The 71,089-nt window shown below is 42.7% G+C and overlaps 5 protein-coding genes across 5 annotated transcripts in view; 4 read left to right on the forward strand and 1 right to left on the reverse strand.

The window, feature by feature from the left end:
• Positions 1–7,160: 7,160 nt before the first annotated feature.
• On the reverse strand, positions 7,161–12,808 carry LOC105908923 (retinol dehydrogenase 12). Its single transcript, XM_012837486.3, has 7 exons — positions 12,472–12,808; positions 11,658–11,792; positions 11,124–11,315; positions 10,069–10,230; positions 9,712–9,831; positions 8,537–8,741; positions 7,161–7,959 (listed from the first exon to the last, which is right to left on the reverse strand). The coding sequence occupies exons 1-7, from the start codon at positions 12,536–12,538 to the stop codon at positions 7,866–7,868; spliced, it is 975 nt and encodes a 324-aa protein (XP_012692940.1). The 5' UTR covers positions 12,539–12,808; the 3' UTR covers positions 7,161–7,865.
• A 5,486-nt stretch (positions 12,809–18,294) lies between these two features.
• On the forward strand, positions 18,295–35,529 carry pogzb (pogo transposable element derived with ZNF domain b). Its single transcript, XM_042709233.1, has 20 exons — positions 18,295–18,440; positions 19,541–19,662; positions 20,048–20,185; positions 20,813–21,018; positions 21,266–21,365; positions 21,696–21,965; positions 22,198–22,362; positions 22,486–22,580; positions 22,772–23,043; positions 25,334–25,488; positions 25,727–25,827; positions 26,055–26,201; positions 26,386–26,520; positions 26,670–26,887; positions 27,177–27,317; positions 27,428–27,484; positions 27,591–27,703; positions 28,804–30,468; positions 32,451–32,478; positions 32,819–35,529. The coding sequence occupies exons 2-20, from the start codon at positions 19,545–19,547 to the stop codon at positions 34,632–34,634; spliced, it is 5,940 nt and encodes a 1,979-aa protein (XP_042565167.1). The 5' UTR covers positions 18,295–18,440; positions 19,541–19,544; the 3' UTR covers positions 34,635–35,529.
• Positions 35,530–39,406: 3,877 nt separating this feature from the next.
• selenbp1 (selenium binding protein 1) lies at positions 39,407–45,436 on the forward strand. The gene is made up of 12 exons (XM_012837507.3): positions 39,407–39,548; positions 41,074–41,130; positions 41,258–41,370; positions 41,642–41,827; positions 42,088–42,208; positions 42,434–42,616; positions 42,768–42,949; positions 43,354–43,432; positions 43,603–43,724; positions 44,070–44,162; positions 44,292–44,410; positions 44,774–45,436. Exons 1-12 carry the CDS (start codon positions 39,545–39,547, stop codon positions 44,934–44,936), a joined length of 1,422 nt encoding a protein of 473 aa, XP_012692961.1. The 5' UTR covers positions 39,407–39,544; the 3' UTR covers positions 44,937–45,436.
• A 5,739-nt stretch (positions 45,437–51,175) lies between these two features.
• pi4kb (phosphatidylinositol 4-kinase, catalytic, beta) lies at positions 51,176–66,666 on the forward strand. The gene is made up of 11 exons (XM_012837483.3): positions 51,176–51,549; positions 54,197–55,296; positions 60,471–60,698; positions 61,170–61,397; positions 61,532–61,641; positions 61,788–61,892; positions 62,081–62,204; positions 62,467–62,732; positions 63,101–63,233; positions 63,506–63,626; positions 64,179–66,666. The coding sequence occupies exons 2-11, from the start codon at positions 54,217–54,219 to the stop codon at positions 64,358–64,360; spliced, it is 2,577 nt and encodes an 858-aa protein (XP_012692937.2). The 5' UTR covers positions 51,176–51,549; positions 54,197–54,216; the 3' UTR covers positions 64,361–66,666.
• Positions 66,667–66,762: 96 nt separating this feature from the next.
• The window catches only part of myo1eb (myosin IEb), a 17,661-nt gene continuing 13,334 nt past the window's right edge, over positions 66,763–71,089 (forward strand). The window contains exons 1-3 of the mRNA XM_031576484.2: positions 66,763–67,804; positions 70,487–70,624; positions 70,949–71,038. Coding sequence (XP_031432344.1) covers positions 67,802–67,804; positions 70,487–70,624; positions 70,949–71,038 — 231 coding nt within the window. The 5' untranslated portion in view covers positions 66,763–67,801. The remainder of the gene's footprint in view (positions 67,805–70,486; positions 70,625–70,948; positions 71,039–71,089) is intronic.

The raw sequence follows: 71,089 nt of genomic DNA on the forward strand, positions 1-71,089 counted from the left end.
AGGATGGTTAAAATGCGTGACAGGTGACAGGGGACAGCCCAGGAACGCACAAATGAAAAACACACATCTCTGTTGGTTTGTGTTTTGGTTGGCAAATAGGGTCAGCAGCAGAGATGGTGTTGACTCTTCTGAGAGGACTCACACAGCCTGAGTGGGCGCTATCTGTTTTAACAGCAGCGCCTTCTCCACAGGACCCAAAAGCCCCTCTTGCCAAAGCTAACTGAAACAGAATGGCTAAAGATGACTGGGACCTGAACATTTTCCTCTATAATCTCCACACAAACGGAGACTTGATTCATTTATAAGGTAAATTACCACAAAATGCCAAAGCTAATGAAATCTGTGTCAACTGTTGCCAGTTTTGAACCCTGATAAATGGCTTCAATAAACTCTTTACTGTCTTTGGGCCAAAAGACTGCCAGTGTTGAGCAATGAAGCAATGAAGACTGATCTGTGTTCTTCCACTAAAAGGACCGATATCACACTAGGTTGTGTACTCATAGGTTTTGCAATGCATGTATGCATGTATGCAGCATAGGTTCCCCATATAGCATACTGAGATGTGATATTGTTTGTATAGATGAAGACTCTGACTGATACACGCACCTCCTCACACATCAAAGCAACTCAGCTGCTCATCCTGCCATTGCTGCCTGACTCTGTGTGTGGGCCTCAGCTGTCCAGGAAGAATACAAGCCTTTGACATCTCCTCAAGCAGGCCTATTTACATACACACACACACACACACACACACACACACACACACACACACACACACACACACACACACACACACACACACACACACACACACACACAGAGAGAGAGACACACACACACACACAGAGACACACAGACACACACACACACATCATTGGCCAGTGTTTAACGTTGATTTTCTGCAACTAAATCAGCACTATTCCTTGCCATGCCTGGCATCATAATGTAATGGTTGTGACAGTCAAGGTTATTTCCCTCAGGGTCTCTCCATCCCTTCCAATAGTGTACCCGGCTTCTTTCCAGAGAAAGCCTCAAATCCATCAAATAAACTGCCCTCTTCCAAATCAGAAAACGGCTCTCGCCAGGCTGTTTGTCTCTCTCTGCTGAGATGAAAGGACCTGTCCCTCTGCCCCCGGCCTCTTTTGTGAGCGAATGAAACAGCCCCACTCCCTCCCCCATGCCACCCCTGCATCCCCCACGGTTATTTTTACCATACCCCTTTGTGACAACACCCCACCGCTCACACGGCTCCAGCCATGGAAGAAAGGAGGCTCGGGAGCCCATACATCGACCAGGCACTGAGGACAACCTCATGAGGACCAAGCCAGAAGAGGGGCCACTCAGACTCAGGAACATGAGGCACCCTAGAGCGGTGAAAGGCACCAGCATGTACACCCCATTGTTGGACACCCCATGGATTCCACCATGGCCTCCATGTAGCCTGGAAGAGAGGGGGCCCAGTCCCCTTCTCTGACATCTCTAAGGGCCTTGATGATGGCTTGCATGTGTGCATGGGGACTGCCCCGAGGCTCAGTGGTGAGGGAGATCGGCAGTCGCTGGGACCTCCTCCACTGGATGAGCTGGGGGGGATGTGCCCTTCCCAGACCCTGGAGCAATCCTTTCCCTGGATTTACATTTACATTTTACATTTAGTCATTTAGCAGACGCCTTTATCCAAAGCGACTTACATATGTGCGACTTACAATGTATACACATTTTACATTTACACTGATGGCACACTGCACATCAGGAGCAATTAGGGGTTCAGTGCCTTGCTCAAGGACACTTCGACAGGGAATCGAACTAGCAACCTTCTGATTACTAAACGACTTCTTTACCTCCTGTACCACTGCCGCCCCATTTCTTCTGGAGTACTACAACCACATACACCCCCAACCCCAACCCCAACACCAGCCTCTGAAAATGTTCTCAAACAGCCCGATCAAAGGGGTGATGGGAGTGGGAGGGGGAGAGGGAGGAACAGTGGATGCCCTCTGGGGTCACACAACAAGGGCTCGGGGTGGCCAGGATGACGTCTCTCAGTCAGGGCTTAACTATTCAGTGACTTTTTGTGCTTGTGAAAGTACGTCACCAGGGGCAGTTCATTTCCTACAAGTCATGATCTGACATTTATGTGGCTTGAACCCTTGGCCAAATCTGAAGGAAAAGGCTCATAAAGTGTCTGTTGTGCTTCAGTAAAGAGAAAAGCAGTATCTTAGTGAACAGTCACTCTCTTTTTAGAGCCACAATAACAGGAACTTACAGAATACTGAATATTACAGACAAGAAATAAATCATTACCCTTTACATTTTACATTTTTACATTTTTACATTTTACAATTTACATTTACATTTACATTTTAAATTTGCATTTACATTATACGTCCTTTTCTTTCTTAAGACCATTTCAGGCAATTTGCTCTGATAGACATTGTATTGGCTCCAATAGGCCATCAGTGTATTCTGCCTCTGGGTGCTGCAGATCCGCCCTAGAGAGCTAGAACAGAGGAGCATTGAAAGGCCCGGAGCCTGTAATGAGTTCCCACACAAAAAGGAAAAGGTCAAATGTCTCCAAGCACACGAATCCACATCATTAGGAGTCAAGCATCCAATTGCCCGTCCAAACTCATCTGACCCAGCAGATCCCAAAGTGACACAATGATGAGTCATACGTGAACCACGCGTAAACAAGAACTTTACTTTTTAGCACAGGCTTGAACCCTCTTGAAAGTGTGTTCTGCGGTATACCGTGCCATATGACTGACGGTACAGACAGGAAGTTGTATTTTAACTAGTATTGAATGCTGAGGTGAGGTGGAGGGCCTGGTAATGGCCCATGAAAATGAGGGCTAAGTGGACTGTCCAGCAGAGAGCCATCAGCTCCTAACACCAGACACGGCAGTGCTGATCAATGCTGTCTGGGGATGAGGGAGTGGCGGTGTCTGTGTCTGTGTGTCTGTGTATGTCTGCATGTGGATTTGGTGTGTCTGCCTATTTACATATGCGCCCATGTCTGAGTGCTTCTAAATGTACGTGCAGCCGTTGTTGTGCGGCGTGTTGTTGCGTGTATGTGTGTGGGGAGGGGGTTGGAGGAGTTGTCTGTAAATGCTATTCACCCCCACTCCACCCCCAACCCACCCCACCCCACCCCACCCAGACTGCTCCTCGTTTGTGCTGGCACACACGCCGGCAGCTGTCCAAGGTGCTGAAGGGTGTGCGGTGTGTTTGAAGGCCGGGCGGTGTCAGAGGTGGTGAGGCTGGTCAAAAGGCAAGTGTCAGTGTCAGCCAAGCGCTGCGCTCAGACAGGAGATTGTGTTGCTGTTGTGAAAGCGCACACTGGCCGCGGCTGCACTTGTTTCCCTCACCCACTCGCACAAATCTGGGTCAGGGGTGAATATGAGTATATTTTACTACATATACACACATACCGCAAGAGCACATATAGAAATGGACCATATCTTTACTGGAGGGTTAAAACTAATGGGTGACAAAGCTATAGAGCTATACTATGATGCAAACAATGGAGCTTTTATCATGCCACAGCAATCTTATTAATGAGAATGTAACAATAACAGAATGTTGAATTATATAACAATTCTAAAAGTTAGGCTCTAGCCTTTAACCCTTTGTATGTATGCCTGAAGCACACTGTCCACGACATGTTTGTTTGGTTTGTCCCACTGGCCTGTCAGTCTCCTCATCCCCTTTAGGTGTTTGTTCAGCTCAGGAAAAAGCGGATCTGTCCAGTTTCCGAGTAAGACTCAGGAAGCCGATGAGGGGCTTTCATTTCCTCTGTCAGACACAAAGAATAAAGAGTAGCTGTGTGCACACTTCGGAATAAAGAATGGTCTCTTTTGTGTGCAGACCATGAAATAATACTATAGTGTTTCATATACACGAGGATACGAGTAGTCTTTGTGGCGGAGAATTCTGTCCTACTGGTCAGCCTGCAAAGAGATCATTCATTGTGATGATGGGTCTCAGTCCACTTAAGACCCTTTTGTCAACTGAAAGTGGCTAACTGACACTGGCAGGTCACCTGTGTCGGTCACATGGACACACACAGGAACTGGTGACCTTTTGAACTAGGCATAGATCACCCCACAAGCCTGCCTTGTGTCTATTTTGGAATCTAAGCAAGCTCTAAAATGGAATGATTTTGTGCAGAAGTGACTGCAAGTGACTGATTAACCTTGGCAAATCCTTAAATCCATCAGCTGCTATGTTTTGATCAAATATTCATTGCATGTTAACATGCTACGAATCTTTCAATCTATTGAGGTTTACCAGCAGTTAAGTTAGATGATCATTTGATGATAACAGATGTAAGATTTGTAATATATAAATGACTGTAATTGTAGTGTAACAATGAAAAGTCATTCAAACCCATATATACTGTATGTGCTCTGTAGAAACACTTGCACAGGGCATCTCATGTATGCTTACAAAAACAGTTCACATGAAACCATTCACTACCACGTGAATTAAACCATAACATCAATAGTGTTGTTTTTAAATATTCCTGTTGTCTTCACTTAACAGGTACATATCCTTCTCTTATGTCCTATTCATTTGAAAACAACTCTAACAACAAGGCATCTCAGATTGTGGGTTATGATCATGAAGTTAACGTGAAGGAAATCATATTTCTCAGGCAGTCTACTGTCTCAGGAAGCTACTGTCACAGTTATAATAAAAAAGACAAGACTATTCTGCCCCCTTGTGGTCATTTATTGGACATACAAAAGAGAAACGTAACACTGTTGTTCAATGCTTCACCAAAACCTAATTTGCCCATCACTACCAATTAGGAAACTCGTTAAGGGGTGATGAACCACTGACTAGAGATCATTTAAGTGGTTCAACACCCCTAATTGGTGTTTTTGCAAGTCTTTAAATTGCGTTCCAAAGATTACTTGCTGTTGTAACTCATGGTAAGTGAAATAGATCTATCATAAATTATGACTGACTATTACACCAGGAGTGAAGCTCGCCTAGAGCGCCAAATGTGCTAGGATGTGTTGTCACGCAACTGTGTGATACCCAACGTTGATGTGACTGAGAAGCTGTGCAACTGTGCAGCTTTAATTGGTTTGGTCATTGTTCTTAAACTTGAATGTTGACTACATAGCTTTTTAGCCAAATGTCAGGTAGGGGGGGTAGAGGGTCTTTTGCACTCTTTCTTTTCACTTTAGCAGATAACGCAAACCCCATGCTGCTGCGCGTATGAGTGGTGTGAAGTCCCCTTGTGGAGCACATTTAAACCAGGTGTTTTGTCATTTCATTAGAAATGCTCCTGGAATGTCAGTCTGGTTCAATGGAAACACTAAAAACTGCTTCTTTTATTCTACATTTCATAACATTAGTCTTTGAAACAGTGCCTATAAGCATCCCCTTTGCTCATAACCCTGAGAGCACATTTAACTCTGAGTTAGTTCCTGCAAATGTTGGTGTTTTGTTCCATGTGTTTGTGGTGGGAATGTGTGTAGTAGCTTCTTATTTCAGATCGCTCATCTGTCCACTCCATTTGCAACTGCACCTGAATGAAAGGCTGTCTGGGAGCTGTCGGCAAATGAATGAGTCCTCACTGACTGATGACCGACCCTGTGTGCGCTTGAGCTTAGTCCCGACCTTCGAAGTCCTTCATCCCGAAGTCCTTCTCTGCGTGCTGTGTGTCTATCCTGTTTCCCACTCCGTTTCTTAGGCCAATATTCCAATAGGAGCCCCACATTTCTCATGTGTGTCTGGGAACGCCCTAACCGTGTGATGAAGCACTTGGAAATCCTTTCCTGTCCAATCAAGAGCTACAAGCTTGTCTCACTGCTAAATGAACCTCAGATTGCTGTTTCTTGGTGTATCAAGTGAGGTCCTTTTAATCTTAATTTTCCCGGGTGCAATTTTAACTTCATGTATTGCATGAACCTTTGCACTATACAACCATAGCTTGCCACAGTAATGTGTCTTTGTTTTGCTTTTCTTAATACATGTATATAAAAAGGGGTTTTACGATGAGATTGTGGGGGGAGGGGGGTTGGGGGCTGTAAACTATCCTTTCTCTTGTCTTTGCAGCTTTCCAAGCTAAAGTCAACGTACGTCTCACTTGAGTGTTGACCGAAGCTTGGCTGAGCAGGCAATCCTATCCATTTCAGATTTGAAAGGTCTTTTGTAAACTACTTGAGCAAAAAAATGAATTGAGAAGCAAACCAAGTTCTTGGGATTCGCTGGGGGATGGGGAAACCTGCAGTGTTTTTTGTAGTTCTAGGCTCAACGGAAAGTCAACTTGCCAGTGTTGAATACTAGTGTGGCACTTGGTGGGGTTTGTATTTTTATTTAATTGGTTCCTAATCAGTTCTTTTATACCTTAACTTAATATGGGGGGCGGGGGGTGGCATGTAAACTTGTTTTCTCTTTGCAGTTTACAGCTTTAGGTACATGCAGTGCGTCAAATCCAAGGGATCAATTCAAATCTTGCTGATGAATCAAAAGTGATAAGTGGCCATTTGATCAATTAATCTCTGGTGTCCTTACATGGAAAACAAAATTGTCTGATGCCCTTAAGCAGTACTGGAGAAGTCGATGTACGGGTTGTGCAAGGGATGGGGAAACCTGCAGTCTTCTGTTTGTACTTTCAGGCCACTCAGGGAGCCAAGACGAGTTGCGCAGCAGGTGCCAGGTTTTTCTTTTCCTGGAGGAACAATGTTGTTCCTTCCAGGTTTTGCTTTTTAATCCTGGTTAACAAAAAAAAGCAAAAGACTCCGGTGGTGGCACTCCTGATCTTCAGGATGGGGTTCAATTCCCTGCGGTGTCTTTGCTTTCCCGCCTGCTGATTAGTGAATTATCGGTTAGTGTAGGGAATTACAACTGATGTGCAGTCAGATTGTACACTTCATACAGAATACACGCGTCTAATTGAATCACTTCATGCAGATTGCCTTACACTGTTATATTATATAATGCTGACTGAATTCAATTCAATTCAACTTTATTTCGCCATGTATACAGATACTAGGAATTTGTTTTGGTATTCTCCATGCAGGCTATAGTATCACCAAACTATCTCCTGCACGAGATCTCCACGGCCGCTACACAAGCGCCATCGGAAATACTCAGTTAACTTCCATGACTCATACGGTTAATACAATCATGATACTGTTCACGTGTAAGGGTTTCAAAATTGTTCAGTACATAGAGTATTTATTGCATAAAATTCAGTTCAGAAGCCAAGTATAACAAATAGTACTGTACATGGTATGCAACATACATAACAGGGTACATTTCTAGACAGAGTTAGTTCAGTCAGTTCAGTCAGTTAAAAAGATCTGTTTCTCTTGCCTTTACAAATCACAGGCTTAAAGGTGAAATATTCAAGTATCTTACAGTTCATTGTAATGTGGGATATTGTAGCTTACACGGAAATGCAAAACCCAATAAAAACTGAAAACTCAAATATTAAAGATGAATTCCATTTTAAAGAAAAGATTTTAACCACGGATGTTAACCACACAGACAAACTATTAACAGTAGGCTGATTTCATTCATTTCACATCTCACTCATTTCCTGATATAATTTTTCCAGCTTTAAGAGGAGAAAGAAATCACCCACACACAAAATCAAGAACAGGGCAAACGAGCTTGCTAATGTGAAAATGATCGTTTGTTGATTAGATTGCCTTAATGACTCCTAAATTCTCATGAAAACACCCAGAAAAGCTGTCTGCCTGCTTTTCCCTCTTTCAGCATCAGACGAGACAGTGGCGTTCTGAGGTGTGTGTGTGGCGACGCCTTGGAGGACCCAGCAGGGTTGGGAGCGAGCGGACCTGGTGGAAGAGAGGCGGAGGAGGCGTTTCTCCCTCTGAGCCTTCCTCTCAGAGCCCCACCAGACGGACACTCATCTCCCACAGTCGGCTGGCCGCAACGTCATCTCTGCCCTCTGGTGCGACCTCCTTCTCAGAGCAGTCACTGAAGTACAGGCAGATACACACACACACACACACACACACACACACACACCACACACCACACACACACACACCACACACACACCACACACACACCACACACACACACCAAACACACACCACACACCAAACACACACCACACACAAACACACACACCACACACACCAAACACACCACACACACCAAACACACACACACACACACACACACACACACCAAACACACACCACACACACACACACACAAACGCACAGAAAAGTATTCATATTTATTGCACCTAAACACGCACCCATTGACATTTTCAAAAAAGGAACATCATCTATTTACAAATATCATCCATTAACAGATATCATCCATGAACATAGCTACACTAGATCCAACCGTTTTTTGGATAGATACATACATAGATACATCAGACAACAGGTAATGAAACCCCAAGACTTGGCCATGATTTTGCAAGGCATCTGCATCACATCGCTTATATACATCAAAACACACAGTAACAGCTCACCACAAATCTGTGCCAATACCCATTGCCATACAAATCTCCACCAAGAGCTCTGTAGTCCAAACCTACCTGAAGTAACAGCCAGATTTGCTCTCCAGCCCCTCGGTCACAGCGCAGTAGATGGATGTCTGGGCTCCCTCCCGTGGGGTCTTCATGAACGCGTATGAGGGGAGCATCAGCACGGTCTTCAGGAAGGGGAACCAGCTCTCCACGTGCCGGCCGAGCTCTGTCCGAATTACCCCTGGATGGAGGCTAAACGACGAAACCCCGGTGCCTACAGACACAGACAAACTCCTCACTCACTCACACACTGTTTTTAAGGGATCGGGGGAAGTAAATAACATTCAAATGGTGTTTACCTAGAGCAGACCCATTTTCTCCATGGCAACAGTGAAAGTTACATAAGTGCCCAGAGAACTTAACCTATGCTCTGCTGTCTTCCATGGCCATGGTCACCAGGGCTGACATCTTTTCTAAAGCACACTTCTTAGAACGTAAGTAGGGATTATCCTCAAGTTCCTCAAGTCATCAAGTGTAAATTATACACTTGAAAGGAATTTGTCTTTAAAATTCAAATCAAGAGACTGGTAATGTGTGTGTATTGTAGAACCTTTTACTGTGATATAATTGCTGTTAGAAATATAGATAGCTAGCTAGCCAGAGTTAAACAGGCCCAAGATGGACACTAGGTTGTTGGATAACATTAGCTAACAGCATCATCAGAAGGAACAGTTTAGACATGAGGGGTTTGTTCAAGCTGGAGTCTTTGCTTGAGATGGGAATTAAAAGGGATTTAGCTCAACAGGACAAAACAAATCCTGAATTACTGACTTAATTATTTGACTAAATTATTGAAGAGCTTTCACAGCAACAAGGATATCATGAATGAATCAATCAATGTATTTATTTATTTATTGTCACTTTCCACTTTCCCACTAAGCGTGTTGTCTCACCGTAAGGGGTGCAAATCACTGACCCAAACAGACTTAGATTTGATTGTAGTTCTAATGAGATTTCAGAAAATCTCAAATTGTTCAACATTTACATTTCATTTTAGTATTTCAATTGAATTAAACACTAATAATCCTTGCATCCCACCAAATGTTGGGACCCTTGGAGAGTGTCAGAGCCGCCACCATCTGCCATCTACCCAGTCTGTCATGGGGAAGTTGGAGGTAAATCAACAAGGAGAAATAAAGCACAAAGGGGGACCTCAACATTAAGTCTACGGTGGAGCTCTTTACCTCTCATCCTGCGAGCAAGCTCTCGGGAGAAAAGGACATTGGCCAGCTTGCTCTGCCTGTAGCTGACCAGTGAACTGTATGGCCTCTTGTCGAAAAACAGATCATCAAAGTCAATTTTTCCTGTAGGAGTTCAGCAGAGATATTAGGTAAGTTAGGTATGTCAGCAAGTCAAGACATCTAATTGATCTTGTTTTGACTCTTATTATTAAAAATTCTTTTGAATGTATGAGTGTGGATGTTGTCTTAGACAACAACAGTTTGTCTCATTATTCAACATCTTTTTGTATATGGCTGTAATTATATTTTCAGCAAGCAGTTTTTTTGTAATAAGTTAATCGAATTTCAAGCAAACATTACCTCCTTTGTGTGCAATACTGGCCACATTCACTACCCGACTAGGGTTGGACCTCCTCAGCACCCCTATCAGCATGGCGGTCAGAAGAAAATGTCCCAAATGATTGACAGCCAGCTGTGTTTCATAGCCATCCTCTGTCACCCACTTGGGGCACATCATCACACCTGAGAGACAAATATCAGCTTCCATACATCAAAGGGGAACTAGGGTCAAAAATTCCATTCCAATATAATGTTGGCCTTGGGAGTTGTATCAGCCATCCACTTAGTAGCCCTAATATATCAAGCTCTTCTCCTGGACTAAATACGATGAGCAACCTGGGTTAAGACCAGAGCCTGAACTTCATTTTGATAGTACACAGTCAGGTGAAGGGGAGGTAAACGCACCTTTCATTCACATTACAGTGTAGGGTATTCACTTAATGATTTTTGTGGTCAGAGTACAAAAACACGCAAAAATGTGATACTACCTTTCACAGCACGCCAAAATGCATGTCATAAATGCCAGCTGTGCTGTTGTTGGTGTTGGCAGGGCAAGACTGTGGCTTGTTTTAGACAACAACCCTTACTGAAAACTGCACTGAATAAGGCAAGTATACTGTATATAAGTATGACTATAACTTTATATAGAATATCAAGTTGGATTGACGCAATTAAACTAACTTCACCTATCTGTTTTTTTCCTTCATAACCTTCTGAGGTCAAAAGTTAGTCCTGGATGCCGTAATAGTGTGTAAACTGAAATGAATGGGTGCAGTGTTTCCGAATTAGGTTTGTGGCTAGGCATTCAGGGACATAGAGCAAAGCTAACACACTAACTTGGCCCAGAGCTTGGGCCCAGCTGGCCTGTGAAAACTTCCTAGAAGGACATACAGTGAAATTTATACAAGGGAACACCAGAGAGAAGAATACCTCAAGTTATATATGCCCATATCTGAACCTTCTACTCTTAAGATACCCTTTTGTAGATAATGACTAATTATTCCAATGAAAACAGCGCTGTGTTAAAGGAATTACTGAATTTCAAAGCATAAGTTGCTGCTGTTGCCACACCTCACCAGCATTGTTAATGAGAATGTCCAGGCGATCTTCTGTGACAAGAAACTCCTTGGCAAACTGACGCACGGAATACAGGGAGGCCAGATCCAGGTGGCGCACAACCACATTTCCATTTCCTGTTGATGTCCGAATATATTCTGCCGTCCTCTCTGCCCTGATCAGGTCCCTGCATGCCATCACCACTCGAGCCCCTATAGATACACACTATTACCCAAGGAAAAGGCAAATACACGGCAGATGTATGGCAATACCTTTTACCATTACAATTGCCATGCGGTTGGGTATGTCCATTGCACAAAACAGGTAAACATGTGATACACTAATAGAATTAGCCAGTATGGTTTTCATTTAAGGCAATCACTCTAGTGATTAAGAGTGCAATACACAAATGCATACACTGCCATCATTGTGCACAGCACTGCCAAACACACTGCACTTCACAATGTAGACTCAAGCCCACTGTGTTCACAGTAAAAATTATATACGTACATCTAGATAGAAATGCTGCATAGGAAAGGAAGGCCTGGTTGTACCTCTGCGCGCCATGTCACATGCTGTCTCCTTGCCAATGCCGGTGTTGGCTCCAGTGATCAGCACCGTCTTCCCATCAAGACGCGCCTGGCTGCGACACGTCCCCCCAGCTATCCATCTCCTCAGTGCAAGAAGGCCTTTGTCAGGGGGAAATGTGCTTTTATTTATAACACTGTTCTAACTTTTTTGTCCAAATCTTTTTTTTTGTCTATGCAAAATCAAATGAGCCATACATTGTGGGTGCTATGGAGTATGCTTACTTATAGTGCCATACGTTACGTACTGTGACATGAAACCAACTCAAGTTCACTTAAGACCAAATATTTTATTCAGACATGCAGGCACATTGGACCAGGTACTTGCTGTGTATAGAGTAATGTTACAATTAGACTTGTGGAGCGAAAAAATCTGATCTGGTCTTTCAGATCTCTGTAAAACTGCATAGAGCAAAACACCTTGAAAATAGTCTGAAGATTATTCCATAATCATGTCAACAATGAAGCAAGTAATGAACTAGCCAGGTTCACAGAAATAATACGAGCTAAGAGGAGAAACGAATAGCTTCTTTCAAGCAGAGAGAGACACTATAGCTGAATCAAGAGCTCCTAAAAATAACAGTTTGCGTAATAGACATCACTTGAAATCCCCATTGTTTCATTATTTCTTTCTCTGTTCCACTCGGGTTAAGAGATGCAGCATCCGTCCATTTCCTGGTAGGATAATGCACATTTCCACAACAAATTGCATGCAGCTTAACAGCATAGAAGACAAGGTATTGAATCGTAGGACAAAGAGCCACAAAAGGCCGTTACTTACAGAAAGCTGTCACCACGGCTACTGCACCATACTTGGCGAAAGCAGATGATAGAACTTCTTCCCACATCTTTTACACCGGTAACGGGCTGTCCCCGAACCCAAACACTCCTCGCAACTGACCTCTGATCGAGTTAATGTTGCGATGTTTGTCTCGCCTCTTTCCTCTCCCGAACGAGGCTATGAATAGGTTTAAGCAACTTAACACAGCGGCTTACAGACAACCCATTAAGCTGCCTGGGTGATTCATCTCCAATGACTGACAGCCAGTCACACATCGAAGCAGAGCCTTATAGCAGCGAACGGAAGAGCTGTACCATCGATGTATTTCAATAATAATAAAAAAAATCCATTCCCAGTAATCCATAAACAAGCACACCGAGCATAAATGTCACACATTCTCGTGTAAGTGGATACTATCTTGATTCCATCGACAACAAATTTGGAAAAACTGTCCTTGGACTACATTAAGAAACTTTATTAGGTGAAATGTATTTATTAATGTATTTATTTATTCGAAATAATTGCGTAAATGTTTGAAGCAAAAAAAGAAAACATAATAAATAAAAAGGAGTATTGTAGATATTTAATTCATAATACGGGCTGATATAGCCTAACACTGGTCACTTGCAGAGCTCAAGAGAAGAGAATGTTGTCTAGAATTATTTCAATAAAGAATATACCAGCATGCTTCAGCAGCCTGCTGTAAGTAAATACGATAGCTAACAGCTGTTTTATGTTTAACACTTTTTATTGGTGTTTTTTGGGTAATCAATACAATTATACAATTACACATCACAAATCTAATGATTATACCCCTACCCACAATAAGACCCAGCTGCCCCCAGCCAGCCTAACCTATGCAGCCCTCCTGAGGAAGTACATACATTAAGAGAACATTTAGAATGTATATATATATAGAAATATTGCCATATTACAATACAATAACATACAACAATGCTGCAAGACAAAACAGAGAAAGGAAAAATAATATAAAAATAAATAAAAAGGAGAGACATGGTGTCTTTAATCCATCTACTGAATGTGGGTGGTGTTTGTTCCTTCCATAAGATTAGTATCAGGCGTCTGGCAAGCAGAGAGGTGAAACATGGGCCCTGCCCTTAAGAGAACGAGTTTCATCAGTAAAGCCAAAAATGGCACATAATGGGTTTGGAGGGATCAATCAATCAATCAATTCAATCTTATATAGTGCTTCTCTAAATACCCAAAGTCGCTTTACACAGTCCAGAGTCCAGTAATCATTCATACACAGTCATACCGGTGGTGGTAAGCTACCTCAGTAGCCACAGCTGCCCTGGGGCAGACTGACAGAAGCCTACGGCCCCTCCGACCACCACCAACATTCATTCATATTCATACGATGCAATGCATGTCTTTATGAAGGATGGCCATACCAAACAATGTTCAGTAAGCATGGAAAATGTCTGCCCAAAATGTTCTGAGGGAAGGGCAAGACCAGAACATATGTATGTGATCAGCTGGTTGACTTTTACAGCGGGGACAAGAGGGGTCAACATCAGGGAAGTTTAGCCCTGGTCCAATGAACTGTCAGGATGATTTTAAGTTGCTAACATCTGTTTTAAAGGTATTCTAAATAGTTTGTGTTTAAAACTTACTTACATGCTTTCCTATGTTTACAACAATAATGTAGGCCTTGAAGTAATATGACATAAATGTTTGTGCTTCCTTGAAGCGCCCCTGTTGACACTTTGTCAAAGGTCCCAACATCTCTCCAGAGTTCTCAAAACGATTCACAATTCCATTTACATGAAGTTTGTGGCAATTATGTGCTGATCACACCCTGATAAAGGGGTCCCTGAACTCCCCTCCTCCCTCAACATATACCATCTCCCTCCATGGTTATGACCACCAGCTTTACCTGTCCCTCGTGGAAGTCACCACAGTATCGGCACAGATGTTGTCTTGCTAATCAGAGATTTCAACTTTAATGACGGAAAGTCGTGTTCATCTTAACTGAAGATGACTGTTATCTCAGACAATTTTTATGTACAGCATAATAGTAGCATCTAGTCCAGCTTTTAATTGCTTTAACGAAGTCTGCAATAAATCTGGGGTGGGGACAAAATCTGGGGACAATCCCAACAGTGGTGTTTCCTTGATTCTAGATTAGAGCCCCCTTTGGGTCCTACTTTGGCAGCAAAAAAGGGCGTCACTGTTGCACATAAAAGGACACGCTTTGAGCAAGCAGTAAAGGCACTAAGTGGGCAGAGCTAGGCCGAAGTTAATTAGTGAAACATTTGGTTAAAGTCAACCAATAGAATTGTCGAGCAATCCCTAAACTGAATACATGAGAAGAGATCACAATGTAAGAAGATGGTAATATCAGTGTTAGTCATGAGTGCTTTTACAAGGAATAAACTGTAGTGCCTCTTCCGTTGTTCAAGCCAATTACATGTAAAGACACACAACTGTAGCTTGTAAGACCTGTTTTAAAGTGGCCAAGCCACATACCTTCAAACGGACTGTTTTGTTGAAAATCAGGGGCTGTGATTGGAGTTCATGACAAGCTAACGTTTTTGTTGAGATCAGTATAGCCCGTCTCTCATCCATTCTTTACTTAGGCCTTCAATGTAACATGTCCAAACATGAGTCACATGTGAGACATATTTAATGTATTCATCTAGATTCATCTAATTCAAACACATTTGCAGGTACTGAAACAAAAAATGTAGCTTTCAAATACACTTTTATAGGTGTAGGTGCAATGCAATTAAATGCAGCTGAAATGTCACTGAGATTACTCCTGTAAGTAACACAAAGTACCTTAAATTGAAGAAGAAGAAATGGAGGAGAGATGGTGAACTGGGGAAAAAAACATACACGAGTTCAGTGTGAGAGAGACTTCAAGCTAACTTTTTCACCAAGCTATAAAAAAGGGATGATTAAAGTTATTCTGTCTTTCAATGTTTGAAAGGCTGATTTCATGGATTGACACATGTACTAATATATATATATTTTGTGTGTCCTAGCAACATCACTGATGCTGGCTTGTTCATGGAGAGTGAAGGAGAGGAGATGGAGCCATGGCAACAAAAAAATGGGAATAGAAAGGATGAAACAATAAAATCTATTGAGAGAAACAATTCTGATAAGCTATTTGTTATGGCAACACAGAACAACTGTATATATATTTCTATGAGTAAACATTTGGAACATGACTATCTGCCCCATTAAGTGTAGTATTTTTCCAAGGCTTATCTCCTAAACTACACTATGAAGGTAGTCCACTACTGGTTTTATTAAAAAAAAGAACATGTAAAAAAATTATTCTGAGAAACTGGTGGAACTCTACCATTATCATGTTTCTACCGTTAACGCATCAGAAACTGAAGAATGCACAGATGCTTACTGTATAGGGTCATAATCTCACCCACAGATGCTTAATGAATTGGGCCATAATCTCACCCACAGATGCTTACTGTATAGGACCATAATCTCACCCACCGATGCTTAATGTATAGGGTCATAATCTAACCCACAGATGCTTTCTGTATAGGACCATAATCTCACCCACAGACGCTTACTGTATAGGGTCATAATCTAACCCACAGATGTGTACTGTATAGGGTCATAATCTCACCCACAGATGCTTACTGTATAGGGTCATAATCTAACCCACAGATCAGACAGCTGCAGTGGCACTTTACTGTATAGGGTCATAATCTAACCCACAGATGCTTTCTGTATAGGGTCATAATCTCACCCACAGATGCTTACTGTATAGGGTCATAATCTAACCCACTGATCAGACAGCTGCAGTGGCACGTGCCCCACCACAGAGTAGTGCTGTCATTTATGTGCAAAACATTCATGCACTAGCATTGGTATTGTTAGACAGAAGGGGAAAGTACATGGTCCTCACACTTCTACCTCCCATTTGAAACCTAAATGCATGCAGGTACTGTATGTCACATAATGTATTAGTCTACTGTTTCTGTGGGTCACTGTAATAAATCGCTCTTTGATATAACAACAAATACGTAGTTGAATAGTTACAACAGAAGTTCGTCTTGTTCTAGGGGAAACCTGTCACATTGTGATGATTTGTGGTAGTCACAAATTCACTTTGAAAAATGAATCCATTGCAGGCTTTGAAATGTTATAGTTCGTATTTATAACCTTTAAATTATCATCTCAGTTAATCCTGTGCCATTAATTATGTTTTACTTCTTTGACTTGGCAATATAATCAACAATTACAATAATATGAATAAACATCTAAGCACTCTTTCTAACAGAGCCTGACTCCAAGGCCTGCAGCGCAACCCATTATCATTCCTGTTGTTAAGACAGAATTTGGAAATTAATTTTGTAATGAAGAGCCTATCTATCCTATGTAAAGATTATATCATTACATTTATATTATATTTCTACACACTGGTGTCTGAGATATGATGGCTATACAAGTCAGATGTCTTATATCCTCAAAAAATGCATACTGACAAGCTAAGCATCCTGGTGTGGTCAACTGTCTCAAAACTAATTCAAGCAATAGGCATAACCATGCTATTAGTTCGACTCACTGTTGTACACCCTAATGAGGCCACAGAATTAACACCACTCACTGTTTTACACCCTAGTGAGGCCACTGACACACCCTGATGAGGCTACAGCCTTCAGCAACACCATTGCCTTTGCTTAGCCTACTATTTATAATTGATATCACTACTACGTGTCATATACAAGTATTACAAATGTTTAAAATGAGAATTCAACATATTATATCTGTATCTGCACCTATACTTTGGCCTATCACATCATCACTTCACCAGAACTGTTCAGTGCAAGCAGCACAATCAGCACGATCAGTTTTGTGGTAGAAGAGTGCCATACGGCAGCAGGGTGGATCTGAAAACAGTACATTTCTGCTGGAAGAATGAATTCAACCTTACTCATCTTACACATTTCCTTATATTGTTTTCAGACTGCACTTACTGCTGTGCTACCACTGATGTGAATTATTGAACCATACGCTATACTCTTAGCAATGGATATTCTAACACTTATGTAGGTGTTTTGAGAGAGTGCTTAGACCAGAGACTGCCTAGCACAGGGGTGTATGCTAGGCCTACTCTTGGGAGATAAAAGAACTCTTTGATCACAGAAAGTAGTTCACAGGAAACTTCCTATGGGTACAAATATCACTTTAAAACAAGCCACCTGCCGCTGATACCAAGCCGTGAAATGAAATTTTACAGTAACCTTGTTAACTTATACGCTTCTCTGTTTAATTGTGTAGGCCTATGTCATTGTCAAAAATCCACTAAATAGGTTACATTTAATGACAGTCTCGTGAAAAAAAGAATCTAAAAAGCCAACAGAAAATACTATCTAGAAAATACAGCACAGTCTAGTTCTAGGCAGCTCTAGATCACAGGCCGATTTATATAACATAACTTCCATTACGAGTGCATCTGCATTGCAACTGATGTGGTGATTGGGTAAAATTCTGCTCGCGAGGCGCATCACAACCGTGCTGCGGCCAGGGGCGTAGTAATACGCCTTCCCACTGGCCTTCAATAAACACAATGAGTTGCCTCTGTCAAGAAATTCACTCAATGACCTCATGTTAATTGTTTTGACTGTACTTCTTGCTTACTCTACACTGCGTTCTAATGTATGTTGTGTCATTTAACACTGAAATAAGTGCGTTATTCAACAATAGGTCGTCGTCAAACGTTTTATTTTTTGGAAAGTAGGCCATGTTAGCTACTAACTCCTCCTCCTTTTTAACTATGATTACAACCAATCAGGAACCAGCTTTAAAAAGGGGAAATTACGTAAAACAGCGAATCCACCAGTGCGAGCGAGGGTGAATAGGAAACGTCTGCCCCCTCAGCGCAGGTATTTGTGTCCGTGAGTGACCAGCCCGCGAAGAAATTCAATGCTTACGTTTAGAGAAATATAGAAACCCCCCAGCCCGAGGAAAGGGTGAGTTGCATTTGTTATCCAACGAGTTGCTTATTAAATATAAACGTGTTTGCAGTTTGGACCATTTGTCGTCATTCTTGTAAAACCGTAGACGATATGCGGAGGGAGCGCGTTACAATAAGGCTGTGCGCAGTCTGTGGTGTGTATCAATTGTTAGCTGTTTCAACCCAGGAAATACCCTCTCTTACTTTGCTAAAAGACGTTTTACCAGTCAAATTTGAGAATATAATATGGAGTTGTCTGCAACGATATAACAGCGAAATGCTGGTTACACTCCTGTTTCCTTAATTTAATCCGCTCAAACGGCTGCATGGGAACTATTTCCTCCCCGCCCCTTCTGTTCTTTTTGGCAAATCGCGTAGCTAGTACCTCTGTGAATTTTGCGAAAACTACTTCTGAATGATCTAATTGTCAGCTCACCTACGTTGTGGATAAGACGTTACAACATACCATTCTAATGTTTATCACGTAAAGTTGAGGAATGTAAATTAAGTATCTAACTCATAGCCTTTCCATCCCCTACCACCACAACGTGCGTGCAGAATTGTAGAGACAAGGTGCGCTCAGCTCTCCCAAGGCAAGTTGGAATTGTATGAGTTGTATGTAGTTGTTCCAAAATGACTTGTGGAATCGCACCTGAGTCTAACACATGACTTTCATATGCATATAAGCAATCTCCCATGACTATCCCCATGCACGCAGACATATCAGACCGAAAATGAGCTTTTCAAAGACTACTAAGAGGAAAGCACTACTACAGCACAATAGTTAACTATGTCCCTGACTTTGTAACCATGTTAGTGCCCCTTTGAAGACTTTATTGAAGATTAGATTCAGCAACATAGTTTTGCATAAATTAGACACATCATGAATGCAATGCTGCATTTAACATGTAAGAACCAAAGATATTTTTTTTATTTTATCGCTACATAATCTGTCTTAAAGATAAGATGCGTAACAGTAGGTGTATACCACTTTGTCCATGCAGTTCTATATATTACTCCAAAAAAACTGCCCAAAGGCATATCATGTATTCAATGACTGCCCCCTTCTCTTCGCCTACAGTCATATTGACGAATATTATACATTGTGTTTTCTAGCAAAATGGCTGATTCCGACTTGTTCATGGAGTGTGAGGAGGAGGAGTTGGAACCATGGCAACAGATACACGAGAATATACAGAATGAAATGGCTGAGCCTATGGAGTGCGCTGTAAAGCAAGGTGGTGTGCCTGCACGTTATAGCACTGGAGTTCAGTGATGTGGATAATCATAATGAGGGATTTGGGGATTTTGAGCTGGGTTCTTTAACTTTTCCTTTCTCTTCACATTAGCAAGGTTAATGGAGGGCTGTCTCATGATCATACACAGCAGAATGTTTGTCATTCTTATGAGCCTCAACAGGCTACAGATGTTAGATCCTCCAATACTACTAATGTCATACTCTTATCATTACTCTTTATAGAAGTAAAATCCAAACTTATCCATGAATGCTTTTGTAAACGGTACGCATTCTGCCAAATGTTTTGCTGAGGCCACAATTGTAATTGCCTCTGTGAAAGTCAGTAGCATCAGTTAAGGAAACTGTCTCTTTTCAATCATCTGTAGCAGTGCCTGCAGTGCCTCCAGTGGTGACTCCTGCCTCTGCACCCGCCCCAGTGGTGTCCACCCATATGCTGCTCTCAAGCCATGCCCTGTCTGGCAGCAGCGGCAAGGACACTATGGTGCCGCTGCTCACCAACACAAGTGAGTACCTGTGGGTACCTGGGCTCTCTTCAGGTCTATTGGGACATGCCCTGGCATTACCACAGTGTGCATAGTGCACCATGTTCTACTTTGGACTATGCAGCACTCCTGACAAAGACATAAAGTGGCTTTTCAAATTCAGTTTTAAATTCAGACTGACTTAAAAAAAACGGTCAGTCGTCATCCCTACTGATAAAACAAAGTCGAAAAGATGAGGTCATTCTTTTAACTTACAGTATGCACAAATACTACTGAAACATGTTCTGCCACTGTATTTTACATCCAAATGTCACAATGCACAGGCTGCGTAATCCCCTTTCTTGAGATTGTAGTTATAACCCTGCTATAATGCAGCTTATTTGCCTCTGTAAGTATTTGAAAGATTAACCCAGGTGTGGGAGATTAGATGTTGCAACAAAGTTGTGCAGCAAGTTTAATCACCTGGAAAACTACGTATATATATATATATATATATATGTGTGTGTGTGACTTAACTGCCATAAAAAAAAGTGTCTACTAAGTGAATAGATGTATGTCTGATTATTTTTAGTATGGGCTCCATATATAATGTGTATGTGTGATGGTATGGGCTCCATATGTAATGTGTATGTGTGATGTGGTGTGTAGTCTGTGCTACTACAGCATCTCTCCTCACCTCCATGGCTTCGGTCCCTGCCTCCGGTACTCTGCCTGCTGGCCTCCCCAAACCCTGCCCGGGGCAGCAGCTGATCCTCACTCAGGGGGCAGGGGGAGAACTCTCTCTCTCCCAGGTGCTGCTCCCTGCCCGCGGCCCCGGCGCTGCCACCGGCCAGCCTTTTTTCTTTACCACACAGGTACATTTACATTAAACTGGCATTGACCAAAGTTCTGTACTTTCAAAAAAAAAAATGACAGAAAAGGACAGGGATTGATGACGACACACAGAGAAACAAAGACACACTGTACAAAGAATTTGGAAAAACAAGCCATAAAAAAACATACCAAACCATAAAATAAATGTTTCCGTAGCCTAGTGTTACATTTGTGTATTTTGAGGCCAGTGGTAATGGAATGGCTGAGTCAATGTTTTTGTCTTTGCAGGGTCTTCCTGTTCAAAATTTAACAGCTGGACAAAATCCTCTTGGGATCGTCCTGAACGTCCAACAAGGTCAAACCATTAAGCCCTTCACGCTGGTGTCAGGTAATAAAAGGACATTTACCTATGGTATTACCTGTGGTATATAGTATGTGGTGTATAGTGTATATATATATACTTAAGTGTTTATTTATGATGTTTTGGTAGTTTTGTGTTTCTTGGAATTGGACAGTGTGTGTATTTTGTAAATGTATATTTAAACTTGGGTAAACCCTTTAGACATGTCCATGAAACAAAAGTTAATCAGAAAACACCAATTGCAGTACAGTCATGTTTTGTTTCAGAGTGTACTGTACATTTCAACAATTCCTCTTGCAGATTGACAGTAACCCTTAAGGCCAGCATGCACTAACATGTTCTCTCACACCCTCTCAGCACCTGGAACTCCAACTCTATTCAAACCGGCAGTCGGAGGGTCCCGAATTATAAATCAGCCCGCTCAGTTTAAGGCTGTCACGCAGGGTGGACCTGTGAATTGCCCAGCCCCACCAACCCACACCACCACCTTCACCAGAGTCCAGATCCCAGCCACCCTCACCATCCGCAACACCACCCCGATAAACCAGCCCAGACCCACTATGGTGACCGTGTCAAGTTCCCTGCCTTCAACCTCCGTCAAGACAACAACCATCCCGACAAAACAACGTGAGCTATGTCATGACTCTGTGATGGTCACACTGATGAATGAATGAACTAACAAACAAATAGATGGATTAATTGAGAGGTGTTTGAGGGAGTTTGTTGGACATTTTGTATTATCAGTTATTGGACACTCATAAGGAAACAAAAGCAGCCAGTTTGCCTTTGAAGTAATTGTCTTCTTCCTTGACATTTTGGACTCTGCAAAGCTGATGTCTGTCCTTCTTGTTCACCACAGCAAACACAAGCAGCCTGCTCACAGTAAAGCCAGGAGAGGGCAGCACTGACCTACCGAAACTGGTGAGCCTGGTCAACCAACCTCAGACGCTCATCGTGCTGCCTAGCCAAAAGGCCAACGGTATCTCCAGCAGCTCCACCCCCGGCACTACGCTCAATGTCCAAGGTATTATTCATTTGTAACAGTCTCTGGTTTGATCAAGCACAAACTAGAAAACAAGGTGAAAAGGCTTTTTACCCTTGTACCAATTCAAAATGGCTCAACTCTGCCTCCTCCCTTTCTTTGCAGTGATTCCTGACGCAACTTCACCGTCATCACTTAAAATATGCCCACGCTGTGGAGCCCAATTCAAAATGATAGAGGCACTACGTGGACATATGTGTGTAAGTACATATTGTTATTGAAACTATTAACCAAAACAGCCTGGCTCCCGAGTGGTCAAAAATAATAATAATATTAATAATGAGTAATACTATAACCTCTATAACCTCTTCTGGGTTCAACTAAGATGGGGCAATCTGGAGCAAGCAACCCGGAACATCCAGGAGGATCTGTTAATTCCTTGCTCTCTCAGTTCTGTTGTCCAGATCTGACCCAGGCTCCCAGCACCAGCAAAGTTTCCCCTGGTAAGTCTCCTACGAGCCTGAAAAACGCAATTCCGCCAGCTCAAAGACAGACCGACAAGGGGGCTGACGGGGAATCTACAGACAAGCTTGTGATGCTTGTGGATGACTTCTATTACGGAACGTATGAGGGGAACCGCACAAATGCAGCCCAGGACAACCTGAAGGAACCGCTGACATTCAAGTGCCTCTCTTGTGGCAAGAAATTGAGAAGCAACATAAGGTATGTGAATCTGTGTTTCTGTCAGTTTGTCCCCAGGGCCAACATTAGGTTTAAACGGCTGTGTCATGATTCTGCGTCATGATTCTGCTTGTCCAATAACTCGGTCCTTCACTTGCTGCTAGTACCAACAGAGGGCAACATCACAGAAAAGAAGTGTAGACTCTGGGCCCTAATTAGGCACTGGAAACTCTGTGATCAATTGAAAATTCCTCTGACTTTGGCATTTGGGATATAAGTGTGGCGCAATTCTTCCCTGAAAAAGAGCATTTGCATGAGCCAATCACAAACCATCCCAGTCCAATCCTGATTGATCTATTTGGCAAATAAACTTTACACAACAAATAAACAATATTTCTTTATTAGCAAAGAAGCCGGAGCAAATTCTGTAAAGCTATTATTCTTGTCTTTAACGCCTATGTTATCAGGGTTTAATAAAACAACGAATTCCTTTAGTTCCTTCCTACCCCTTTTGCTCAATCAACTGTAAAGGAATGTCATCCATGATAAGAATGCACAATAACTGTGTGTTGTCATAACTCTTCTCATTATTTCTATTCAGAAAATGTGGCCTAATTACATGAAAGCAAAAGAAGAAATCTGTGCCACACAAAAGCATTTTTAACAGAATGCAGAAAGAGATTGCATTTATGCTGTGGTTCAGGTGGTCAAATTCATCCCCATAAACATAGCTCACGTATGCACTCCCCATTCATGTAATGGTCACTGCTGTGCTTGCGTCAGGTTCTCCTTTCCAACCCTGGCCACTGTCTCTGGAACATCCTAGAGGGGGTGTCAGTATACCTACACATGCAGTTACCAATAGCCTCGCGTCATGCAAATGATACATTTATATGTTCACTCTCTCCCCATGACAACATTGCCCTACAAAACAGTCTTTCACTTATCTGTTAAGTTTTACTGTTCTGGGTGCATTGACAGCACTAAATATATTTTGTTGCTTTGTCTACAGTCAGAATCATTTTAAGTAAAAAGAAGGATAAGGATATAATTACAATCTAATTAACATCCATACTATGCTTACCTGAGATGAACCTATTAAACAGTTGCAATAAACGCTTAAAGGTGATTATTTTGCATCACCACACTGTACTGGGAAAGGAGTGAAAGCACAAATGGTTCAAAACGTTTAGTTCCATAGAAAACAGGGCAGAGTGCTTCCAACAGTGCACAGTCGTCCTTAGTTTCCACCAGTTGATTTTGCTCTCAAATGAAGGGCCAAAATGTCACTACATTGTGCAACTCCTTGTAACTTGTAAAATTTGATAATAGCATACCCAGTGAGGGGGAGGTCCGAAAGAACAATAGGTGCCCTAAGTGCATAGGGTCATATCTTTCAATAAAGTGATTAGGCTATTAGCCCCAAGACCGTTGTGTTACAGAAACGATTAGTATGTTCATCAGAACTACATAGCCTAAAATAAGGGCAATGTGTCAGAAACTATGAAACTTAATTTACCCTTGTTATAATTTAAAATCACACTCACACACAGACAGTAAACTCTCAATGGTATAGCATATTAACTTCAAAATAATTATTTCTTGTCAGGGATTCAGTTGACTTGAGTCACAGTGGGCTCTCCGCTCACCAGTAGAGGGATTAGTGAGAGTCGTGACAGAACTTGACAGTCAGTCAAAAGAGTCAAACCTCTCATCACAGCTCAGGAGCTGGTACTTTTCCACTTCAAAAGAACCCAATCATTCTGCAGTTTCTGCATAATAGTTTAGGCTTTAGCTTACAATGTAAGACTTACATGAGTGAGTGGAATGATGTCCTTGTCAAGGAGTCTATGTTATCACTCCCTTCAGCTGTCTTCTTCTAAATGTGTGTTTACTGGTTGATATTTTTTCACATCAATTCAACCCCACTGAGGTCAGAATAATATGTAACTATTGAGTCCTGGGCATGACGTTAAACTGCACCCGGGCTGATGGAACTCATGATCGTGCATGACTCAGCAATCGTCTGAGGGAAGGGAAACCCCGACAGAAAACCAACTGGTCCTCCAGGTTGGGGGTCGGGCTACAAGCCAATCACCTGTTCCCAGAAAAACTAAAATGATTACTTACACTGCAACTATTCAGAAGATATGGCCTTGTGCGCCTCATGGCGTGGAGAGAGAAAAAAAAAAAAAGCCAGGCATGACTGCTATTTTTGGAGAGTAAAGGAGGACAAATGACTTCACTCGTACTTATCAAACTTACAAACCTTGAAATGAGCTGGGAACCAACCTGCTGAAATCTTGAGCGAGTTTTCCTCATCTCCCTGCAGGCTCATGAACCACATGAAGCACCACGTGGAGCTGGAACAGCAGAATGGAGAGATGGACACCCACACGTCTTGCCAACATTGTTACAGACAGTTCCCTACTCCCTTCCGCCTTCAGTGTCACTTGGAGAGCGTACACAGCACTTACGAGTCCAGCAGTAAGGCCCCACACCCCACACCCCAACCATTTCAATGGTGTTCATGTATTTCATATGGAAAGTGTCATCTAGACCAGTTAGCCAGTTGGCCACCAGTTGCTAGTTTTTTTTAAAAAACTTGGATAATGATAAACTGATTATAGTTTTGTTGGAAGTTATGGAGAAAACAGGCTGACCGTTTCTTGAACAAGCATGGGTTTTCTGTCTCCCAAACTCTGTTTTAATCCTCTCTCCTCAGCCAAGTGTAAAATCTGTGAGTGGGCCTTTGAGACTGAGCCAGTCTTTCTCCAGCATATGAAGAATACACACAAGCCTGGGGAGATGCCATATGTCTGCCAGGTAAACTCGCTATAAGGATTATATCTTTAGTGAATCTGAGTTATTTTATTAATAAATCCCCATTCTTCAATTTATCTGATTTATTTTATTGGAGAGAATTAGATTACATTATCATAGACAACTAAAAACATTGTTTATATCTGATGTAGCAGAATGCAACCATAGCAGGATACACTGGGGAAATTGACCGCAAATATGGCCTCTGAAATGTTTCTTGCAAATGTCAGGTGTGTGAATACAGGTCGTCATTCTACTCTGACGTGTACAACCACTTTCGCACGTGGCATGAAGACACACGCTACCTGCTCTGCCTGTACTGCCTAAAACTCTTCAAGAACTCCAACTCCTATCAGCAGCACTTCTCCCGACATCAGGTGAATATGGACTCAATCCCCATGCAAGATGTGGACATTTGGTTGTCTGTCCATGTGGTGGCCTTGTGTTTTAAAGATGTTACTTTGTAGTTTTAAAATCCTTTAATTTTCATGGAAGCCTTTTAAAAGGTTCCTCCATATCCAGTACTCAACTTGACAAGTGTTGTCTTATGCATTTGAGCAGAAATCTACAGTGTACCACTGTAACAAGTGCCGGCTACAGTTCCTCTTCACTAAAGAGAAGCTTGACCATAAGATAAGCCATCACAAGACTTTCCGCAAGCCCAGGCAGTTGGAAGGACTCTCCCCCGGTACTAAAGTGAGTGACTGACTAGTCCATGAAATCAGTCTAGTTCTAACTGTCAAATACAAATGAAGTGTGAATATCTGAGCTGACTTGCTGTTACTAACCGAATACTGGAGTTCTGATAGCTAGCGAGTCAACTGGTCAATTATCTTTCTTTCCAGGTGACCATTAGAGCATATTCACAAACTAAATCGCGGAGCGCTAACTCTGGAACGTCTCAAGGAGCCTCATTACCCCATCCACGGCCATCCACTGCACCTGTCAGCCTCTCTCAGCCCAGATCAGAGCCCAAACAGATCGTTCAACAGCAAAGAGCCAACGTGTCGAAGAAGCCCATCAGCAAGATGATCGAGCTGCTAACCAAGTTCCAAGAGCAAAGGTGATGTGGGCTCTCAAAATGTCAAAGTTTAGAGCTAGGCTTTGCGCCATATTTAGCATGGCGGTTTGGAAGGTGAGCAAGGGTCAGTGAGGAGTACAAGGTGTGCCTACCTTCCAATTACCTTTCACCTTTCTTTCTTCTATTTGTTGTGCTAAGGCCCTGGGTCCTTATTCTGATCGAATGTGCTGTGCTGTGAAACATTTGACAGACTCAGTATAAATCTAAAATGAATACTACTGTCACTACCAGAGCCACTTATGTCATTAACGTGAAACCATTCTCTCCGCAGGCCTCTCCTTGGCAAGCAGAAGTGCATTGAGTGTAATTACGAGGTTCCAGACTTCACGCATCACTACCCCACCTACGTCCACTGCTCCCTGTGTCCTTACAGCACCTGCTGTTCCCGTGCCTATGCCAACCACATGATCAGGTGAGGAAACCTCAAAGTGACTTTTACATACACAGCCTGTTTTGTTTAGACTCGATGTTTGACCTTAATAGAACTGGTACATGATTTTTTACATTTTTTTTTTATTTCAGCAACCATGTCACACGCAAGAACCCCAAATTCAAAGGGCCTACACTGCCACCTCCAAGGTAAAGCTGAGTTTTCCCAATTCTCTGACCTTTTATGGCTTAATATTATGTCTTAAATAAAGGAGTTCTTCAACCTCTTCAATTGCCATTTTCTTTTCACTTGCAGCTTGTTAAAGATGGTCTGTAGAGACTGTGATTTCACCATCTTCAATGGTGACCTGATGGCCAAGCACTTGGTGCAGAACCCTGGCCATTCCTACAGTACCTGCACTCCAAAAGGTGTGTGTTCTCCCAATCCAACAAGACTGATTACACATGTAAATGGCCAGTTGTAGGATGATGTCATGTTTCTGGTCATCATGTAATTGTCATATTGGACAGAACAGTTTTGTGTTAGTAATGGTTTACATCAGTCAATTTCAACACCCTATTCAGCTGTGAATGGGTGGTGTGTGTTGCTGAATATTTAAGTATGCTGAAAGTTACAGTGTGCCCAGCATGAAAGTTGTTTTTGGTGTCTGCTATATTTCAGCTTTGCTGTGGGAAAAAAACATGCACTATATTACATTTTAATTTAATAAGCTGAAATAAAATGCATCTTTCTTAAACCTAAAATCTGATTTGTGTGCTTTGTAACATTGCAATGTTTGCTGCTGTAAGGGTGTCTTTTGTGATCTTTTGGGCGAACATTAAATAAGCATGCATAATTTGGCTTGGGACATTTTGCTATGTCTTGTGATTCTTTGGGGGCTTCAGTTTGTTTTGCAATGGCTGCTTTGTTGGTTTTGTTTGCACGATTTATTTGAATGTATTTTGGCTGTAAGCTTGCACCCCTATCAGTTTTGTTTGCTCATTTCTATGAACTTTCTATGATTGATTGCAAGTAAAGATGCTAACTAGCTAGTGCTCTGCAGTAATTTAAGAAATATTCAGATATTCAGATATACATCGGTATCGGCATATTAACACAGTTATTGCTCACAAATTTGAGGCGTTAGTCTCTAAAAGTTGTTTTTATTTTTTGTCAACCCTGACCACTATGTTATTACTGGCGCAGAAGGTCAGAAAATGCCTGAGATTTTAGTTTGCTTTTTACACTTTTACCCTTTATCAGTCAATGGGAACCACCAAGCCTTTCCTCTGGAAAAGAGAGACAAGCCGTGCTTGCAACATACAAAAAGACGTGGAGGGCCTTATGCGAAAGCTGCAATCATAAATGAAACAAGGAGAATGGAACAGCTTATCAGTTACTTTTTTCTCTGATCTTTTTTTTTTCATTTTCAGCATGAGTCTCATAGTTAATTGGAGTATTGCTGAAATATATCCAACTCAAGAGCAGCAGTCTAACTGTGTTCCTATGATCCCTCCCCTCCCCACAGAACTCCTGGAGTCGGATATAGAGTTCAGCGAGGTTGAGGAGGAGGAGGAGGAGGAACCACGAAGTGAAGAAACTAGTGCTGTAGGGAAGGAGCCAGATTGGGCCTCGGTGGATGCCTGGACCGATGGCCAGAGCAATAAACCCATCCCAGATTTCACTGACTCCAGTGGGCCCTGTCACTCCCTGGGCAAAAATAGCGATGCTATTGACTACTTCCAGTTACTATTCCCCAACTCACTGATGGAACTCATCACTTATGAGACCAACGCCTATGCCAAAGGTTACTGCTTCTTGGGGCAGGGAGACCCTGACTGGACTCCCATGACGGTGAATGAACTCAAGGGATTTTTTGGTCTCTGTATTTTCATGGGTTTGCGGCATCTCCCTGAAACTCAAATGTACTGGTCCTGTCAACACTATGATGGCTGTGCAATCTTCATGAGAACGATGACATTCAAACGCTACCAGCAGATAGCCTCCCACCTTCGAATGGGGAGTTGGGTCACAGAGAGGGAGGGCAGCAGCAGTAAGGGCCGGCTCCGACTCTTCCGGCCCATGCTGAACATCCTGGAGGTCAACATGTGGGAAACATACAAACCCAACAGGAATCTGACCATTGATCGTGCCCTACTGCCACGTCTGGAGACTGAGGGTGGTAAGGAGAAACGACTTAGAGAAGCACAACCAAGGATATGGCTTCTCTGCGACTCCAAATCTGGGTATTGTCATCGACTGCACATTCAGACTCCGTGTAGAAGAGGTAGGGAAATCGTTGCCAGTGTCGTGCCTGCATTAGTTGAAGGTATAGAAGGTAAACATCACCAGATCTACCTATCAACATCTCTGGCATCTATCCCCGTCATGCAAGAGTTGTTGGTCCAGCAAATCTACACCTCTGCATCTGTACTTCCTCAATCCCCAATTTTGCCCAAAGCACTTTGGGATCAGGATCATGTGGAGACACCTGGAGATTTCCGGCAGTCCACCTGTGGCCCAGTGCTGGTGACCAGATGGAAGGATGCTAAGGAAATGTTCTGCATGTCAACAAATTGTGAGCCAGGGCAACCTGATGTTGTTTGGAGGAAGTCCCACAGCCAGCCTGGGGAGCTTGTTTCCATCCAAAGACCACTGGCTTTTAAGTTGCTCCAGGACAACATGCGGGGTGTTGATATCTGTAACCAGCTGCTGATATGCAACCCACTGGGTGGGCTAGCCCTTGACACACACTGGCGCTGCCTGTTCTGGCTCTTGGTCAACTTGAGCATCATCAACTCCTTCATTGTGCTGAGAGAGAGCCGCAAATACAACCCGCCCACATGGGTTCAAGGTGGTGGCCGCTTCTCCCAAGCCCAGTACCGTAAACGTCTGGCCTATCAGCTGGCAAAGTGTGCGCGTAGAAAAGCTGAACAGTTTCATAAATACCTGAGAAAGCCAGTAAAGCCAGTAAAGCCAGTAAACCTTTGCCTGAAGGAAGAGAGAAAGGGTGATTCAGAAGGTGTGAGACACTACCTGTGTAAGGTCACTCCGAAAACCAGGAGGTGCAGGAACTGTGTGCTGAAGAATGTCCGTCACGAGACAGTGTTTGGTTGCAGTGTTTGCAGGGTGAACCTGTGCAAGGGTCCCGTCTGTTTCTGGGAATACCATGGATTCTCCACCCATCTGAAAGGTCTTGAGCTGTTTTGAGTTTCTTTGTTTATGATGGATGCCATGTTTTGTGAACATTTTTGTAAAATCTATAGGAGATTTATTTACATGTGATATTGTTGCACTTTTGAACACAAAAGCACTTAATAGCTTGTGGCTTGTGTTGTCCCCATGAGAAGTCTTGGCAGGTTGATCACAATAATTATAATATCTAAGTAATACGTGCAATGATGTGTGTGTGGAAGATGAGTTGCCTGACATCACTTCTTCTTGAGAGTTCACACACATCACATTCCCAGTCTGACAGGTTGGGGATCTTCTTGTCCCAGTTGGATAGATGTGACTAGATTAGTACCTGGAGCAGATCCTATATTGATAGCTGCTGTTATTCTGAACTCATGAGAAATGAGCTGGAGATTGGATTGTTTTGCACATAAGGTTTCTGGTAGATTTCAGTTGCATAAATGGAATGAAGGTCCCTGGAACAAGGATATTATGAGTACATTATAGGGGCACTAATGTGTTCCAAAAAATGAAAATGGAAGTACGGCTAGGATATAGCATTTTACAATATTCCAATGTAACCTACATAACCTCCATCTTAGATTTTTCAAGAGAGTATAAAAATGCCTCAACCATACAAATACGTTGCATAGTAGGCTAATATATGGAAATATCAAGACATGCTGTGTTGTGAATTAAAGATGCAGTCCGAGAATACGGTTTTGGTTGAGCTCAACAGCCAATCAAATAACACCCCTTCGGAAGCACATTGTATTCAAACACATATACTTTAATATGGAGTTGGTTCCCCCTTTTGCAGCTATAACAGCCTCCACTTTTTCTTGGAAGGCTTTCCACAAGATTTTGGAGTGTTTCTGTGGGAATTGGTGCCCATTCATTCTGTAGAGCTGAATAGAATGTCATTACAGTCCCTGTTGGTGTAATGGTCAGGCGTCCGAATCCTATGTTATGTCTTGCAATATCAACTTGTATCCTTATGATGGGTCTGTAAATGTGGTTTACTGACAACAGGCCTACACAGCATCAGACTATAGCTAGGTTAATGATTCCGAAGTTTCAGGCAGTCTAACGAATGACTGAAAAAATGTAATCCTGGCCATTCATTGCGGTGGTACTGGATTGCAAAAAACAAAGAAAACGCGAAAACAAAACCTTGCAACCATGAAGTGCAAATACAGCACACAAAAACAAAAACCTGTGGTGCTGAGGTGCAGATGCATTATACAAACACAAAAATACGCAGCCCTGAAGTGCAAAACAGAAAATTCCCAATTCACTAAATGCATTCTGGTCAAACAAGCATCACCCTAATAATTGTTGCTTGTCATTCTCTGCCTGAATGAGTAGCCTTTGAGGGATTTTGCAAGTCCACTGGAGACCGCAGGGTGGATATTATCACCGTTTGAATGTGGCAGGAGGCTGAATAATCACTAAATGTAACCTATCGCTTCTATGCTTCTGTTCACAAGAGTAGGCGAAATGGTGCTGTGTATAATGGGTCTTTGCATGGAAGTATGTTTTGCTCTTGTGGGGTGTTTGTATTCATACGCGTAACATTACAGTTTGTATGATTTGCAAAGTTTGAGCCATCATCAGTTCATGTTAATTAGATATGTTCCTAACTGAGTATCTGCTCACGTAGTCATGTCAACAAAAATACGATAAAAATGCAGCTCTAAAAATGATGTAAAAATGCCAAATGTTGTATCAGATATGGAATGACAAGATACACATGCAGCTTGCATTTGTGGTTACACGTGAACATAATTAAACCTTTGCATCAAAGTGGACCTGCAACAGAACATGCTCAGGTGCCAGTTTTTGGCAGGCTTGCCCAGTATTTGTTAGTGAGGACAACAGATTTGCAGATTACTACACTTGGTGGTAGAGTACTAGTTTAAGGACCTTTACTGTTCTCTATTCTTATACTGTAGTGTGATTTAAATGTTAATTTTTTCTTGTGTTTTTCGTTCCCTTTAGCACCTCCCAAAGTGGGTTTCATTGAAAGGTAATGATAAAACACATTCCATGCATATCACAGATGTGTGCACACATTTATAATGTTTACATCAGTACAGTGGTCTTATTGTGAATGGAATACAATATACCTTAGTGAAAAAATACTTTCTTGGCCTTTTGGCCTATCTGTTGTAAGTGACGTGCACATGGACAAAGCATAAAAAGTTCTTGTTCTCTCTTGGCCTTCCGGTGCTTGAGTGAGACATTTCTGGTATGAATAAACATGATTGAACATTTGAACATAAACATTTTCGTCCTTTGATAAGTAGTTAAGCAATTAATCAAACCAGTTAGATGTGATAAGAAATTGGACAAACAAGCTAATAATATTTTGCTAATCATTTTTTTTGCCAAGATAAAGCCCTTTTCTGCCTGCATAACTTGACTCAGAAAATGCACCTCTTTTTTTACGACAGAAATCGGGGTTCAGGCATGAAGAGAAACAGATGGTCAGGCTCGGTTTCAGAGTCCCTGGAGGACTATTCTGCGTTGAAGAAGGATCCAGACCAAGAGTCCCTGGAGGACTATTCTGCGTTGGAGAAAGATCCAGACCAAGCCATGGCTCCCTTGGAAGACTCCGACTCCGACATGGAGCAAATGGACGACCACGTGCAGAGGCCTGCAGAGGAGTCTGATGAGAATAACAGGAATTCAGAGCAGGATATCAGTGAGGAAACACACACACAAATCCCCCCCACGCATGTGAGCCCTGAGGCTGAACCTCAGCGGTCTGCCAAGGAGCGAGAGGAGACCCTCTCCGTCAGGCAGCTCAAGACTGTCCTGTTTGCGTTGTGTAGCGGGATCGACAAAGCATCAGAGAGTCTTGCTACTGAGCCAGAGCTCATCAAGACCTGGCTGGGGGAGAAAGAGACCCAGTTAGAGAGTGAATGCCAGAGAAACACTGTTGATGGTGGTGACGCTATGGGGGCCATTGAACGCCTGGTCGAGTGGGTGCTTGCACAGCAAGAGCAACAACTGCCAGTCAGTTACGAAGATCTCTTTCACAAGGCCTCGGAGTTGCGTAGCCAAGCCAATCAAAACAGCAGCTTTAGAATCTCACACGAGTGGGCCGTGAGTTTCATGCTACAGCACAGACTGGGTGCCCAGACCATTGCAAATGTGGATCGCCCTCTTCCCGGTAGCATGGAGGGTGACTCGCTCCGTTTCACTGACTTTGTCCAGAAGCAGATCAAACTAAATGACCTGCGTCATTCTGTCATCGGGGCTATGGATGAGCTATCCATCTTTGTGGATGTGGACTGTCTTCTTGACACGGCTCCTTTAGTAAAGAAGAAGATGGCTTTCCAGTTTGTAGGCAGTGGCAGGTCTTTAATTGACATCTACTTGGCCATTCTTGCTGATGGCACAGTACTGCCAACCCTGGTGTTTTTCAAAGGCCAGCTTCCCTCAGGGCTACTCCGTGGGTTGCCAAACTGTGTTCTGGTGGAGGGCAAGGCTGAGGGGTTCACAGAAGAAGAAGAGCTGGATATCTGGATTGAAAAAGTTTGGCGAAAGCACCTAAGTGCTCACGATGACAGCAAAGCTCTTCTGGTCATGGACGGATATCGCAGACACAAGTCAGACCCCAGTCTTGGCAACTTGAGCAACTGCAACACCTTGCCAGCCATAATTCAAACAGGATGCAGCTCCAGACACCAGCCTCTAGAGATGTGTTTTCGGCCGGTACTGCAGACATTCCTCCTAAAGCGCTGGGCTCAGCTGGCTGAGAAGGGAGGCTCTTCCGGGGCTTCAGCGAGAGATGTGGTGCAGCTGCTGGTGGCCTGGCTGGTAGAGGCCTTATCCAGTCTCTCCGATCCCGGGATCATCCAGCGCTCTTTCTGTTTAGCCAAGGTGGTTGACGAGGAGGAAGGAAACAAGAACCCAGCAGACGCTCAGGCGGAGTTGATCGCTACAATGAAGGAAGCCATGCTGCGACCAAAAGAGATGGAGCCAAAGTCACCTGGAGAGGCAGCAATGAGGACGACTGATGGAGAACAGGTCAGAAACCAGGGTCAGGAGACCCACCCAGAAGATCTGCCAGAAGCTGAGGCTGAAACTTTGTCAAACGCAAAAGAACAGACGGCAGCCGCCCAAGCGGACGAGACGGAGGAGACACACAGTGAATCAGCAGACAAAGCCGAGTGAAGTGAGGTGAAGCTGAGACCACAACCTTTGTCTCTTTCTTGACTTTTGTCTCTTCTCCCTTCTACCTCAAGTTTTGCAACAAAAAAAAAAGGTCCACTATGCTGTACATTTAAACTGTAAAGTATAACTTTTTTTTCTGAAATAGCGGATATCCTGTGAGGCTTAAGATGATGTCCCTGCCTGATATACGTTGCCTGAGGTACGGTCTGTTGACTTGGTGCTCTGAGGTGTTCTCTGATTTCATTTGATGGTTGTGTCAATGTGCAGACAGCAAATTAAACCACATTGGGAAAAAATATAATCTGAGAGACTGTCAAAAAGTTAATGTAAAAAGTGTCTGTGGATGAGGAAAAATTGTATTATGCTGTTATACTTGTTTCTCATGAGAAAGTTAATTTATATGACATTACTGTTTTATTTTATATAATAATATAATTGCTATTCTTCACCTTTATGTATGACCCATATCCCCAGAGTATATAGGGGGGTGATGTAACATCTCCATCATTAGCAGAATTTTTCTTTGACAGATTTGTGGTTCATTGGTAATAGAGCAGTTGCTTTACTTAAAAGCTGAAAAATGGAATTCCATTCTTGTTAATGGAAGATTGGGATGCAAGATTGTATTTGCTGTTATTCAGTTATCCACTGGAGTAGTTCCAACCATAACATCTTATACTTATTGTTTTTCCTCTTTGTGGGTTTGTCTAATTTTACAGTGTTATGAGGAAAATGAATAGCAAAAAGTATGTTGATACATCTGAGACAATGGCACTTCATTTTTGGCACCTCCCACTATCATTTATTTCCATGCCGCAGTTTCTGTATAGTGTAAAGGGGTTTTCTACGTGGCATTTTTAAAACTGTTGCAAAATAAAAGACTTCCTAGCATCAACTATTGCAATTCTGGAGTTTTTACACAAACAACTACTAAAGAAAGAGTGTGAAAGTTCATAGAAACAAAAAGACTCTTAGTCCTGCCTAGTGAGGGTTGTCCTTGGTTCAGGTTAGAATTTCCACTAAATTGTTAGAATCTAAATGAGCATGCCAAAGTTGAAGAAGGGACCGGAGGACGCAGTCAGGAATTCTGGAGTTTATTTCAGCGTGGAAACCCCCTCTCAGCTGGTGCTCAGAGGTGCTCAGAGAATGTCCTACCTGGTTGTACAATATGTTGGCATTTATACTATTCAGTCAGGTAGAATACAGCAGGGGGAGGGGAGACCACACCCTAAAGGTGATGGCAGGAAGAGAGACAGTGAGGTGTAGGGGTTCACCTATGGGGGGAGGGGGGTGATACCAGAGCTATGCATGCTAATTGTTCAGGTCTCAGTGAGACAGACAGAGTACACATCCATGGGTATGAGTTACAGATACAAATGATACAAAATAACGGTAGAATAGCTATTCTGCGGTTCCATCAGTCCCCCATTTCTCTGCTCACACAAGAACCACCAACAACCAAATCAGAACCGGAAAACATCAATATGCGGTTCCATCAAAATACAGCAGATTACACAGAATTTACAGTTTTATCAAGATATTTTACACAGTTAATTATTTTTTTTAATTTACATGAAACTGTGTCCTTTTACCTACTGTGCATATAAACATAATTATGTAATCATACAAAATTAGAGGTTGGTGCCATTATTAGAGTTAGTTACTTTATTTCATGATGAAACATATCAACTCTTTATTAACTATGAATTTTTCCCTGAATTACATAAAGCTTTCTTGTTCCTCATATTCATTTGACAATCAGAGGAAGCTCTCAGTCCCATGATGACATGGGTGTATCCCCCACTGATTATCCTTATGCGGCTCAAAACTATTGTGAGACTTTTTTGAGGAATTTAACAGATGCAGTTTTCGTGGAAATTCACCTTTAATGAAACAAGTCAGGGAGGATGTCCTTTATGTATCTGCACTGCAATCTGATTCTAAGTCTCTGTCTTAATCAACATTAATTGTCATTACTTTGGAAGATCACTTAGGAAGCAATGGAAAATGAACACCATTCTAAACAATCATTCCACTCTAATCATTTCACAGCCTATGTCTTTAATATCTGGGGGCCATGCCGAGAAGTAGCTTATGTGTTTCTACCTTTTCTTTTCGTTCTTCTGCCATTGGAGTCTATGGTAGCCCTAGCGCTAACAGGTCAAAGTTGGAGGCGTGTTTATGCACGTAACATTTGAGTTGTATGCCTGGTACCCTCTGACTCTTTGGATCAAGCCAAGTTAAATCAATTTCCGTCATATGGGATTTTATGAAAAGGTTTTTAAAATGTTGCACAACATGCTTGTGTGAATGGACAATCTTAATGGAATGTTATGGGCTCATTAATAATGACATATAGAAGCTATTTACCTAAATTTCAAACAAATCACAGGGTGTCGCTACAACAAGTTACACCATGTTTTCCTCTGTTCAGTCTATCTTCAAAATCCACCCCACCCCCCCTGGTATTGCTTACACTATTTTACATTATGTCAAATGAATAAAAAGAGCAAACCCACATGAAATAGTCCAAAATGCAATGAACAATAGTTGTTTTTGTTTCTAAGATATTGCTTTGTGATCAATAAATTGTCACATAGGCCTCAAAAACATATACAGTGCTGCTTGAAAGTATGTGAACCCCTTGAGCAGTTTAGAGTTTTCTGTTGTTTTACCATGATTTTTCTATTTTATCATTACCAGTTTTCCATATATGAAATGTCAGGTTTATGTTTATCAATTGCATGTACTTGTTTAGAGGGAATTGTGGGAGTAGCCAAAAAAAAAAAAAAAAAAAAAAACCTACATGAAACATGGAATTAGTGCATGTGCAAAAGTGAGTGAACCCCCAGCTGCATTGGTAAAGTCAAGTAGGTAACAGATTTGGTGAAACACATTTGGGTGCTTAATTAGTCAATTAAGCAAACCAATCAAATGAGACATCCTTAGGAAAAGGATTGGGCAACACAAATTAAAAGAGAGAGGAAACCAACCAAACTACTGTAGTGCCAAGGTGTACCCACACAGATCAACAATGCAGAGAGGAAAAGAGATATCCGAGGACATCAGGAAGAAGGTACTGACAGCCCATCAGTCTGGGGAAAGCTATAAGAATAAAATAAAGATTCCAGCTCCATCCATCCAATGTAAGACAAACAATTTACAAATAGAGGGCATTCAACATGACCGCAACTCTGCCTAGAAGTGGACGCCCATCAAGACCATCACCAAGAAGCACCAGAAGAATAATAAATCAGGTAAAAGCCAACCCACACATCACCTCTAAAGAGTTGCAGACCTCTCTGGCAGCATCTGGGGTAAATGTACATGCGTCTACAATCAGACGAAAATTGTTGTCTTCTCCAAACAAAGCGGTTTTGATTGTGACCAAATAATTCTCTTGGACTCATCTGTCCAGAGAATGGACTTCCAGAAGGCCTCTGGTTTGTCCAAGTGCTCTCTGGCAAAGTTGAAACGGGCAGCTTTGTTCTTTCTTGAGAGCAGAGGGTTCCTTCTAGCAACCCTCCCATGAATGTCATGTCTATTCAATTTTTCGTCTGATTGTAGACGCATGTACATTTACCCCAGATGCTGCCAGAGAGGTCTGCAACTCTTTAGAGGTGATGTGTGGGTTGCCTTTTACCTGATTTATTATTCTTCTGGTGCTTCTTGGTGATGGTCTTGATTGGCGTCCACTTCTAGGCAGAGTTGCGGTCATGTTGAATGCCCTCCATTTGTAAATTATTTGTCTTACAGTGGATGGATGGAGCTGGAATCTTTTTGAGATGGTCTTATAGCTTTCCCCAGACTGATGGGCTGTCAGTACCTTCTTCCTGATGTCCTCGGATATCTCTTTTCCTCTCTGCATTGTTGATCTGTGTGGGTACACCTTGGCACTACAGTAGTTTGGTTGGTTTCCTCTCTCTTTTAATCTGTGTTGCCCAACCCTTTTCCTAAGGATGTCTCATTTGATTGGTTTGCTTAATTGACTAATTAAGCACCCAAATGTGTTTCACCGAATCTGTTACCTACTTGACTTTACCAATGCAGCTGGGGGTTCACTTACTTTTGCACATACACTAATTCCATGTTTCATGTAGTTTTTTGGCTACTCACACAATTCCCTCTAAACAAGTACATGCAATTGATAAACATAAACCTGACATTTCATATATGGAAAACTGGTGATGATAAAATAGAAAAATCATGGTAAAACAACAGAAAACTCTAAACTGCTCAAGGGGTTCACATACTTCCAAGCAGCACTGTATGTAAATGACTGCATTGTTTTAGTTGCTGTATTTTGTCAAAAGGTCCAATAAACATTGAATTTTCTTGCTAACATTGGATGTGTCAGTCGTTACAGGTTTAAAATAGACGTACAGATATATGTATGTTATTCTGTCATCATATTTATCAATACTGTTTTTCCTAGTTTGACTAAATTCTCACTTTATTTTCTCACTTTATACTGCGGTCATATTACGCACCGCTATGCAAAATGTCTAGTTGATGACAGCAGTGATGAGGAGGCTCAGTATAGCCTATCCCCAGTCATTCCGCTGTTACTACAGTATTCATCTCCTTTTCACTGAAGGGAGACTACAGAACTAAAGACTACACCCACCACAGAACCTAATGAAACTTGGTAGAACCAGTCGGATGTGGAGATAAGTAGCCTGCATGATCTGGGTGAAAGGACTGAACTTTCGGTGGGTGTTTCTTGGGCTGTCACTGTGGGATGCAACCTTTTTGAATTATTCATGATTTTACACATTTGACAAATGTTTTCTTAGCCAAATCACTCCACAGTCCCGCCTTTCTCCAGTGACCATATAAGTCCAACGTAACTGTCCACTCATTCGTGTGACCCGACTGCAGGATTAGGAGAGTAGCCTACAACAAGTGAAATGGGTATGTGGATTTTGTTTTTGTATGCATGATAACATTCCACCTGCTTTTTGCATTGCGTTTATTGCGTCCATGAAAATGTTAAACTGTTCAATCTTTCAATCCCGATCATGTGGCTTTGCATGTATAGGCGACTGTTTAGACTGATGGACCAACATAATGTAGCCCATATTTAAAGGCGTAAAAATACATTACGTAACATGTACACAATTCTATAATTTTAGAGAGTCGAAGAGCCTTTGTGTTTACTTCATACTACATGCTGTGGACGTAGACGTCCAACTTTCAGTAATTTACTAATCTTAAAGTTTCACGTTGAAGTCTGTAGAAAATAGGGGTCTGTCAGGTGAAGTTACAAAACTTACATAACAGGCATAAAAACTGACCGTTGGCAGCGTTATTGCATAAATCACCTATATACAGAACTAATTGCGGATTGACCTTAAAGTTACCCCGTGAGAAAGCGTTCGCTTATCACAGTGGAACAATTCTTGGCAGCAGCCTGCCAAAACACTGAGAAATCTAACAGCTGTGCTTTCTCGCAATGTAAGCCAATAATGGGATTTATTTAACCATTTATTTGAGGTATATAGTATAATTTTCAACATCTAGTGAATATCTTCACTTAGTGATAATTGCGCTGGTTGCACAGTGCACCACGGACTGCTTATGTAGCCAACATTTCATGTACAAACATGTAGTGAAGTAGCCAGCCTGAAGTAGCCCCCCCGTTATGCAAAGAATGTTTGGATATATATGTATGGTAAGTCTCTGATTAAGGCACAGTAATATGACATTTTTTTTCATGGAGACTTTTTCATATCATGCCTGTCAAGGAGGATGAAGCCACACTGTAAACAGGAAATAGTTATAGTGCAATTACTTCAAACCTTTCTAGGTTGCAAAACACAACTGCTCCATTGCTCTCAGTTGATTTTTCTCTTCGTAGCTGTGTTAACCTCGGCAGGAGATAGCCCGCTGGGACTTTAACCTCTGCACACTCAATCTAAATGCTTTACTGCTGAACTAGAAGTCTGGGATAGAGGTTAAGAGTTTTCTGCCCGGAATTAAACATTGCCAAGTGCTTGCTAAGCATAGCCTGGACAGTCAACTGTTTTTGAGTTCAGTGACCCTATTTCTCAATTAAAATATTTAACTTGGAGAGAGACGGCTTGCTTATACTGTGTTGCAGAACAGTCGTTTCCTTGTACATTGTTCATTTCTAATTATGTAAAAGTAACTTCTTGACTAAGGAATAAAAGGATTAGTCAAGTGCTACTCTTTGGATAATTAACTATGCTCCTCGACTGGATTATTAAATATGGAGACATGTCCCATGTAGATTTTTCTTACCTCCTTTGATGTTAATACACAATGATGCAAACCCTGTCAAAGTGTTATCTTACTTCATTCTCAGGAATATGGGACTAAAATGACCCATAATCTCAAAACACACAGTAGTCCAAGAAAGAGTTGGGGATGTTGTGTTTTGTCTTATCTTTACTGAACATTGTCCTCATTTTGACAGCTTCCAGTTGCTCAGGATGTGGACCTGGCTACAAGACCCCATTGGATGCCATGAAGGGTAAGTGAGTAAATACATAATGTGTTCAATAACACTTGTGCACTTGACAAATACATGAATTGTAGTTTTTAGGTTGCATATGAGGTGTTCTATCAATCAAATGTGTGTTTTTTTGTTTTTTTTCAAGGACCACGGGAAAAGATTGTTTATTTGCCTTGTATATACCGCAATACGGACATACTGAAGCCTGACTACCTTGCAACTGTGGATGTGGACCCAAAATCACCAAGTTTTTGTAAGGTGAGACCATGTGACAAAATATACTCCATGGTTAACTCTGGTTCACTGTGACCTCTGGACAACCATTATGCAAGTGCTTCAAAGGTTATCTGAGTCCAACATTTTAGCAGGGAGTTCACTTGGATTAATTCCAGCATCAACAAACAATGGAGGGTTTTGTCTGCAGATCACATCGGTGACCTTTTTGTGCTCTTGTGAATGTGTGTGTGTGTGTGTGTGTGTGTGTGTGTGTGTGTGTGTGTGTTGGGGGGTCCTCATTGGCGTGGCGTAGGTGATTCACAGGTTACCCATGCCTAACCTGAAGGATGAGCTCCACCACTCTGGCTGGAATGCCTGCAGCAGCTGCTTCGGGGACGCATCCAGGAAACGTAACCGCCTCATTCTACCCTCCCTGATCTCCTCCCGGATCTATGTGGTGGATGTGGGGACGGACCCTCTCGCTCCGCGCCTTCACAAGGTGCTACACAGGTTTACAAGAACGACAGTTTAAGTCTACAAGGAAAATGAATGATTCATCTGAAATCTTTTTTAATACTGTTGACTTGATGCTACATGAGCATTGAATTAGGTCTGCAAGCAAAATGAACATTCTGGATTTGCAGAAAATCACAGATGAATCTGATTGTTATACTGTTGAATCAATACTACACAAGCATGAACTGATCACTTGGATGTAGGTAGTCTTGAGGTTGTGTTTAATATTCCTCTGTCACGTAGATGGTGGAGCCCACAGAGCTCTTCTGGAAGTGTGATTTGGCTAATCCACACACGGCACACTGTCTGGGCAATGGGCAAATCATGATCAGTACCATGGGAGATCCTTCAGGGAATGGCAAAGGTAAGTGCCACCTATGACACTGCCCCTAACACACAAGGTTAGAAAAGCAGAGAAAGGTGGGTTAGACCAATTGATTCCATTAGTAGTTTTTAAAAAGAAAGTCGATGCAGCACCTTGTTGTGGATTTTTCCCCCCATTGAAATGACATTCTTGTGTCTCTGCTTTTGGATGAAATCCAGTTAGTCTGAAAGGAACGGATGTTGTCTTTATCAACTGTTTACTCAGGGGGCTTTGTTCTGTTGGACGGAGAAACATTTGAAGTGGTCGGCAACTGGGAATTACCTGGCGATGCAGCACCCATGGGCTATGACTTCTGGTATCAACCACGGCACAACGTAATGATGAGCACAGAATGGGGAGCGCCCAAAGCGCTGGCCCGTGGCTTTGACCCTGCAGATGTTAAAGCTGGTATGCATTGTGTATGTGTGTGTGTGTGAGAAAGAGGCCTTATGTCAGGCAACCTTTTGATCTACCATGTATAATGGCCTGCTGCTGACTATGTTTTGAAGCTGGGAGAACTTAGCCTCAGCACCATAAATCATACTGTGTGTCGGTGCAGGTCTGTATGGGCAGCGCATCAACGTCTGGGACTGGACCACTCACAAGCGTGTGCAGACCCTCGACCTAGGGGAAGAGGGTGCCATCCCCCTGGAGATCCGTTTCCTGCATGACCCAGCTGCAGCCGAAGGCTACGTGGGCTGTGCTCTCAACGGCACTGTGTTCCGCTTCTACAAGACCCCGGTGAGCACCTGCTTCATTACTGGTGTGCCCAGTCGCTCTGGTCAACATCCATCTTGTAAAGTCAAATGTTAACTCTATTGTACAGCGGATGTACACAGTCAGCCGCCATTGTCTGAAGTATCTGTATAACTATAGCCAGGCATTTAAGTTGCTGTTAAATACCATAGGAGGAGGCTTAGCTATTGTGAATTGCTATTGCAACCACAGAATAAATATCAGAAATACTCAAAAAGAGCTATTGAAACATGTCAACACAATTTTTGCCCCTCATTTCAGAAGCACAGTAGAAGCCATTTCCTCAGAATTAATTCATTTTATTGGTTCAATTTAAGTAAATACAATTTGTAAATTTCCTTTTGTAATATAATAATCCTTCTGTTTTATTGTTTTTCTCTCCTGTGAAGAAAGGGGACTGGGCAGCGGAAAGGGTCATCAAGGTCCCAAACAAAAAAGTGCAGGGTTGGGTACTGCCAGAGATGCCAAGTAAGCACTATTCGCTCCAGCATAACACATTACATAAGTACATAAAAAAACACAACATGCATTTGTGGTGTCTTTGTCAGTTTGGTACTTACAATGACTGAGGTGCAAAGCAACATTGAATGGTCAGTTAGGGTGTGCCTTTAGGGTGTGACATTATCTTCTGCGCTCAGGTCTAATCACAGATATCCTGATCTCCTTGGATGACCGGTTCCTCTACTTCAGTAACTGGTTGCATGGTGACATTCGGCAATATGACATTACTGACCGGAGACATCCACGACTCGCTGGCCAGGTCTGAAATCAGATATATTCCTCCAAAACATTCCCGAATATCTTATTTGTATTTGTATAGTGACTATAAACCACCAGTTCAGGTTGTACTTTAAGGTACCAGGTCAGGAAATATCCACTGAAATGCTTTCATCGTTTACAATGTTGTCAATTTCCTACTGATTCCGACGTGGTCTTACAAATCAGTTTGGGTATCAAAGAATCGCAAACATTCTAATTATAGGCAGCACCTCCAGCAATTCTGTATTTTGCTACTCTCTCCCCACACATATACGTCCGTGGATGATAAACAAACATTTCAATTTGGAAAATTGCTTGCTAAATTACTTGTTTTTGTGTTTAAAAGGTGTTTCTGGGTGGCAGTATTATAAGTGATGGCCCTGTGAAAGTCCTGGAAGACAAAGAGCTAAAGTCCCAGCCACCCCAACGCATTATCAAGGTATAAAACACAACAAAGAGATGATGTATGTTTTCAGTGTAAAAGTATTTATATAACCATATGTATATGCTTATATACCATGCACATTGTGGCTTATATACCATGCACATTGTGCTATTTCCAATCAAGGGGAAGAGGATTCAAGGAAGTCCACAGATGCTCCAACTGAGTCTGGACGGGAAGAGGCTGTATGTCACTACTTCTCTATACAGTGCCTGGGACAAGCAGTTCTATCCTGAGCTAGTCAAGTAAGATGACTCCATGATCTTGAGTTTCCACCCAATGATATACCTTTAAAAAAAGGTTACAAACCTGTTCCTCCATTACACTCTTTAATGTCTTTGCCTACTGTAGTAGGATCATACTAAGAGGGAGAGAGAAGTTCTTAAGTAGAGGGAAGAAAAAAGGACAACTTTTCAAAGTTGTCTGTAATCCAATTTTGAACAGCAGCAAAGCACACAAAAATACTCCCATTTCATCTGTCAAAATGAACACTGAAACATTGCAATGGTCAACAGTACTTCTTTGTATGAAGTGGTGTGTGGATCAATCTGTGGTTGGTATTCTGAATGTGTGGTTGTAGTCTTCTGACCTCTCTGCTTTTGCTTCAGGGAGGGCTCCGTTATGATGCAAATTGATGTGGACACAGTAAAGGGCGGCCTTAAGCTGAATGAGGACTTCCTGGTGGACTTTGGAGCAGAACCTGATGGTCCAGTCTTGGCCCATGAGCTCCGATACCCTGGTGGAGACTGCACCTCAGACATCTGGCTGTAGTGCGAGTAATCACATCAGATAGGGGGTGCTCTTCACTCTGCTAACGAAAATGTTCCTCTGTGAAGGATTAGGGAGGGAAACACGCAAAGGTGGACAGTATACTAAGGACCAAATTTAAAAGTATATGCTGTGTAGATTTGTGTTACTTGTCTTTGTAAATGCTTTAACTTTTTTTAACTTTAACTGCTAGCACAGAGAAAAGCTCCCCAAATGGCCTTTCTTCTGTGGGAGCTGTTCTTCATTGCTGTCAGTAGACCAGTCATTCTTTATACTTTATATCAGTACAGTAGAGCATTAAGAAATAAGATGACGGAATACTGAATAATATTTTGTGCCATGAATGTAACATTGTATTGATCATAATTAATTGCTACTGACACTTGCAAATGTACTAATGAATCATGCTAACTAGAAAAATAGTTAAACACTTTGTTGTACCATGTAAAAATCATTACTGTAAAAAAAAAAAAAATTGAATAAATGTTACCGTTGTTTTTCAATTCCTGTAGCAGTGTTATTTTTGCTTCAAGTGCACAAGACCATACCAACACCTCAGATATAACATTGCGAGGAATTTAAGGAAGAGTGTACTGCACCTTGTTGAACTCAAGATATTATTCTGTCATATAGGAAGGATTTTTTCATAATGCTAAAAGTGAAATTATCCACAGTGAACTGTCACAAAAAAATCACGCATCTGTGCACAAACGTTAGTGCTGCTCTAATGCTTGATCGACATTCGAATCCTGTCCATATTATTGCTACTCTGAAATGCTTTTGACTGTTAAGAAAGAAGGCTACTACACTTTTGAGCAAATCCGACTGCTCATCTGTTATTGTACGGCCGCTAGATGTCACCCTACGCTTGAGCTCTGTGCCATTTCAATAACAGAACACCGATTAATAGATGGTTTAGTTATATATGGCAAGTTCGACATATAAAGTCTTTCGAGGTGAATGATTTCAAAACAGTGAAAACATATTTTACAAAGACCATGTTTTCTGTATTATTCACATTTCAGGGGACTCAGTCACATTCGATTTTGTAACAGGCATTAAATGGACAGCTATATGGTGAGATGAACGGTGGTGATGAAGCGAGCCTATCATTTAATTAGGTCAAAGTTAAGTGTAATTACCAAGGGGACATACGATTTATAAACTAGATCAGTGCTGTCTGGTCATCATTTGTTGAAAAGTAATTTTAAGTAGGCCTAACCGCTAAATATTGACTGGTAACCGAAATCAATTTAGGGAGAATTAGATGATATTGGCAACTTGGGTTAAAAAGACAAGAGCATACACTTACATGCCTATTAATCATAAAAAAAAAATTAATACTCTGGCGACTATGCGTGAATTAAATGAAATACATGCGATGCATAGGTGATCCCTTGAATTAAGTTAGACTTTTCCTGCTACTTTTTGCTTTTCTACGTGCATACTTGAAGCTGCTATTGTTATTATAGTGCTGAAGTTCCGGTAAAGCGGACAATGACCCACACATTACAGCAACCACGCCATTTATCTTATATTAAGATATGGTTAGACACTGCCCACTTCTACCGCAACATAGCCAACTGCCCTATCAGATCATCACCTAAATAATTACAATATGCAATTTGAACTCTGTGCACCATCGGAGTCAATCCACTTACAGCTGTTGTTTAGCCCATAGACATATATAGATGTCTATGGTTTAGCCTATCTGAAGACTGCACCAGAGTTCAGGTCTCATCTACCAGAAATTGTTGCTTCAAGGCGCAGAAAGTGGCACTGGCACATCCCCACCTCATGTCGACCTACTACTAACAAAATGATATGCTTATCTTATATGGGCCTACACTATAAAAACTACTATCAGTGGCGATTTTAGCCATACATTTCTGGTGGGGCAATTTTGTATGACGTCATGTCACCGTCACAAAAATAGAGGTAGCTGATTATTATAAGCAGTAGGCCTGTAAGATATGCTATGAGCTGCATTTTGAGTGCCAGCAGGGAGCAGAAATACTATTTCAAATACATTTCACATGCTTCAGCGCGACACAAAGATGTTGCTTATAATACAGCATTAAAGTAAAATGATTGCAACAAAGTAAAAAGTAGACACATAGCTCAAATAACTTGCATAATTTATTAAGCTTGTGGCACACATGTGGCATACAATATGAAGCAAAACTGAAACAAATAACAGCAACAAAACATGCTGCTAAATGAACAAAACTGTGTTCTTGCAGATTGCATTGATACATCCATCAGCTCCCAAAAAAAAAGTTTGACTCACTCACCGAATCGTAGTATCTTTTCAGCCTGGTGTCGCCCAGGCACATCGTCTCAAAGTTCGCACTTCCCACAGAGCTTTATGCACGATATCAGCCTCCCCAGTACATAACGATTCTCCCCCGTCTGTTTGTTGTGCTTAAAATGTTCCGCTGATATGCACTACCTAGCTGTGCCATGATGTTGACCTGCCCCAATAGTCCCAATTTCAGGGCGCAATTGATATGGGTTTTACAGCTGTCGTGTTTCACTGTTCTTTCTGCCAGATGCTTCAGGTCTTCGTCCGTTGTCCAAACTGAGTCTGCATTAGTACCAATTCCAAAAAGACGGCGTGGGGAACAGAACAGTGCTCGTTTTGATGTGCTAGCAGCCATGTCTTTCTGTCATACCATTCCGTCTTGAAAGTTCCAGTCGATTTCTCACCAGGCTGCAGCAGGATCAAGTTGTCTGGTCTGTGTGGCCCCAAACGTTTAATTTCTAATTTCTCTTCCAGCGAAAATGTACTAAATTGCACACTCAACAAATAGTCTACATTATTCATTGTAGTCTGAATTAAAACACTTCCAAAATACTCGAAAACTACCAATAGCTAACTAGCAGTAACGTTACTGGCATTGGTCTGTCTGATATTATCTGACTGTATGTTTTTATTTTTTTCTTGGACACGGGGTACAGTTCTCGCGGTTTTCGCAATATTCGAGTCGAGTTGCTAGGCAGATTTCATGGGGCACATCTGAAAGTGCCCCACCGCTCAACGTTAACTTTGGCCTGTGTGGTTCACGCTCATTGGTGTTTCCATGGCAACAGTCTTAAACTTGCGCCGTTGCCCCACAGAGCAGAGAGTAGTATGGCGTCAGTTTAGTGCCAAAACTCACACATGCGAGGAAACGTCTATTCGAGTGAATTTCAGGTTTTCGCAAGCGTGAATTTCTTCTGCGCACTCAATTTTAGCAGCCGCGAGAGGAAATTCAACAACTGCGAGCCCAGAGACTGACATACTCTCTCGCGAAAACTTGGTCTGCTCGCTCGAATTTATCATACGCTCTCGCGAAAATGTTATCTGCTCGCTGGAAAGTATGACTTTTGGCAGTGTGTGGGCGGTTTTGGCAGTGTGTGGGCGGGAACCAAAGGAGGACGGGCTCTTTTCTGATTGGTCTTGCTTTGACAGCAGGAGAGTCATATTCATGACGGACCGTTTACCAAACTCCGTTAAGTAGCTACATATGTCTTTGTATGGTGAAGACTGATATTTAACGACGAACCGAAGTTACGGTACCCATTAAACACGTTTTGAATAAATACTAGTGGTGATTGTAGCATTTGACCCACTATCACTTTATTTATTCCTGGAAAAAGAGTCAGTTCTCGTGACATAGTCGCTGTTATGCCAGAAGCTAGCTCTTGCTGCTGAGTTTTCAAAGTTGACTTCAATGTTTGAATGTAATTTATTCCATGGTCCGGGTGTTTTCACTGCTTTTAACACTGCTAGCTACAACAGGTAGCAGGCAAAGGCTACTTGCTAGCGCAGGAATCTTCTGAGGCAGTCAGCGGAGCTCTAGAATCTTAGATCAGTAGTAGACTAGCTAGCAGCTAAACAATACAATTTAATAACATGAGAGGACAAGTCACGTTCGCAATTGTAAATTCTAACTGTAAGAATGATGAACCAATTCAATAAAATGAACTTTGTGACTGAAATTACTGTTGTTTACTGTGTAGTGCTCAACACTTAATACTAGCAGCAAGCTTAAAGATAGCTAGTAGCTAACTATGTTACCTACTGGCAGATAACATCGACTGTCACGAGAACTGACTCTTTTTCCTGGAATAAATAAAGTGATCGTGGGTCAAATGCTACAATCACCACTAGTATTTAATCAAAACAGCTTTAATGGGTGCCGTTACTTCGGTTCGTCATTAAATATCAGTTTTCATATGTAGCTAAACAGTTGTCTAGTGTAACTAGTGATGAGAGAGGGTGAACATCCCCCTTTATAAGATCATCAGTCACACGTGACTGATGCGATATGAGGCGCAATAGCGCCTCCTCCTGGACAAATATAATTACATACATACATTCATACACTTATCCACTCTCAACAACTGTCCCTCTTGATCAAATAAACAAATTGATTGATTGAATGGACGCGATGAACGGGAGATTTATTTTTTTACCCCTGATCTATGGCAATGCTTTCCTTTATAGACAATAGATTTTGATTGACGTCGGCGTATTAATTGCAGCGGGACAATTTAAACAAAACTTTAGTTTAGTTTAGTTTAGTTTAGTTTAGTTAGGGCTGTGTACTGTTCTCGCTACATGTTTTACACGTCCAGTGTGTTGACAGTTCAACAGTCAGCCAAACTTGATTTCACGAGCCAGGTAGCGAGCGCCTTGCTCCTTTATTGATGTGAAAACATATGAGTGAAACAATAATACACAAGAAACGGAAATACTTAGAACTATCTTAACTAAACACAGCAAGTTACTATTAGATTCATTACACCAAGAATCAGAGCAACAACAGATTACAGCACAGCTGGCTAATAAGTGCTAACGTTAGCCACCAACAGAGTTATGAATGAATGGTGTGCTAACGGTCACATATTATAACGTAACGTATCTAAATGAATAATAATTACATAATTAGCTAACACAGTTCATAGAATTTAAACATAGGTCACTTACACATATTTATCACAGTGTGAGACAGCGAAAAAACTTAGTCATTGTTTTCGAGGGTGCGAGGAAAAGCATAATTTAATAGAGGCTTACTAGATATGTGCGTTACTAACTGTCACAGTTGTTCCCTATCCCACGAGAGACGAGTATGATGTCAAAGTAAAAGGCAACCAACAGAAAGAAATACAATACTGTGTGCGTGCAGGGATGGATTACCGAACGGGCCTACCGGGCCCTACACCAGAGCCTCTGCGTGAAGTCGCTGGTATTAACTTTGCTTGCTGTCAATTGTCTTTGTAGACTTTGTATTTGTTAATATCAGAGGTGGCTTAAATGTATCTCTTATTATTTGTGGTTGGAAGCGCTGTATTTGGTTAACCCTCCTGACCCATGGTTTCATAATCCGTCCATGTGTGCGTGTCCATTGCTTGTATGTGCTATGCATTTGTTTCATGTTGTAATGTATTGACATTACAACATGAAACAAATACATAGCACATACACACGTAGGGTACACACCCGTTCTGCCCCTGAACGTCTTGGGTGGGCCTAGGGGCTGAGCGGGGGAGAGAGACAACAAGGCCAATCCCGGCATGGAGGTTGCCATGCACATTCTGGTGGCGCGCCTCTCGTCTCTCACTCCTGTGATGCTTTTCAATGGGCCACAGAAAAAGTTTTATGAACCACTGCCTTACCCTAGCCTGGGGGTCATACTCCCGAGGGGGTAACCCACCTAGAACCCCCCCCTGTTCCATATCACCAGAACCTATAATTACATATATGCATATAAAGCAACCTAGCTTTTCCCCTCTAGATTATCTCCAGATTATCTCCACTGTGGGATGCTGCTGCAGTGTTTCCACCTGATCCATTTGCAGAAACCCTCTGTTTACCAGCTGCCCATTTCCACCAAACTGTTATGCACAATCTCTATTGTGCATAATATCTGCTTATCTTTATAATCGTAATTTATAATAGTAATTCACTAAACTGTTCTACAACTAAGACTTGGATGCTCTCCATTTTTATCCAATTTCAATGTGTGTATCATGTAATATTATATGCCGTTATTATGTATGCCAATATGTTTTTACCTGGTGCGTGTATAAATGAATCTGCTTGCTTCTGATTCTCTCTTTTCCTCCTCTCCTCATTTCCCTTCTGCCCCCCCCCCTTCTGTCTTTCTCCCCAGCCAGCCTCAAGCAGATGGTCCTACCTTATGAGCTGGGTTCCGCTCAAGGTTTCTTCCTGCTAAAAGGGAGTTTTTCTTTTCCGCCTAAGCTTGCTTAGTGCTAGGGGGTTCGGCTCTGGGCTCTGTAAAGCCCCTTGAAACAATTAAAATTCTTAATTTTAATTAAATTAATTTGGGAAAACTACTCAAAATGACATACACTGGCTAAACTTTCTAGATTTAAAGATCTAATGTACCAAAAGTGTTCCGTATTCCATATGCAAAGATTTGCTTTGGTTTAGTTTGCTTAGTGGTATCAACAACCGGACAGGCAGTGCAGTAGGTCAGCCCTGGCATGTCGATTTTCCCGAGTTGCAGTGAGAAACTCGGGGACCGAGGGACTAAGCACTTTCCCAAATGGAGCAGAGACAGAGGAGGTAGACCAAATAATACATTTTCACCCAGTTCTCTCTAAGGTAAGGATTCTATTTAAAATATTACTTCCATTCTACTACATCAACAATAATCACTGTCGCCATTCGTTTATCACTGGTTTAATTTGTTAGCCAACCTGTGCCAATCTAACATTAGCCAAAGAGGATTGCCCGTTAGCATAGCTAACCAAGAGCTAGCTAACTTTACAGGTTTCTGATCCAAGTTCGCTAGCAAGTTAGCTGATACGCAGCTAACATTAGCATGTCGTGGGGAACTCGAAAATGTTGATTGATGTTGAGCAACAGTTAAGCGTTAAGTTACAAATGTAGTATGACACGAGAAGACAAACTAGGTATATTGTAACAATTGACATAGCTAGATGTCTTCGCTAGAGGCATTCTACTCTCACACTAACATGAGCTAGATTAGCTAGGATACGTAGTTACCGAGGCTATCTAGCAAAATTTGCTAATACTCGAGTAAGAACATTGTCTTATTTTGCAGTCATTAAAAGCTGAGAAACCGCAATTGTTAAAGACAAAAGTTGATTTGCCAGTTTGGAGCTAGCAGTGTTACAAATGTATTGATACATTCACTTGTTTGGCATGAGAGCCTTGTGTTTTGTTAATCTTGAATACATTATTTGTGTCTTTTCAAACCGTATCTAGTAACTAGCGGGCTAGCTTGGAGGCTAACCTTCCACCAGTGATGAGGCGAATGGTAACAGTCAGTTTACTGAACAACTTCTGCCAGTTTCTTTTTCACCAGCTAATGTTTGTGTACTGAGATTGGTTACGGATTTACAAATCTTATAATGCATGGTTTGTTCCTCGAGTAAGTTGGGTGTTGACAGTGATGACGACTATTCAACGTTAGTTTGTGTCCTCGAATACCGTTAGGTACATTGTATTAATAAACGATAACGTTAGTTCAGTGCTTCCCCAAACTTTTCATGGCAGGCCTGTCTTTGACAATGGAAAACCCCCCACCACCACGGTGCAAAGATTGATACATTCACGTATTATATGCAATACAAAAAAAAGTTGCATTGCTTTTCTTACATTTTAAGAACATTTGAACATTTACACATTGTCAATTTAATTTCACCAATCAGTTCAATTCAAATATTTTATCAGATTCTATTTGATCAGAGCTCTTGTTTAAAACACTTTTATCTTGTCACTGCGTGATCAATCCATACAATGTTCAATTATAAAGTCAGCTATAAACCCATCACCAAGTTGGTTAGTTATAGGTTACTATGCTGTAAAAGCACTGCCAAACTAAATGTGTAGTTGATTTCTCAATTGTTTTTTTTAACCCGCGTCCCACACTTCGGGAACCACTGGTTTAGTTAGTGGGTCCAACACACTTAGAATGTTAACTATATAATGTGTAGTTGTATAGTTTATGCTTATCAAGGGTTAAGTTAGTCAGCCACCAGAAGATGAGAAGTAAACCTGATCCCTCTGGCTTGTATTTCGCTCGACCATTGTTCACTGGGGAAGGCAGTGTCAGATGATGCTCGCTTTTCAGCCGTTCGTTCGCTGCCACAAGTACTGATTCATGAAAACTCAGTGGCAGTTGCTGTTTTTGCAGACAGCATCTAGATCTAAATCCATGTCATTCCCCTAATTCCCCACAACTTGGAATCTATAAAACATCAAGTTGTCAGTTTCAACTATTTTCTACGCCCTCATCCTTAAGTAGGCGTAGTGCTACATCACTTGTATTGGATGTGTTCTTGGTTGTTGTTTTAATCTGGTGAAGCGGTGTTGCAACAAAATATTTTATTTATGTTACTTTTTGATGTTGATTTGTACCGGTACATTTGGTTCAAACTCAGCAAGGCAACAAGTGTTTCTGCTGTTGATGTGTTGTCGTGTTGGAAGGCCGCAAAGAAGTGTGACAGAGAGCGATGGACTTTGTGTTTTAGCACAAGGCCTAACTACTATCCTGATACCAGGGATGTGATAATCTGCTCTGCTAGCGGGGGATTAGACCTGTGTGTGTGGTGTATTGCTCTGGATCAGCAGGACGGTGTGACCTGCAAGTAACTCACACACTCAACTAGAATTGGATCAACCACTTGAGCATCCAACATTTGATGTGCATTACCGTTGAAAAGTTTGGGGTCATTTGGAATGTTCTTGTTTTTGATAGAAAAGTAAATTGAGGATTTCTTTGACGAAAGCAACGTTTGAAGGACAAATTACTATTTCAATTAAAAAAATCATTATTTGTAACCTTATCACTGACTAGGCTAGCTATATTCCCTACGCATTTAGCTATATTTCCTATTCAGATTAATTTCATGTTGTCATGGAAAACAAAACAAACATTTCTAAATGACCCTAAACTTTTAACGGTAGTGCACTTACTTAAAAATTATACGTTTTACAGTGTGTACAGTGACTTTGAACTTCTTTATTGAGATGATGGGTGTCTTGCAGAACTCTTTAGGTGTTGCTACAAAGTCATAGGGAACGGTCCTCATCAGGGCATAGATTGTAGTTAAATAATATATAGCAACTGTATTTGAGTGATTTTAGATGCCTGCTTCTGTAAAGAATGAGAGAATATCCCTTGTTCTGACTCTTCTAACTCATCCCTGTTGTCTTCTCTTGCTTGTCTCCTCATTCTGTCTCCTGTCTGTGGATCTCCTCCTGTCTGTCCCCACTGTCATAGTGGCCTGAGCGTCAGCGGCCATGGGTGACACAGAGATGGAGCTGTCGCCAGCCCACCAGCAGGAGGCGCTGCAGAAGAGCCCGTCTGCGTCCTCCCTGTCCCTGTCCACCGCCTCCTCCCTGTCACTGCCCTCCTCCCCCTCCTCAGGCCCGCAGAGCCCCGCCAGCCCTAGCATCAGCACCAGCACCAGTGATGGGCCCCCCCTCACCAGCAGCAGTAGCCCATCGCTGGACGTCATCACCGAGGGAGTGGGGGAGCTGACGGTGGTCATCGACCCTGAGATGGCCAAGCTGGCCTGCCAGGAGGTGCTGCAGAAGGTGAAGTTCCAAAAGGGTGAACTGGAAGTGGGGCTGCCCCAGGCGGCCGCGGACACAGAGATGCCCACGTTGGCTAACGGCGCGGCCATACACATCAGAGACGAGCCGGTCAGCCTCACCCCTGCGAAGCCCAGCACAAAGGCCGGTGAAGAAGTGGAACCAGAGCAGGCGACGCCATCCGGCTCGGGGAAGAACGCACGGCGGCGCCAGAAGCAGCACAACTCGTCCAAGCAGTCGTGGCTGCTGCGCCTGTTCGAGTCGAAGCTCTTTGACGTCTCCATGGCCATATCCTACCTGTATAACTCCAAGGAGCCTGGCGTGCAGGCCTACATCGGCAATCGACTCTTTAGCTTCCCCTACGAGGATGTGGACTTCTACCTGCCGCAGCTGCTCATCATGTACATCCACATGGACGAGGACGTGGGCGACGCCATCAAGCCCTACGTTGTGCACCGCTGCCGGCAGAGCATCAGCTTCTCGCTGCAGTGCGCCTGGCTTCTGGGCGCCTACTCCTCCGACATGCACATCTCCACGCAGCGGCACTCACGTGGCACCAAGCTCCGCAAGATCATCCTCTCAGATGAACTCAAGCCTGCCGGCTCCAGGCTTCGGCCCCCTGTCCCCTGCCCGCCGCCATTGGCCGTCCTGCACCACGAGCACGGCCTTTCGCCCTCAAAGCGCACGCATCAGCGATCCAAGTCAGACGCCACAGCCAGCATCAGCCTCAGCAGCAACCTCAAGCGCACGGCCAGCAACCCCAAAGTGGAGGCCAACCAGGATGAGGTGAGCCAGAAACTCCAACACACACACCCATCTGCTCCAACACACTCCTACATAAAGCCCCTGTGCCCACCAACACTTGTCATTGGAAGTGGTTGACTAACCTTGTAGCCTTTCTCCAAACACCCTCAAGCATTTACCTGCCTTAACCTATATGCCACCAGACATGCCCAACTTATCAGTCCCTTGGTCCACCAGTGCTGTCACTAGCACCCTTTTTTGCTGTGTGCCTCAGGTTTGACTGTGAACACTACTAGGAGGACCTGTCTTCTGTAATTGTGGTCACACACACACACACACACGTTTGTACTGGTCTTTACAATCAGCCATAGTGCACAGTGTTGAATATCTTGATTGAACCCACAGGGGACTTTGGTATTGCAACAGGACTTTGATACCGATCTTATCACGAATTGCAACACTAATAAAACATTTGGTAATATGGTTACTCTTAGTCAGTAATTCAGTTTCAAATGATTCATTTCCGAGTTAGTTTATGGGCATTATGTTGTCACAGTCTGTCGAGACAATGAGTAGTAACTCTGTTCCTCGGTCCAGCCCGTCTCAGACTTCCCATGATCAGGTGGTAATTGTGAGCTGCTGGTTATTGTGGGGCTACAGATTGACTCTGAGTCATTAGCACGCCCATGGGAACATTCTATAGGGCTTCCCTCATCACTGGTGAAGTGCCTTACCAGGGGAGTGAGGGTTGACCTCTGACCAGACATAGAAGCACTCCTTCGTGATTAGATATTGATAGCAACAGTGGTGTGTGAGTTTGAGGGTGAAAGACCGCATTTGACCAGAACACTGAGTAATCAATACCGTCTGTCTGCCTGGCATAACAACTCAATTTCCACACACTGTTGTGACGCACACAAACACTTTTATATGATTTTGTCTATTTGTGCTTGTCTTAGGGCTTTTACTTTGGGCAGTATTGCATACTGTGTGTGATAGGTGCTTTGGGAAAGCCTGGCCGTCCCTCCGGTCTTGTGGGTTTTTGCGGGTGGTTATGTAAGCGGATGTGTGGAGGCCTCGCATCAGAGCGAGCTAGAGAAGCAGCACTGATTCGTGATATAACACACCAGATCAGAACCTCTGCTGTCTATCCGTGTGCAACAGCCTCCGTTATGTCAGAGCCTGTTATTCTCCTGTTGACCATGTCGACCCCATCTCAAAGCGCAAGCGCACACACACACACACACACACACACACACAGAGGAACGCACAAACCCTGCCACTGACCTCCTGGCCAGGAGCGCCCCTGAAAAGAACAGAGGAAAAAGATCAAACTTTATTATTGTTTTTGTTCTTAGTTATACACAGTACACAGTTAAATTCCTTGAGCTATTGACTGGGAGCTTTCCACAACGGCCAAACCTCTCACTGTCACATGCAAGTACTCATAGCCAACAACTATGTATTGTAACACAACTGGGCGCACAGCAACCAATATACCGATACTTAACAACAACAACACCAACAAAGACGCCTTCGTGGGCATTCCACTGGGGTTGTCAGGTGGGCACCTTCCTTTGTCCGTGTGTCATTGAATTAGGCCCACAACACCTCCAGAAGGTTCAACAGTGCTGTCTGTCATCCCAGACCCACCCTCCTCTATACTCACGATAGGTTAGGACACATATCAATACAAGAGACCACAACAGATACACCCAAGCTTACTAAGAGAATTCCAAACAACAATCGTGATGATGTTTTTTGTCGCCTTCTCGGATATATCTACCTTTCTACATAAAAAAAAATTTGGGCTGGAAAATCTGAAGAACGCCTGCCTGAAGAGCTTTCAGGGATTTAGACATTTTCTCGAGCCCTGCCTGCCTGCCTGTCTGTCCACTTGTCCATCCCTCTTTCTTGTGTTGAGTCGTGTCTTGTTAGTGTCGTGTGTTTTCAGTTGCCATGCCGCTCGGTTTGCCTCCAGTCTCTCAAGTTCACCTCGGCCCCGCCGTCCCCTGCCTGCTATATTTACTGACGATAGGATGAGTCAGCTCCACGCCTGTTACCATCCACACACACACACACACACCATCCACTTCAGCAGTTCCTTTTAGTCAGTTTTTATGTGCTTTGGATTTACTGTCACTCGCATCAAGGACACCTAACCCAGGGCCACCAGCCAAGTGAATGCTCAAGATCCCCTTCATGCTGTAATGGAAGACACCTGTGACTAACTGGAAAGTTGGCGTGTTGCTGTTTCTAAGTCAGATTTTTATAGCGCGCTGATGGTCTCTGAAAGCCTATCTGGAAGGGAAATGGTTTGACGAGCTGTTGAAGTTGATTGATGTTCACTTTTTTTACTGGTCCAATTTGATGTTGCACAGCTCTAGGAAGTGGTTGCAGAGCATTTACAAGAAGGAAATATGTAAATTTTTAAACATTCTGTAAATACACAGTGCTCGTTTTTGCATGCTCAAACCCAGAATTCTAGATGAAGTGACACAATTCAATCCTCTGGTGTTTGCTCTGAACCCTGACTTGCACAGCACTCTAAATTCCCCCTGTAGGCAAAGGGAGCATCCCTTACACGAGTCAGGCGCTCTTTGTCTGCAGTCGGTCTGCTCGAGCCTTTGTCCTGAGAGCAATACGCGATTGTTCAGGGGGGGAAGAAGACCAACAGCACCTATAAAATAAAGGCCAGTTTGTCACTTAACCTTGGGCACGCCATGTTCATTAAGGCCACTCTTCCATCTGCAGTGTGTGCCTGTGCCTGTGTGTGTGTGTGTGTGCCTGTGTGTGTGTGCCCCTGTGCCTGTGTGTGTGGTTCAGGGCCCTGATTAATGGTCTGCTGCCTCAGGGAAGGTGTGGCCCTCCCCGCCTGTTTGACCTGCGGTGGCTCTGTGAATGGACTGTGAGCATCTTTATCTGAGAGGATTTTGGACTCTCTCTGCTCCGGTCCCCCTGATAATGAGGCTTTATTTAGACTTGCAAACAACACCCAATACAGTACGCTACACAACGCGTTCCAGGAAAGCATATTGATGTTCCTTTTCCTCTACACCCCCTTCACACACACACACACACACACGCACACAGACACAGACACACACCTCTTGCTTCTCCTTTTTGTGGCCCTTTCTCTCCTTGTGCAAGTTTTCTGGTGACTGACTGGTCATGTGAGACTGTAGGCTTTAGGTCACGCTCTCCCCAACAGTTTGAGGCTCAGGCATCATGTGCTCTCAGCTACAGTAATACTCCCCACTGAGGTGTGTGTGTGTGTGTGTGTGTGTGTGTGTGTGTGTGTGTGTGTGCGCGCGCCTTTGTCGTCAAGACAGCATACTGATGAGGTTTTGACCACGAGTGTGTTTGTTGAAGTGGCCTCATGCAGCCCTGCTCAGACTGTCACTCCCTCTAGCCCACTGTCCTCAGCGCTGGTCACGGTGCAAGGCAGACATGTCAGCCAGAGCCAGAGCCAGGCCAGGCTTCCCAGTGGGGATTAGGGAGACGCTGGGGCCTGGGAGACGTGGCCTGGCTGTCTGGGCCTGCTGCGGACGCTCCCTCAATCCCTAGCTGTCGTCCGACCTCTGCAGAGACAGATCCAGAGTCCAAGTCCATCTCAGGGTTTACGTTGCCCCCACCCAATCATTAGTTACACCTTCAAGTTGAAGGGTTGTGCAGACTAACAAATCCAGATGGGTGACACGGACACCCCCTCCCCCCCAAGGATGAAATGATATGTACACAGTCTCCTCCCACTCCATCCCATGTGAACAGGTCAAAGCTTCCAGCAATAATTGTACGCTTTGTTTTTTGTGCTCTGTTTTGTCTTTCGCTCTCCACTCCCTGCTCTCCCCACTCTTGTGCTCAAACATCACAACCCTCCACCCCTCACCCCACAACCCTCCACCCCCTCACCCCCCACCCCCTCACCCCCTCACCCCCCCTTCTTCCCATCCATCTCTTTCTCAGGATCTGGCTTCCAGCTCTGACAGTCTTGAGTTAGGGACTGGTACAGTAAGTCCGCTCCCTCTTCTCTCTTCCCACACCCCCCTCCTCTCCTCTGCCCTCTCTTGCCCCGCTCCCCTTTGGATGTTGCTGTGCATTGTATTGTGGGATGTTTCCATTGGTTGTTCTCCGGGTTTGTTTTATCAGCCATCTTCCACCTCCGTCAAGAATTAAATTACAAGCATGAATCACAATTTGAATTTCTAGTCATAAATTTCCACTGAGGCTCTTTTAAAGTGTCTCTGAAACAAATAAGCCTGTATTTTAATGCTGCAAAGGTTGTGATGACATGCTTGCTAAATTCGTTTAAACCTTTAAAGCTTTCTAGTCTTATTTATTTATTTATTTATTTAAACCATGCTTTTTTTTTTGTCTGTTTATTTTGGTGTCTGTCTGAATTTGCATAAGCTCCAATCACTTACTATTTGTCTTGGTTTCAATCATACATCTTGGAGTTGGGAACTGGTTTGAACTTTGGCTCATCTTTCCATCGAGAAAGGGTCCAGAGATTTCGACATTTGGGTTTATAAAATGGCCAGCTGTTCAAAAATGGGCTTATCTGTGAATGATTTGCAGATGGGTCCAAGTGCTGTGAATTTAGTCACACATTCCGTCCAAGTGAATTTGCACCCCTCTTGTCAAGTTTGCATTTCCATTGGAAAATCAACAAAAAGATTTCCTGAGCACACTTGATAAGAGTGGGTGGACTGTTCTAAAGGGGGCCCACGACTGGCTTCCCTCTTATGATTTGGCATGAAGGGACTATCTCTATCTCTATCTTTGTCTCTCGCTCCGAGTCATTGGGCAACTGGGGGAACTGGCTCCATCTAGTGTTGTGAACATGAACATCTCCAGAACGTGTGTCCTGTGGCTTTAGACTGCCTGCTTTTTTGCCATGTACTGGTAAAGCCTCACCTATGACTTTCATAAGTGAATCATTTTTGAATGACCAAAGGCTGGTGTGAGTTCCCAGGTGGAGTATGCTGTTCATCTTGTACAGATAATTCCAATATGATATCGTAATTTGCACTACATATCAAACATCTCTATGTAACATATTTGAGATGCTTCTAAAGAATCTCTTAATTGAACTATTTCAAAGTACTTTTCTCTAAATGTGACTTTTTTGTGTTACTGCTGCCATTTTCTAGTCCCATCTAATGTGCCTGTTCTCTCTCTGTGCCGCCTGGCGCCCCGCCCCCCCCCCCTGTTAGCCCGTGCGCCTCACGCCGCAGAGAGAGTACATCAAGTCCCTGATGGGCATCGGCAAGCGCCTGGCCGCGCTGGCCACCAAAGAGCAGAAGACCTCGCGCCTCATCTCGGAGCTGTCACTGCTCAACCACAAGCTGCCCGCCCGTGTCTGGTTGCCCACAGCCCCCTTCGACCACCACGTGGTCCGTGTGCCCCACACACAGGCTGTGGTGCTCAACTCCAAGGACAAGGTGGGTGGAACGGAGAACAACATAGACGCACGTTTCTGTGAATTAACTATGTTTTATACATATATTGCTACTATTTTGTTCACCAGACAGGTCATTAAATAATCAATATGCGGTCAACACCTACAACTGACATTGTTTAAGTTTCAATTCAAATCTATGTGTTTGAATACAGAGTCAAACCAGCCAAATTGTGTTCATTCTTGAATTGCATGTTATATTTGGCCAGCAGGCCCATGAGTCTGTCAGCTGTCAAATGTGTAGGTGTGCAACTCATTTTGGAAATCCACAATGAGGTGCAAGTGTGCTATTATCCTCTCCACCATATGAAAACCAGTAAGAAAGTACATACAAGGTAGCAAAGCTCTGTCTGTTTAGAATTTAGTGATTACTATTTTATATTACATAATAATATGCGTTCGACTTTGTTATGGAGAAAAAACCCCTTGCTGAAAGTTGTAACTCCCTCGACAGGCTCCTTACTTAATATACGTGGAGGTTCTAGAGTGTGAGAACTTTGAGACCTCCAATGTGCCAGTACGGATTCCAGAGACACGCATTCGCAGCACGCGCTCGGTGGAGAACCTTCCGGACTGTGGTATTACAGCCGAACAGCGAGCTAGCTGCTTCTACCCCGTGCCCAACTACGACAATGATGATGAGGCCTGGTCTGTGGATGACATAGGAGAACTCCAGGTGGAGGTTTGTATCATCTCCTTGACATTTCTCTGGTATTCTTTTGTTGTTTATGGACTGTTTGCATATCTAGATGTTATTATGACTGGTTACTGCTCGTCATCGATGACTTACCACTTTATTTGTTTCTCTCAAACCAGCTGCCAGAAATCCACACCAACAGTTGTGACAACATCTCCCAGTTCTCAGTGGACAGCATCACCAGCCAAGAGAGCAAGGAGCCCATCTTCATCGCTGCTGGGGACATCAGGTAAGCCACGGCAGCAAGCAGCAGTTAGAGCTGTTGGCACGTCTTTACGTGAATGTATGAAAAAAAAGTCCCTGTTCTGACACTGTGCAGTAGCTTTGCGTTGTTTTCACCCCACGGCCACTGTGTGTGTTTTATGTGTGCTTCAGACGGCGTCTCTCGGAGCAGTTGGCACACACGCCCACCACGTTTAGAAAAGACCCAGAGGACCCCTCGGCGGTCGCCCTCAAAGAACCCTGGCAGGAGAAAGTTAGGTATGCATCTAGATAAATCAGGGTCTTTGTTGCTGCATGTCGCTGGGTGTGAAGCCCTTTTGTTGTTAATTGTAGTTGTCTACGTTGTGCTTTGGTGGTGCTGGTTGTTGTTACTTGTTGGTTGTATGTGTTGTCTATTGCTAGTCAAAGCTATACTTTGTGTTCATGTCATTGTTCTCTTTGGCTAGGCGGATAAGAGAGGGCTCCCCCTATGGGCACTTCCCCAACTGGCGTCTGCTGTCCGTCATTGTGAAGTGTGGAGATGACTTAAGGCAGGAGCTCTTGGCCTATCAAGTGCTGAAACAACTACAGGTGAGCTTAGACACTTGCAAGCTTAGAAGTTTGATCAGAGAATTGGGTCAAATCATGGGGTGTATATTGTAATGTATTTGATTACCAGGCCTTATATACTCAACATCCTCTGTAAATAAGTTACAATAACAATCAATACTTAAATAGAGGTATTTCTTATGAACCCATATAAATGAGTGCAGTCCACATGGCCCAGATGATACTAGTTTGTTGACATTTATAACTTGAGAAGATTGAGCCGTTGATGCTTTTCTTTGTGCAGTCCATCTGGGAGCAGGAGCACGTGCCCCTGTGGATCAAGCCCTATAAGATCCTGGTGATCTCGTCAGACAGTGGCATGATCGAGCCGGTGGTGAACGCCGTGTCCATCCACCAGGTCAAGAAGCAGAGCCAGCTCTCACTGCTCGACTACTTCCTGCAGGAGCACGGCAACTACACCACCGAGGCCTTCCTCACCGCGCAGCGCAACTTTGTGCAGAGCTGCGCGGGCTACTGTCTCATCTGCTACCTGCTGCAGGTCAAGGACAGGTGAGGGCCTATTGCAAGATACTGAACTGAGTAGTAAAAGTGCCCGGAATGGTGTGATATGCTGTGAACTCATTGTGAGCAGAACTGTCTGGAGTTCAGGCTTTGAAACTAAAGAGCTACTTGTATATTCTCCTCCATTCTAGATTATTTAACCTTTCTGCAAAAGTTTTTTCGCTCATTTTACTACATTTCATTATTTTATTTTATTTCTATACATTTACTACAATGAATTGTTTTATTCACGTTTCTAATTTTACTCCTGTACTTTCTAGTTTAGTTTGATGCTGGATAGGATAGAGAATTAGATATACTGTGATGCTTAACTTGTCTAACTGTTTTTTCCACATATTTTGCTTGTCTGTCCTCAGGCACAATGGAAACATCTTGTTGGACTCTGAAGGGCACATCATCCACATTGATTTCGGCTTTATCCTCTCCAGTTCTCCAAGGAACCTGGGCTTTGAGACCTCAGCCTTCAAACTAACCAGCGAGTTTGTTGATGTGAGGATGCTATGTCTTTGAAGCTGCAGAAACTGTCAAATAATTGTATTAAGGCTTTGTATCAAAGCTTTCCTGGGACCTGTGGACTTCCTTAAACAAATGATCTCGAATTAACCTCACATAGTGTGAGTCCATTAAACTGTAAGTGGACCTGAGCCAGTCCATCCTTGAGCTTGTAAACCTGGCATGTCTTGTCATGACGTACAGAAGATAACCTTTTTTTGGCGGTGGGTGTTGCAATTTGTCTTGTCTTGTGTGTTGTGTTGTCTCAGGTGATGGGTGGTTTGGATGGGGACATGTTCAACTACTACAAGATGCTCATGCTGCAGGGCCTCATAGCTGCACGCAAGCACATGGAGAAGGTGGTCCAAATAGTGGAGATTATGCACCAAGGTTTGCCTCCTCATCTCACTCTGCTTCCACACAAAAGCCACCAGACACTGGGCATAGTATACCCCCTCCCTAACATTTTAAAGACAGCAGTTATTTTTCCCCCTGCTGATCATGGGCAGTGCAATATATATATACTTGAACTGTTACTATTAAAGCGTTCCTAGTTCTTTACACTCTAGAAACCCTTTTGTCTGTGTATATGATTCTGAGTACTTCTTCTCAGAGTAGATCCTTGTCTCAGCTCAGGGAGAAATGATGTTTAAGGGTGGGGAAGTGGCCATTAATGGTTCCAACTGGTAAAATAGGCTGATTATTTCCATTGGTATTTTAGTGGTTTTAAATAGTTTAAAAGGTTTTAAAAATCCAAGTAGATCCTGATAATGTGAAATGTTAAACCAATAGTACAAACTAGATGAAACACTTGCAACTGCTCATTGAGCTGACGGGACCCCAAAGCTGTCAACCCCTATGTTTCTTTATCAAAGCTGCGTCAAAGTTCACTTGTAACATCCCATTCCCTCTCTCCCTCTCTCCCCTCCTATCCATCCACAGGCTCCCAGTTGCCCTGCTTCCACGGGTCCAGCACCATCCGCACCCTGAAGGAGCGCTTCCACATGAGCCTGACGGAGGAGCAGCTGCAGGTGCTGGTGGAGCAGATGGTGGACGGCTCCATGCGCTCCATCACCACCAAGCTTTATGACGGCTTCCAGTACCTCACCAACGGCATCATGTGATCTGAGCCGGCCGTCGGCGGAGAAGAAGCTGCCCCGTTTAGGCCAGCAGCTCCTCCCGGAATGGATGCGGACCAGAGCATGGGACTTTTTACAAAAGAAAGGCTGCACCACTTGCAATGCAAAAGACCACTCCTCTTCCCTCTTCTCCTCCTCTTCCCTCTTCTCCTCCTCTTCCTTGTATCCCTCGTTCCCTCGTCATCCTCTTTGCTCTCCAGTCAGCACCCCTGATCATACATTCGCTCATACACACAAGCACACACATACACTTTTTTTCCTTTGTGTTTGCCAGCCCCTGAGAGCTCAACCCACAAACTAGACTGATATCCGATCGCTCATGGATTTTATACCTTGACTGAAGAGGTCTCAGCTGTGAAGTTAAAGTTTCTCTTTTTTCTCTCCCTTTAATTCTTCTTGATTTCTCTCTTACTTTTTTCACTTCTCTCTTTTTTTCCCCCTCCCCGCTCCTTGCTGTTGTCTTTTATTTTTGTTGTGTTGTCTATTTATTTGTGATCTCTTGAGGCTCCTGTAATAAGTTTGTATGGTTTTTGTCCAGCTTCTGAGTGCCTCTCTGAAACTCGCTTGAGGCCCTTCAAGCACACAGGCTTTCCCTCGCTCCTGCATCCAGTCAGCACCTGCTTGGTTTCTCCACCTCTGTGACCGCTCACACACACACACACACACACACACACACACACTCTCCATCACCATGCGTCACACACCTAATCACTTTCCAATACACAAGTCGAGCGCAATGCTGCAGGACTGGTTTTGCTGCTCGTTTAGGTAATAGCAGTAGAAAGGGGAAACCTGTAGACAGTAGACAGTAGAGGGATTAGCTACAGTCATTCAGTCTTCTCAGTGGTATCTGTGCCCCTATTTGGCTTGTAAAAAGCCTTTTCATGAATGAATAGGGGCCCCTCCCATTGAAGGAGCCTGATCCTTTACTTTTGATATTTGCTTTCTGGTTTCATCGATGATTAGTTCACATACTGTTTCTCCAGGTTTTTTTTTTTTTACCTTTTCGCCTAACCTGTTTTTGACCAACTTATCCATCGTATGTGCAAATCCAAAGAAAATGTATTTACATTAACATTAGATTAACTTGCGTTTTTAACATTTGTAGTATGTAGGGTATAGCACATAATTGATCAGAATGCATAGTTGAGTTCTGATTGCTCAGAGGTAGATTAACTGGACTGTATGTTATGTGAAAAAACAGCGAGCGCTATATGTTGGTGTCGACACTCATCAGAACAATGATATGATACTCTCACATACCATATGACTCCTTGGGCTGAGTTGGTCTGGGTGCAGACGATGATCCGAGGCGTACCTTCATCTTTCCAGCTGCTAATATTTAGAACTGAAAATACACCCAGTGCACAGCTCTCCTTGCTGATGTTCAGCGAATCAGAAAAGACAAAGACTGGGCAGTGTGTGGCTTTGGCCTTCCCAGTTTTTTTTCCTTTTTGAACTTACATTATTGACCAGTTGGCTCTCTGAGCCTCTGTGCATGCAACTCCAAAGGCTTGTCCTCATTTGAGAGTTGCTGGCAAATGTTCTCATTGTCGTCAAACTTTTGGCTTTTGAAATCACCAGGAAGAGAGGGAGGAGGAAGCTGAACCATCGTCTTTTACCCTGTTGTAGACTCTGAGCCACTGAACATTAGCTTCAGTTTTGCTGGAGTAGAGTGCAATGACATGAACTGTAACACTGAAACTCTTGTGATCGAGTGCCTCTGAAGACTAGAGAGAAACTGATAGGGCTTCAGTCCATGACGCGGGACAAAACTACACCAGGCATTTCAAAATACGTGGGATGGATGAATGTCAGAGGGATAAAGGTTTTTGAGCTTTTTGAAGACACTTTAATTTCTTTAACACAAGGGGCTGAAAAGTGAGGGGACTATGCCATCAGATAGACTGGTGTAGTGTTCCCTGAAACCAATGAGTATTTCCTTGAATAATAAAACAAGCGCCCTCTACATTTCCCCCAAAGGATCTCCTGTGTTTCAAAAATGGGAAAAAAATGAAACCTATTTCCTAAAGACTTATCAAAGTGTGTGTGTGTGTACCCAAAGGAACAAATCAATCAGAATGTATTTGTTTGTTATAAACCTCCCCAATCCCATTGCAATCCCACTGGGCAACTATTCTCTTCATTTTTCTACAACATGTCTGTTTCTTTTGTCAGACCTGTTTCTTTGTGACCTGTTTTAACGGACCAGCTCTTACGATCATGTGAATGACCTCCCTTAACTTGTGAATGTCTCTTTGTATAATAAATTAAATGTCCTTGTTTGCCCATCTGTTTTGAAACTCATATATAAGCATTCATCTGTCTCCGTGGTGACTTTAATATTCTTTTGCCTTTGAAGATATTGCTGAGAACCTAACCAGATTGCGAAATTAAGAAAGCAATAACATTGTTTATGATCAATATGTCGATCTCCAGTGGCCAATATCATAACTGGACAGCTTTTATTACATCATGTTGTAGCATGGCAGAATCCTATGAAATCAAGAATGCATGAGGTCATGCAGTACTGGTCAAAGATGTACAATACGTCATCATTATTCCAGTAAGTCATCTTGTGACTGAAAAATGGCTTATGTCTCAGTCTGTGTATTAATCATCCTCTTCTGTCTATGAGGAACTGATGAGGTAAACGTTTAGGTTTAGATCGTGGTTAAAACTGTTTCTAGAAATTCTCTTACGCTCTGGAATGCATTATTGTTTGGTCCTACACCTATGAACTTGGCTAGAAATATTTTCGGCTTGATGATAACTATGTGTAGGACAGCCCTGCTATTTAGAAAGTGGAATAAGGGAAGAGTGGTCCTCAGGAAAGTATGACTTAATACAAACTCAAACACGTCTTCTTACCATTAGGAAAAGTAGTTATTAAGCTTTTATTGAAGATGGTATGAATCAATTCTAACTATTTTCCTGAAACTTCCCATTTTACATCTTCATTTGATTGACAACAGATTAAATGGTCAAATTGGACGAGTTTAAAAAAGTCTGTTTTCCAACAGTCATTACCTTCTCCGCCTTCAGATGGCATTGTTGTGACTGCTATCCATAGCTCAGGCCTGCTTCTTTCCCACAATGCTTGACGCGCATCGAAATTTTGCCCTACCTGTCCACACTTGCCGCTGTTCATCAATTTCTTCACCTCCGACTTCCAACAACCTGGCCTCTCCCTCAGCTCTACCGTTCCTGGCTAGGAAAGTCCAAGGAGTGGTCAGAGAATGAAAAGATTTCGTTGTGGAAAAGTAAAACGCTGTTTTGAAATGGACCTTTTGAATTTATCTCAGAGGAATTTATACCGAGTTTAATGATATCCTACACTCGGCTGGTTTAAGGAGTTGGAGGAGTTTTTTTCTTTCATCATTTTGAAGAAGGCAAACAGGAAGTATTCACAATCGGTAAACAACCATGGTAAGTTCCAAGAAACGTAATATTTAAGCATGCAAAAGAAGTTTCGACTGACCATTGTATGTGAGGAATCCACTTATACGCACAGAAAAATCTCAGCCTACATTCCTTTAATCTTTAGAAAAGCGGGGACGAGACGTAGGATAGTTATGAACCATTAATATAGTTTCGATCAACCACATAGGTAAATCGACAACAATCGCCCAAATCAGTCACTGTTTCGGATGTTGCCTCTGGGTAAAGAAGGACTAAGCGGTGGATGCAAAGTGGCGTAAAATGTTGAGCGTTTTTTTCTCATTGGCTTGGTCTACTTGCAGCATTGCGTTACCATTATAACTATGGAGCCTTTCTCGCCGTCACTGTCATTTCATAGGCAAATTTGCGTTTTTATATGTTGTACAGATAGCATACATTTACATCTTCATGAACCGCACTGTTGTCAGTACCAAATAGGCGCACAACTAAAGCTATTTCATAGCAATAATTGTGACCGAGGGCCAACGTGTCTGGGCAGAGCCACTCACAATCAACAAAGGGGAATGCAAGGAACTTAAACTAGAGAGTGAAAGAGACTGACTAATATAGACAGACTTCGCTGGGCCATATGTAATGTCATGAAGAAGTTCAAAATATATAGGCAAATATATAAAGTACAATATAAAAAGCATTTTTTTGTTTTTTGTTGTGCAGTATATTTCCTAAAGCAGTCTGAAAAAATCTGATGGTGTCAGGTCCTTAGCCTTGCTTTACTCACTCTTTCCATGGCCGTTCTCATGACACTGACAAGTGTTCCTCTTCTATTGTGAAAGTGCAGCTTGCCCTCTCCACAGTGCCCAGCTGTTGCAACATCAACACCATCTGACAGACAGACTCATCAGGCCACTAACTTCTCTATGCGGCTCAATCACAGCAAACGTGTGCATTTGTGATAGAGATTGAAAAACATTCGTTTTAAGAAGCCTGTGAATGGATTTTAGTCCCTTCATCTACATGCTTGCACATCTTCCACACTCACAATTCCACTGTTATTCATCTGCTCTCATCAGAAAGCGCATAGGAGTGGTGATTAGTAGTTGTTGTGATTAGTAGTTATGGTACTTCAGTATGTCTGTCAGTAATTGTAGAGTGTAGTGCGTAATCAGTTTCAGTAATCTTATGACAACATTGTTGGCTTTCCAGAAATAACTACATGATCACCTCAAACATGGAAATAGAAACATTTGTGGAAATGCGTGTATGGAAGTGAATCTAGCTGTCTCCAGGAGTACTTGAGTTGTATGAAAGTCTCTGACATCATCGTTGAGCACTGTTTTCGACCTGGTAATCAAGTGTCCAGTGCCACTGAAGTTGAAAAGTACAAACATCAACAGCGATAAACTATTAGTGACATGACCAGTCTTGTGTTGCAGTAGGCAGTGGTGCACACACTATACACACGTTTCATTTCTCCAGTCTTTGGTTTGTATTGATGTCACTTCTGGTGGGAACAAACATCCGTCATATGTAGTCTAGTGCAAATTGTACCCCTATGGCAGGGACGTTATTCTCTTGATGCCGCATTATTCTCTTGCTTTCTTCCTGTCTTGAGGAGTACGATCACAAATATGTGATGAGCTCTCACTGGTCCCTGGGGCGTACGATCATGTGTGTGTGTGTGTGTGTGTGTGGGGGGGGGGGGGGGGGGTTCTCAAATGGAGTTCTTCCTTGCCACTAGATAGCCAGTAGATATTTGTTCAGTTAATGAGTAACTCATACTCATTCAGTCAATGAGTAACTCACTTTAGTTGTGCGCCTATGTTCACCTGAATCCCTGCCAGACAAACAACACTACCTGTGCATAGCCACTACTAGCCTCTTCAAAACAGTCATTTGAACTGGTTTATCAAAACTACATTATGCTTTATATATAACATGTCATGAATTACAACTTAATAATTGTATTTGGTCCTAGTTGAAGTTTAACCAATGTAATGCTCCAGTGACCTGGGTATGTAACCTCAAATTAGTGTGATTCTGGAGTTGTATTTGAAAGACCAAATATAGTGAACTGTGAAAAGTGTATTCACCATACCACTCATATTCTTCTTGCTTTGGTCACTGTTTGGAGCCTTAAACAGGTTTTTATGCAATCTAAGTAAAGGGATATTTTGTTCCATTCTAAATAGGAGAAACGCACCAGTATTACTGTGTAAATATCCACATATTTGCTGTCCTGTCTATGACAATATGAAGAACATACCTGAGTATCAGTGCTTTTTGTCAGTGTCATGAAGGCTAATGGGATTTTATCTTCTGGAGTAGCCTTCCCAAGTAACATGATTCTTTGTGGAATGGAGTTATAACTGGATTAACAATTCGAGATTTAGCAGATGCTTTTAGCCACAACAATTTACCGTACAGCCAAGGCAGATATTTTATCAGCAATTTTGATCCCATTAACTCAGAATGAAGGTAGGAGAACTAGTAGAGCCTGTTCATACATGGCTATTTCCAGATGGTTGGGGTTTTTTTTTTCAAAGAAAATATCGCAACTTTAACCAAACACAATATTGTATGTGGTGAAAGCACCCTAACATTGAATATTGTTTTTTGGAAGGGACAAATATTCTTACATTTCAGGTAAATGATGTGGTAATGTAACTGTGGTAATTGTGATCTCCACTAACCAGTTTGTCTCTGTTTTAGGGGAGTAAGGAGCAATACCACTGGCAGACCCAGAATGTGAAGGTGAGCGGTGTGGACGACATGGTCCTGCTCTCCAAGATCAATGAAGACTCCATCACCGAAAACCTCAAGAAGAGATACATGGACGACTACATCTTTGTATCCTTAGGCTGTTGTGCACTCAAAATGAGTGATGGAGACATTCTGCTCTGTTTGTGTTTAAATAGTTTTGCAAGAATGTTGTATGCAATCAGGAGATTAAACATAATCATATATTGCATATTTTGTGAATGTTGCAACAGCCAAAGGTTGCAGCTCAGTTTCTGGTTGACCCAAGTGTTGATTTCACGCCTCTGGATTTTAACCTTAACATTTAACATTTAAGGGTTATGAACAGACCATGCTTACAAATGTGATGTATCAAAATGTTTTAAATCAACCCATCAGTTTGATCAGTTTGGACCTTAACCCTTCTCCTTTAAGACCTATATCGGTCCAGTGCTGATCTCAGTCAATCCCTTCAAACAGCTGCCATACTTCACTGATCGAGAAGTGGAATTGTACCAGGGTGCAGTAAGTCAAACTAGCTCCTGCAGCATTTATTTCCTCAGGGTGAAACAGCCG

This window comes from Clupea harengus, chromosome 11 (assembly GCF_900700415.2).
Source record: "Clupea harengus chromosome 11, Ch_v2.0.2, whole genome shotgun sequence".
In the NCBI taxonomy this organism is placed as follows: Eukaryota; Metazoa; Chordata; class Actinopteri; order Clupeiformes; family Clupeidae; genus Clupea; species Clupea harengus.

Bases quoted from the DNA above. Each gene is read 5' to 3' on its own strand.
- pi4kb (XM_012837483.3), top strand. From the start codon at position 54,217: ATGGGTGACACAGAGATGGAGCTGTCGCCAGCCCACCAGCAGGAGGCG. The intron at 60,699-61,169 runs GTGGGTGGAACG...CTCCCTCGACAG, and splicing joins TGCTCAACTCCAAGGACAAG to GCTCCTTACTTAATATACGT. The intron at 63,627-64,178 runs GTTTGCCTCCTC...ATCCATCCACAG, and splicing joins AGTGGAGATTATGCACCAAG to GCTCCCAGTTGCCCTGCTTC.
- LOC105908923 (XM_012837486.3), bottom strand. From the start codon at position 12,538: ATGTGGGAAGAAGTTCTATCATCTGCTTTCGCCAAGTATGGTGCAGTA. The intron at 11,793-12,471 runs GTAAGTAACGGC...CCCCTGACAAAG, and splicing joins AGCCGTGGTGACAGCTTTCT to GCCTTCTTGCACTGAGGAGA. The intron at 7,960-8,536 runs GTAGGTTTGGAC...CCTGTACTTCAG, and splicing joins AAATCTGGCTGTTACTTCAG to TGACTGCTCTGAGAAGGAGG.
- selenbp1 (XM_012837507.3), top strand. The intron at 41,828-42,087 runs GTGCTACACAGG...TCTGTCACGTAG, and splicing joins TCGCTCCGCGCCTTCACAAG to ATGGTGGAGCCCACAGAGCT. The intron at 43,725-44,069 runs GTCTGAAATCAG...TGTGTTTAAAAG, and splicing joins ATCCACGACTCGCTGGCCAG to GTGTTTCTGGGTGGCAGTAT.
- pogzb (XM_042709233.1), top strand. From the start codon at position 19,545: ATGGCTGATTCCGACTTGTTCATGGAGTGTGAGGAGGAGGAGTTGGAA. The intron at 21,366-21,695 runs GTAATAAAAGGA...ACACCCTCTCAG, and splicing joins GCCCTTCACGCTGGTGTCAG to CACCTGGAACTCCAACTCTA. The intron at 25,828-26,054 runs GTAAACTCGCTA...TGCAAATGTCAG, and splicing joins AGATGCCATATGTCTGCCAG to GTGTGTGAATACAGGTCGTC.